A 72,089-nucleotide genomic window follows, 5' to 3' on the forward strand; every position below is an offset into this window, starting at 1 on the left:
ACGCCTTCCCTGTTATTGGTCCAAGGCTTCATCAACTGATGTTTCTAGGATATTAAACCTGACCCCAAGGCTTGGAGTCTGGGGCAAAGGAGGTATCATACACAAGGCATCGCACTTTAGGAGATGTCACACTCTAGCCCTGCTGCCTCGACTCTCAGCCACGCAGAATTTAGACCAAAACAAAGTCCTTGAGCATGTCAGTGTACTCCCGTTTTCTTGTGAAACTGCAAAAAATCCCGAGCAACCACTTAACTCATAGTGCCACTGTCAGAAACATGTTATTGTTATTTTAACATGATGGTTACCTTACAGAACGGTGATGCTCAGGATGAGTTATGTTCATCAGTCATAAATTTGATTCAAGGTCAGAATTTCAGAAGCTCTGCTACCAAATGTGCAGAGCCTCTTGAATTTGCCCCAGGAAATAATGGGATCCTGGTTCCTACTCGAATATGAGGGATTGAGAGCTTTGAGGAACAGGGAGCACCTGGTAACTCTTAGCCTTCTTACAAAAAAAGAGAGAGTGCCTTTCCCCCCAGGTCTCATTTATTGGAGCACAAAGGCCTGAAGTCACTGCTTTCTCAGGACGCCTGGGAGAACGTATGCGGAATTGGTCCCCTTCCTACGAGAAACAAGGTGATACTCAGAGTAGAAGCAGTGCTCACCCTTCACTCCCTTAGATGGCCAGCACTGTGAGGACAGCAGTTAAGTCACAGGGTCTCAGAGTTAGAAGGGATCCTATGTGCTCTTTATGCCTAGGGCAGATGGATGGTTTTCCAAGGTCAAAGTCATTGGCTGGGCCAACATCAGAAGGGGAGGCTTTCACATCCCCAGGGCCAGGCACCTTGACTTATTTGCATTCACTGTTACTTCTGTGTGTCTCTAGGCCACTCACCTGGTCTCAGCATTCCTCTACAAAGAGACTTCTATGAGGGAATGATGCTGGTGGCAATGACTTCAAAACTGTCATCATGAGGACAAGTAGCTCTGTCTTCTTTGTAATGAAGTGAGACGGGAAGAATTCACAAAGATAATATTCACTGGTGAGAGCCCATGGACCCAAGTTAAAGGTAATCTACACAGCAGTTTCATTTTTTTGGTCTGTGGATTTGAATATCGTTGTTTCTTTTTTTTAATTCCCTTTTCTGACTCCTGAGCAATGAAGCTGCTCTTCTCTTTGAATTCAGAGGACAGTCAACCCTAGAGCTGCAGGAAGGCTGACCATGACCAGAGGCCACCCTTGGCTCTTCTCCTTCCTCCATCTGTGATTCTGGTATGCGCTCTGTGGCCTCAGTTCCCTTTGTCCTAGAGTGCTGGGCTGGGTTTATCCCAAGTTTTCAATTTTGATCATAGACTTCTTGACAAATGAGAAACACAAGGGGCAGCCGGTTAACTCAGTTGGTTAGAGCACGGTGCTCTTAACAAGGTTGCCGGTTCGATCCCCACATGGGCCACTGTGAGCTGCGCCCCCATAACTAGATTGAAACAACTACTTGACTTGGATCCTGGAAAAACACACTTAAAATAAATTTTAAAAGTTAAAAAACAAACAAATATAAGAGGAAGAGAATGTATAAGTGAGGATTTCCCTCCTTCTAAATAGGTTCTGTTTGGTGCACATATAAGAGATTCATACCAGTTTAACTCTGACTCTGCAAATCTGTGACATCAATCACAGCCTCTTGCCAGGGCCTCTTTCTAAGGGAATTTGTCCCAACTCCATTACCATTGTTACTGATCCAAAGTCTGTGAGCCCAATGCTTCAAAAGGACAAAACTCAAAACATCAGAGTTTGGAGTAAGGAAAGGTTTATTGGTTGAGAAAGTGCCAACTGAGAAGATAAAAGCCCTCACAGTGCCTCAAATACATCTCAAGAAAGTACAGAGTTCAGGCTTTTTGTATGTCAAGGGAAGGGGAAATTGGGAGGGATTGTTTTTGGGATTGTTTTTGTAAAACTCAGGCCTAGCAGGATTCCTCTAGTGATTAGCATGTCTATATGCAAGACTAAGGCTATTAGCCTGAGGGCACTGGGAACAAAGCAGGCTTAACCAAGATGGAGTCAGAGAGACCTGAGCGTTTTATTGTTAAACCATGGCCCAACATCAACAGTACCTGCTCACTAAATGCCAAGCACTGCACCAAGCCAGTTAATTGTTGCAATGTTGTCATTTACAAGAAATATGTATTTGGTCATTCAGATGCCCAAAATATATTTCTCATGTGGATTTGGTCTTCCTCCACAGTTCCTGGCTGGAGACAGGATAGCTGGTATGTTGCTAGGTAGACAGGGGGGTCCCTGGTGGAATAAACAAAAAGCAGCCTTATCCTGAAACTCCAGGCCTGGAATGTCTCCTTCACTCCAGGACAGAGACATGAGAATGTGCCTTAAGGTTAATAGATAATCTCAAATCCCTTCTGGCCAGACAAAGGAGCAGATCTGATAGATGGGAATGGGTTGGTTCCTTAACTCCTTCAGGATGAGCAAACAGGACAAACCTGATAGATGAATCCAATTAGAAGTCTCCAGCCCCCTTCCCCAAGCAGGCAAGGGAAGGTATAAAAGTCAGAATTTTTGCCTCAGTCACAGGGCACCCCCATTCGGGACCCCTTCCCACTCGGGAGCTGCAACCTCTTCTCTTGCCTCCAATAAACTATCTTCCTTTACAACTCTTTGCCTCTCCTGGTCCGTGTGTCCATTCTTTGGCTTCACGAGACATGATCCCGGCCTACACCCAGAAACTGCTGACAGATCCAATATCTTCTACATCGTTCGGGACTCACAGGAAAATGTTCCTACATCAACAGCTCCCAAAATCCATGGAATTTCCTGAGTGATAAGAGCAATGGGAGCATCTTTTGTTATATTTGGTGTTAGGCATGGCTGGAGGAATGAGTCACGGGAGCACAAGATTGGTCTGTTAGAATTTATTTGGCGTGTTTGAACTGCGGGAGGTCAGGCTAGAAAAGACCGTAACCTCCCCGAGTAAGAAGGGTCTGGAGTTCTATAGGGGGAGGTAAACAGGCTGCTCCTCTTCAATGCACCACAAGCCAGCAGGGAGCAGGACAACATGGCTTCTAAGATAAGACGGTTTCTATTCAGTACCTTCCGGGCGTGTTTGTTACTGGAGAGTGGGCCCTCGGCACAGTGTCCACGTTCTCGGCGTCTTGAGCAAATAATTGAACGAGACATGAGAGTAAAGTGGTGAAAGAGCAGTTTATTAGAAGAAAGAGTACACCTCAAGGAGGTTGAAGCGGGCCTGAATAGTAGAGGGTGGCTCAAAGGCTCATTAAAAGGAAAAGTATACTCCAGAAGGTTTGGAGGGGCCCCGAGCAAAAGCAAAGCTCAGGAGAGGCCCTGACTACAAGGACTTGGAGTTTTGTCCTTATTTTCTCTAGAATGAGCTGTTCCTTTTCAGGCCAGGGACAACTTGATTGACACCTGTCATTGAGAAGGGGCTATGGTTAGGTCAGCTACGGGCATGGTCAAAGCGGCCAGGAGCCAAGTCACACCCCTCTGCCACGTCAGACGGAAACAACTCCGGATGCAGCCGCTCTCGCCCTATCTGTGCTGGGGGGGCCTGCCCATCTGCCACCTCACTCAGCCAACCCCCACCCCAAAAATCGCATATGTGCCTCCCTCCCTCTACCCTGGGCGCCCCCCCCCCCACTCTGTGGACCGGTGAACCTCGCCCAGGAGCGCAGAATAAAGTACTCACCTTTCTCAACCCTCCTGACTCTCTTAGCTTCATTATCTCCCCGCAAGCTTTACAGCTATTACCTCATCTTTTTAAACTGTGCATGTTGCTTCCCAGAATTCAGCTTGTTATAATGATATTAATGAACTTCTGGGCATATGTATGATCTTATACATATTCCTGGTGGTTGTGGCCTTTACTGCGCAGGTGTGAGTGACGGTTTAATCTAGTTGCGTATTTTGTACCCATTTGTTTCCTCATAGGGGTAAATAATTACAGTGAGAACAGGAAGTTTTGGGTGGAGAGGGGAGGTCTTTTGGGCGGTCGCATTCTGTGGATTGGGTTGAATGTGCAAGAATGCAGAGATCTGATGCCTGTCTCTAATTCCCTGACTTGTTTTGTGATCCCCATAAAATCTCTATTGGAAGTTGAGAGGCAGGGGGTCTTTTCTTCTGTATCTGCTTCCTGCTGGACAGGGGCATAGATCTGTCCCTACCTATTGAGTATTCACAGAACTCTTGCCCTACCTGAATCTTAGATGAGAGGAAGGGGTCTCAAGATCTGCCTGGAAGACTGTGCAGGCTTCTTTGGTTGGGACTGGTCATCGTACCATCTGTATCCCCAAAGCCCCTATATGAGGAGAAATAGATTTTGGTTAAACAGAGTTAAAAGTGTTGGCCCAAGAAGCAGGGCCCAAAGCCATCGATGCAAGGTGGCTGTGTGATAGAAATTCTGTTTAGCGTCGTGGAGCCTGTGGTCTTTTCCTCTGGTTAATCCGGCCATTCAGGTGGTGTTCACCCAGGAGCTGGGCCTGGGATGGCAGGGGCAGGGGACTTTCTATGATACAGGCCAGGAATAGTCTTCTGTTTAAGATTAAAAAGCGAGGGGGGAGGGAGTGGCCAGATGGCACAGCTCTGAACAACAGGGTTGCCAGCTGGATTTCCACGTGGGCCAGTGAGTTGCGCCCTAAACAACTAGATTGAAGATGAGCTGCTGCTGAGCTGCTGGAGGGGGGGGCCGGATGGCTCAGTTAGTTAGAGCACAAGGTCTCAACAACAAGGTTGCCGGTTCAATTCTCGCATAGGATAGTGGGCTGCGTTCCCTGCAACTAAGATTAAAAACAGCGACTGGACTTGGAACTGAGCTGTGCCCTCCACAACTGGCTAAAAGGACAACTTGGAGTTGATGGGCCCTGGAGAAACACACTGCTCCCCGATAAAAAAAAAAAAAAGATTAAAAAGCTAATTTGAAAGGTGATTAAGATCAGGAACTAGGGAGCTAAGAAACTGGGGGAAAGGAAACTTGAAGAAAGGAAAACTTAAAATTCCTATAGGAAAGAAAACAAAAGTGTTTCATTGGGGTGGGGGAGCTACTTGCTTGGCCCGTATTCGTTTCTCCAGCCAAAGGCGGTTTCTGCTCCTGGTCTAAGTCTCAAGTTTTACATTTTCTAACCAGGATGTAAATCTCTTTGGCCTGTAGTCAAGTTTACTATTGAGTTCACCTTTGTCCGTTGGGGTGGGGAGAAGGAGCAGTTAAGCCGGTAATCACAACCTTTGCAGATGTTGTGTAGATTTAAGTTGGAGCCAGGAGTGGAGCCCACACAGATGCAAACCCTGTTCCAAGTCACTGGGCGGAAGTCAATAGAAACCTTGAATCTGATATATGTAGTAAATATATAGGAAGCAGAATCATTAAAGGCAAAGAAATAGAAGAAAGCTTTCAAAAAGTCCCAAGCTAAATCACACTTCTTAAATCAAATTATACCAGAGGTCCAAATCTTAACATAGAAGATTTAGTGCTACCATTACAATCCCCTGTCTTTACATTTGGCCTCTTATCCTCAGTTCCTGAAAATGCTCCAGAGTCATAAAGGTGAAATGGGTGTCTTGTTACCGTGTTTCCCCGAAAATAAGCCCTAGCCGGACCATCAGCTCTAATGCGGTTTTTGGAGCAAAAATTAATATAAGACCCGGTATTTATTATATTATATTATACTATATTATATTAATTATATAAGGCCAGGTCTTATATTAATTTTTGCTCCAAAAGACGCATTAGAGCTGATGGTCCAGCTAGGTCTTATTTTCGGGGAAACATGGTATTCATAACAAGCCCCTTTCCACCACTGGGCTTATGTTAATGATGTGACTTTTGGAAAGCACCTCAGGATGGGGACTGGTTGCCAGGGGAACCAACCCTGAATATTGAGGTGAAGCTTTTCACCTCACCCCCTGATTTCCAGGGAAGGGAAAGGGGCTAGAGATTGAATCAATCGCTAATGGCCAATGAGTTAATCAACATGCCTATGTAATGAAGTCTCCATAAAAACCTAAAAGATGGAAGATCTTATAGCTTCCAGGTTGAACTAGAACATTTCCACATATCACCATATTGGGCCCCAAACTTCATGAGGACAGAAGCATGTAGAAGAAAAAGGGGCCACGTACTAAACCTGACAAACTCCAGGGAGGCCTGTATGGCAGGTCCTACAAACTCAGAGACCAAAATTAACCTCATAGGATGGTATGAGCATAAAAATTCTTAACTAAAAGCAAGTCATGGCCAGTAGTCACATCCTTGGCCTGTAGCTTCTGACAAAGGTTGATCTTTACCTTAAGTGAGCTTGTCCACCATTGTCTGTTTTGCATCTAAGACAACATACCCTTGGAATGTCAAAGTAAACCCTTTTAGGGCACAACCCATTGCATTAGAGCAGGAGATCACAGAACCCCTCATTGTTATTCTTATCCCTTGATTACCATCTCTATATGCTGTAAAATGCTAAGTATTAACTATCCTGTGCCCACCTATGTAAAAGAGGTATGTGTCTCTCCATTTTACTTTTTATCCAATCCCAGAGATTTCCCCACTCTCCTTTCTCCCACCCCTTTATTCTACCACCAAAGGATGTCACATCTCCTCCTTTGATTCTAATTTATAAAAGAAGCTGCAAAACTGCCATTCTCCAGAGCATTTTCTTAATCCATTGAGATTTTTCTTCTTGGCAATTGTCCTCAGTTTGGCTCAAATAAAGTTCTCTACAGGTTTGGACGTTTCTTATATTAACAAGCTCCCCAATCAAGACTCCATCCAATGTATCTCTTCATCTGGCTATTGATTTGTATTTTTTGTAATAAATTAGTAATCTAGTGAGTAAGTGGTTTCCTGAGTTCTGTGAGCCATCCTAGAGAATTAATCTAACCCAAGGAGAGGGTTGTAGGAACCTCCAGTCAGTCAGGTGTACAGGTAACAATCTGGACTTGCCACTGGTGTCTGAAGTCCATGGAGGATGTCATGGGAGCCTCCAGGTGAAGCAGGGCCCAGCTGGGCCCCCTGTACTCAGAATGCCTCCGGATGCCCCGTCCCAGTTCTGGCTCCTTATCTTAGAAGATCACCTGGGAGATGCCTGCTAATTACAAACAATAATTTAGCATTTTCCCAGGTTACTCCCTCACCATTCCCAGACTGCAAGAGATGCCATGACAGAAGCAGGGCATCGTGAAAGGAGAACAGTCCTCTGGTTCATCAGGCAGCCTTGGGAGAATGCCCTGATTTTCCCTTAAATACCCCCAGCCAGTCTGAGAATATAGGGCAGTTTTTGGAGGTGGCCTCAGGCCACCGGTCCTCCGACAATAAATGCTTATTCTATGAACCAACTCCATCTATTGACTGAGCAGCGCAGGAGATCCAATGGCTGAGCGATGCAGGAAGCAGGATCCTGGACTCATTTGGCCTCCGGTTACACAATCTGTAGCTAGTCAGTCAAAAGCCCCTGTAACAACCTAGAGTTGCTAGTGGCTCCGAAGCAGAGGGCAATCTGATCGGACTGAGCCCTTAACTTGTGGAATCTGATTCTGTCTCCTGGTAGATAGTGCCAGAATTGAGTTGAACTGTAGGACATCCAACTGGTATCCAAAGAATTATTGGTGGTATAGGAAAACCATACACTCCTGCTCCACATTGTGTCAATAGAAGAAACATCCAAACCTGTAGAGAAGTTTAAGGAGTTTATTTGAGCAAAACTGATGACAAGGGGTAATATCCAAAATTTATTTAAAAAGTCATACAACTTAACACCAAAAAAACACAAACAACCCAATTAAAAAATGGGCAGAGGACATGAAGAGACATTTTTCTAAAGAGGACATACAGATGGCCAAGAGACATGAAAAAATGTTCAACCTCACTAATCATTAGAAAAATGCAAATAAAAACCACAATGAGATACCACCTCACTGATTAGAATGGCTATCATCAATAAATCAAAAAACAAGTGTTGGTGAGGATGTGAAGAAAGGGGAACCCTCGTGCATGGTTGGTGGGGTTGCAGATTGGTACAGCCACTATGGAAATCAGTATGGCGGTATGTCAAAAAACTAGAAATGGAACTACCTTATTGACCCAGCAATTCCACTCTTGGGTATCTATCCAAAGAAATCCAAAACCCTAATTTGAAAAAATATATGCACCTGTGTTTATTGCAGCACTATTCACAATAGCAAGATATGGAAACAACCGAAATGTCCATCAATAGATGATTTGATAAAGAAACTGTGGTACTTTTTTTTTTTTTTTTAAGATTTTATTGGGGAAGGGGAACAGGACTTTATTGGGGAACAGTGTGTACTTCTAGGACTTTTTTCCAAGCCAAGTTGTTGTCCTTTCAATCTTAGTTGTGGAGGGTGCCGTTCAGCATCAAGTTGTTGTCCTTTCAGTCTTAGTTGTGGAGGGCGCAGCTCAGATCCGGGTCCAGTTGCTGTTGTTAGTTGCAAGGGGGAGCAGCCCACTTGTGAGAGTTGAACCACAAGCATCCCTTGTGGGAGTTAAACCGGCAACCTTGTGGTTGAGAGGATGCGCTCTAGGAGCTTAGTGGCAGCTCAGCTCAAGGTGCCGTGTTCAATTTTAGTTGCAGGGGGCGCTGCCCACCATCCCTTGCAGGAGTAGAGGAATCAAATTGGCAACCTTGTGGTTGAGAGCCCACTGGCCCATGTGGGAATCGAACTGGCAGCCTTCGGAGTTAGGAAGCATGGAGCTCCAACCGCCTGAGCCACCGGGCTGGCCCGCTGTGTGAACATTTCTGTACAAAAAGAATTACTGGGTCAAACAACAGGCATGTTAGTAGATGTTGCCAAATTGTTCTGTGGAAAAAATTTCACAATCTTATTAAAGAACATAAAACTAAATCTAAACAGTTCTCGTGAGTGCCTATAAGGTCAGTCGCCACACTTCAGTCTCTTCCTGAAAGTCAGGGGACATTAACCCCTCGGCAGGGCCTATGTCCCTGCGTGGTACTCGTGACGCGAGTGGGGAACAAAGTCCTGGCACACAGGTTCAGGTAGAGTGAGTAACACAGCTTTATTTGGGAGCCAATGTCCCTCCAGAGGCCAATGATCTGGTAAGCACAGAAGGTTTTACAGAATAGAATAGAATTTAATAACGACCCAAGTCCCAGAGTCAGTCGGGATGGAGAAGGTCCCTGGTCCAGGAGAGACAACTGTGCCCCCTGACGAGTCTGAGGCAAGCTGGTCTTGCAAGGAAGAACTTTGGAGAGTCCCGGAGTATGGAGGCTTCACCTCACAGAAGGTCTGAGCAGGATCGCCCAGTCAGACTACTAATGGCATTGCTCTGGAGTTCTGCTCTTACTCTCTTTTCCTGGGACTTGTTTACCTCTTAGGTGATAACAAGAAGTTGTTTACCAGAAGTTGTTTTGGTGAACGTGTTTGTCACTCAATTTTGTTATGCTCAGTTTCACACATAAATATATGTATATGCTCTACACATAAACATGTTTATTTTCACTTGACTCTTGTCAGTCCCTACTAGTAAATAAATTGTTTTGCAAGGCTTCAATCCAATAAAACCCTTGCTTATAGTATATTTTATATGCTGTACTCAACAGCCAGCGAGAGATACTAGGTTTATGGATGGGATGACAATGTCAGTGTTCTCTCAACTAATTCCCCCCCAACCCTCCCCAAATTCAATTTCAACCAATGCCAATGTAATTTCAGCTAAAACAGCGTCAGGTTTTTTTTCTTTTCGATTTCATACTCAAGCAGAAAAGCCTTGCTGCCTGTAACACTAGCTCAGTGCACAGGAAGTGAAACAGCCTGAGTGCACCTGTGGATTCTAGTGCAGCAGATTCCAAAGACCAGCTGTGAAACTTGTTAGACAGGTTTATTTCACTGTGCCAGTTTCCTCTACCACACAAGGAGAGAAACAAAGTCAGTCCAGTTTATTTCACAGGTTTGTTACAATGTTCAAAGAAAGATGTGTATTTTTGAAAAAGGCCTTCTGTGATGTTTGACAAGCGCTACAATGAACACATGTTGTATATAGTTTGTCTTTTGGGGGGGTTTCAAAAAATTTATTCTATAATCTCATTTGTGTAAAAACAATAAAGCTAAATACACTGTTATAATAGGGTAAATAGGTAGATAGAACTGGGCGGGAGAAGCAGAGCCCCAGCCCCGGTGAGGAGGGCCCCTTGCAGCTGCCCTCACTCGGGGCACCAATGCCTCCTAGCCCAGCAGGACTTTAGGCTCACACATACCCTTAAATCCAAGGGATGTGTTGTTAAACCAGGCAAGGGAGGAAAGCATCCCGTTTCTCAGAGGGTGCATCCTGCTTATCAGGATTATTTTAGTGAGCTTGTCAAACGAATTGTAAAGAAAATTGACAGAAACCAAAAGGGAGGACTGGGCACCTGGGCAGGAGAAAGAGATTAGAAGAAGGGCGAGGGGGAGGTGAGTCTACCCACCGAGATCAAAGCCTTCATGCAATGTAAGGAGACGCCTTTCCCGTCGCGGGTTTCGTCCGCTCCACATCTTAGAGTGTATCTGCCTCGACTAATAAACTTCTTACTACCCTGTCTATAGCTGCACAAAACACTGTCTGTCTCTCGACTGAATTCTTTCCCTCGAGAAGATAAGGAAAAGAGCTGAGGAAATCTTCACAACCCAGTAATAGTTGTGCAAAACTGGCAGGATATGCAAAAGTTGATAGCAATCATTATGTACGGGATGTGATAAGAGCAAGGGCTGAGTGGACAGAGGGACTTTTCACCTATATGCTTTGATATATTTGAATCTTTTTTTAAACTATGAGCATATACTATTTTTTATAACAAACATGAGGCAATATTACTACTGATGTAGGTGATGTTGGATCTGCCAGCAGTTTCTGAGTGCGGGCCGGGGTCATGTCTTGTGAAGCTGAAGAATGGAAACACGGACCAGGAGAGGCAAAGAGTTTTAAAAACAGGATAGTTTATTAGAGGTGGGAGAAGAGGTTGTAGCTCCCGAGCGGGAGGGGGTCCCGAATGGGGTGCCCTGTGACTGAGGCAAAAGCTCTTACTTTTATGCCTTCCCCTGCATGTTTGGGGAAGGGGAGCTGTTTGAAGAAGGGAACTTGTTTGAAGAAGGGAACTGGCGTCTTCTAATGTAATTCGTCTACCAGGTTTGTTCTGCTTGCCCATCCTAAAGGAATTAGCAAAATAACTTACTCTTATCTGTCAGATCTGCTCCGTTTGTCAGGCCAAAAAGAATTTTATGATTTACCTCAAGGTCTTGTTACATCATGTCCTGGAGCAAAGGAGTGATTTCAAAACCTGAAGTTTTAGGATATGGCTGTCTTTTCTTTATTTCACCAGGGACCTCCCTGTCTACCTAGCGACATGCTAGCTAACCTGTATCACTACCAGGTTGTCCTACCAAACAACTTGATTTTTTTCTGGATTAGACACATGGGGTTCTTCCGTCACAGGGAGGACAGAAGAAACCCCAAGTCCACTGGCTTCCTTTATATCAAGGATGTCTATTTGCCCAGTTATATTAGGGTAACTGTTCACATCACAATGACTCCTATTACAATTTTGTAATGAAATTCACATATGGCACAAGCACTTAGAGTGTCTTTAAAACACCTGATCCCACACTTTAGGCTCATGATAAAGTCATCTTGTACATTGACTCATGGTAGAAGGAGCCTGGATTAGGGAAGAAGAAGGGGCTGGGGTGGAAGGGTGGGGATGTGAGTGTTAAACTTGAGAGAGCGTTGGAATCAGAAAGGGGTGGTGGTGGTGGTGGTGGTGTGGAAATCACTGTGATAGAAATTCATACTTTGCTTTGTAAAGTTATTTTAATGTGTGGCCTGTTTCTGTGTCCGGTAATAATAATAAATATTTGAAAGGGTAGTTAGATCTGAACACAGTCTCATTTTATTGAACAATGGAATCCGGTTCCTCTGTCAGCAGGCAAGACCTGAGTAAAAGAAGGGACAGGATGGTGTCTTGGTCACAGAGTTTCCACTGGGTTTAAGCCTTTCCTTCAGCCCCATCAACAATGAAATACAGGAAGTCTGGTTGGGTTGTTCATTTTATCAGGGCATTCTCTACCAAAAAAAAGGGCCTCAAGCGTGCCAGAAAGGAGGGGTTCCTAGGTCCACCCAGGGCTGGCTGAAGAGGCCCCTAAGCCTTGTAAAGGCAGAAGCAGCTCCACCTGCATGTCAAAACAAAAAGTCAACTGTACCAATCAGTGCAAGCCTGATGAAGTTCTGGTTTTTCCCTTGATAATTATTTTGAAGCTTTAATATTTTTTTAAATTGGGGATTCTTGGGGAACAGTGTGTTTCTCCAGGGCTCATCAGCTCCAAGTCGTTGTCCTTCAACCAGGTCGTGGAGGGCGCAGCTCAGCTCCAAGTCCAGTGGCTTTTTTCAATCTTAGTTGCAGGGGGTGCAACCCATCATCCCAGGTGGGGAATTGGGGAATTGAACCAGCAACCTTGTTGTTAAGAGCTGACACTCTAACCAACTGCGCCATCCGGCCCCCTGGAAGCCTTAACATTTCTTATTTTAGATTTTATTTTATTTTTCCACCCGCCCGCTGGCTCCCCTGCTTTGCTGGTGTCCTGGGCACAGCCTAGCCTTGCGTTTTCCACTCGGGGGCGGAGAAGGTCTAGCGTCAGCGGGAGGACCAGGACCTCGGGGAGTTGAAGGACACGAGATAAACGAAGTGAACACAGTCCCACCGCCGTGCAGACTCTGAGGTGCCGTGTCCCCTCCGCCACAGTGAGTGGGCCCGGTCGCAGGCTGGCGGGGGCGGGGCTGCACCCCAGGGCCGCCTTCCCCGCGGCGTCCCGCCTGCCCTCCTCCCGCTCCCGCTCAGCCCTTTAAAGTAAGGCAGGAGCCTTGTTCCCAGACCGCGAAGAACGGGAAGACTTTCCCAGAGAAGGAGGCGGCGAAGGTGAAGATGGGCGCCCGCGTGTCGGCGTTGAGCAGGGTCACCCGCCCGGCCTCGTAGTCCAGCGTGACGGCCAGGCTGCGCGGGACGCCGCCCAGCGGCAGGTCGGTGACCGGCGAGGTGCTGGCCCAGCACCGCTGCGGCGACAGGCCCACGGCCCAGACGCCCCGCCCCGCGCTCAGGCCCCGCCCCCGCGCTCAGGCCCCGCCCCACGCCGCAGCCGCCGCCCGCGCCCAGCCGCACCCCCACCCGCCAGCCGTGGCGTCCGGAGCGGAAGCCGGGAGAGCCCAGCACCGCCGGGAGGCGCTGGAAGCGCGGCGGGCTGTCGGGCAGGCTCTGCCTCCGCCCGGCGCAGCTCAGCGACCTCCGGTCCGCCGACAGCACCAGACTCCGGCTGGCGGTCTCGGGGTCCAGCGTGACGACCCCTGGAGGGAGGACGGCGCGGCGTCAACACAGCCGGCGGCACGCAGTGCCCTGGAGCCCGTGACAAGGTGCGCGGGGGACAGAAGGAGCGCCTTGTGCAGCCTGCCAGTGGCCCGGCTTCTCTGGACCTGCTTCCCCTTCTGGTCCATGAGCGCACAGGATGACAGCTCCTCTACCTGGCCCGCAAGCGGTGCTGTGCTGCAAGGTTTTGCCACCAGAGGTGTGATCCATGGATCACATGCATCCACTTTACCTGGTAGCTTGTTAGAAATGCAGAATCTTGGGCCCCATCCCAGACCTTCTGAATCAGAATTTCTCTTTTTAAAAGACACCCCAGGTGATTTTTCTGCACGGTAAGTTTCAGAAGCAGAATAAGGTGATGCTTGTGGAAATAGTTTCTAAATTAAGCACCAATTTCAAAGTAAATGCTACTATATATTACACAGACATACCATATTTGTTCAAGTCAATAAGAGTCTAAACAATGCTGGGCAAGAAACAGGGCTTGATAAATATTTTTGAATAAGTAATGTCCACTCATACAAGTAACATTGATTGAGCACTTACTATGTGCCAGGTACTATACTAAGCTTTTTTGCATGTATTAATCCATTTACCTCACAGTTAATTACAGGGTAGGTACTATTATACTTTTTTTTCCCCCTTCTTCCACCTCCTTCCCATTTCCCCCAGTATAATAGGGCCGGCGCCTATTATGCTTTTTATTGTATAGATGAAGAAACTGTCAGACAAAGAGACTTAATGGCTGCCCAGTGTCTCATAACTAGCAGGAGCTGAAACAGAGAACTCAAGTGATCAGGCTCCAGAGCTCATATATTTCATTGCTCTGTTTGCTACCTTGGGTTGAATGGATGAATTCATGAATGGATGAAGGAAGGAACGGCTCCCAAAACCCCCAGCTCTTTACCTGAATCTGTTTCCAGATGATGCACCAAGTTTTCTGAGGGAAGCAGAAACAGAAAGATCTGTGACATTATTTCCTATAGGTACCCCCAAGGGCAGTGTTTCCTGGGAACAATGTGAGGACAAGGGTAGGGGAGGCTCAGCTTCTGCTGTACTCTAATGAAAGACAAGACTCCCTGGACTTTCCGTCTGGTGCCTGTCCTTGGGGAGGGGAGGAGATGCTCTAGGAAACGGTTCCCTTGGCAGAGTGGGACCGCTAAGGGAAGACTTAAAGGAAGGCGGATGTCTTGAGCCAGGTTTTGAAGGTGCGGAAAGGTAGAGATGGATGGAAAACTGGACAACTAATGGGACGAGGAAAGCTGCTGCCCCTTCCCCTTTACCTGAGAAGGTACTCATCATCTCTGGGAGGGTGAGTATTTTCCTGTGGAGATCGCGGATCTTCCTGACAAGGTCAGGAGAAATGGCCTCTGGACTCACAAAAGTCTTCATCTCACACCTGCAGACAAGTTGGTAATGAGGTCCAATTTCCAAAACTAATGTTTGGGTGATATAGACCACATGAGACTAAAATCAGACTAAAGAATCTTGGTGTCTGTGGCGAATAATTACATAGAGTATCATCTCTTTATCTCTGTTAGAAATGTGTAGTTACCAAAGCAAGAAGCATTTCGGTTGGATGTAAAAAGAACTAGTGGTAACCACTCAAGAATTACAGGTAGATCCTTTAAGAGAATGTTTGGACGTGTCCGGGCCAAAAGAGATCATTACCCCTGTTAGCCTCTAGAAAGCAGTATGGTAATGGTTGAAAACCAGCCTTAAACTATTCTAATTTGTGTATATTCATTACAGAGGAAAAGGGATGGGTGGGGGTGGGTGCAGGAGTTGAAAAAAACAAACAAACAACAGAAAAACATATTCTACAGTGAAAAAGCCCTTGATTTTGGTTTTAGTTCAGTCCTTGCTTCCACTTGCTGTGGGACCTTCAGCACGTACTTCCCCCTCTGTGTCTCAGCTTCTTCATCAGACTAGAGGACCTCTGAGGCCATCCTAGACCTAAATCTCTAACTCTCTTTGAAAAGTACGTGTAGAGACACTTCCTGATCCATGGACCCCTGGGCTCGGCCTCCTGCACATGCCTGGGTACACAGCATATGACAATTGTTCCCCAGTTGTGGAGTCTCTGTTCCCCCCAGGGCAGACTGCTCGTGCTTATGTCAGAGAAGACAGGAAAGGAGCCGTAGTTTTATGTTTACAATGCCTCCTAGTCCCTAGTGCCTGTCCTTTCATGGTAGCACTTGAAATTCTGAATATACGGGGAAGTTGAGTGGGGAAAATGATTCAAAGAACAGGTTCTGTGTTTATCGTATTCTGCATAAAATATTTCTCCTTAGCATTACATTTTAAATAGTGTTAAATATTGACTCAAGGACTAAAAATTTCAGGAATTCAATAGAAGTTCTCAGATCAGCCTAAAAACATGATTATTATTTGTGACTTCATGTCTAGGGGAAAAATTGTCCCTGATACCAAACACTCAGTTTGAAAATGAACCACTAATAAAAAAAAAAAGAAAGAAAGAAAGAAAAGAAAATGAACCGCTGGAACAGAAACCTTTCTGTCTGGGCTGTGAGGGACCAGTCATTGTAGTTGATTACTTTGGTCTTTGTGTCCCCATCCTTCCGCCCCCGCCCCCCAGTCCCCTTGTTGAGTAGAGAGGAGGTGAGACAGGGAGTGAGCCTTACCTGCTCTGGTTGACTCTGACATCCTGCAAAAGAAAAAGAGCACGTGCTTAATTCCCACACGTCCTTCCCATCAGAGATGCTGTACCTCCTTTCTGCCTTAACATGTGAGATCAAAACGTTCCTCCTCCAGAGAGTTGTGTCTGTAATTACCTCCTTCTGAGGTTGCTCTCTTGTATTACATCATGCTTCCTTGCTAATTTAGAACTGTGGAGTCAGTTCATTTGAACGGGTTTCTCTGTCTCAGCCTCTCCCTGGGACTGTGTCCTGCTCCAACAATAAGAGATGGTGGAGAGCAGGGACTTGGCCCTGAGTTATCAGCCAGACCTGATGTGAGATGGGATAATACAATGGAAACAACAGGCACTATTTATTCAGTTATTTCTGTGAGCCAGGGACCAACCTAAGCGTTTTGCATGGATTGTTTATCTTTGGAGCGATGCTGCGAGGGAGGTGCTGTTATTATCTCCATGTTTAGAGAGGTTACAAGGCTTGCCAAGGGCACAGGGCACACAGCTGGAAGAGCCGACACTCAAACTCAAGACTGTCTGACTCCAGGGGGCAGCCGGTTAGCTCCGTTGGTTAGAGCGTGGTGCTCTTAACAACAGGGTTGCCGATTCGATCCCCACATGGGCCACTGAGAGCTGTACCCACCACAACTAGGTTGAAACAACTACTTGGAAAAACACACTTAAAATAAATAAAAGTTAAAAGAAATAATAAATAAGAACATCGTCTGAGTCCAAAGCCCTTAAAGTGACCACAGTGCGTGGGCAAGTCATCCAGCCTTGAGGGGTCTGTACCTCTGTAACCTCTCTGGGACAAGAGCACTTGGTAACCACCGGTTCTTGCATTGGAAATAATCTCCACTTTGCTTTGCTGCCTTTGTCCATCCCCAGCATCTTCCAGCCCATGCCCCAGCGTGCCCTTGCTGTGGAATCCCTCTCCTGTCCCACGAGGTGGTGGGGAGTCTCTCACTTGTAGAAGCTCACTGGCTGGCTGCTGACACTTCTCCTCCAGCTCCTTCACCTGGGCTCCAAGCCGGACGACCTCCTCAGTGACCTTTAAGATGTACTCATCTCTCTCCTTCCAGATTTGCTGCTCCAGTTCAGTCAGCCTGGCCAGCAGGAGGCACTGCTGTTCCCCCAGCTCCTGCTGTAACCGCTCAAAAGCGGTTTTCACCTGCTGCTTCTTGCTTTCAATCTGAGTCTGCCAGGGATAGAAAGACAGATACAGTTAGGGAGAAGCTCACAGAGCTGGCTTCCAGGACAATCATCTATATACCTACTATTGATTAAGAGGAATAGAGAGTAACTAATTCCAAGACTCATTCTCCCAAATAACATCATGGTAGAAGTACGTAGGTCTTTGGATAAATTCAGCAATGATGAGAGCTGCACCCTGTCTTACCTAGAGAGTCTAATAATAATGCCACATTCTGCTCTCAGAGCCATGTAGAACTATTCAAAAATTCTTCCACATCTATACCATTCTACCCAATCATACGTTTCCTAAGGCAGGTGGAGATGGTTATAGTCATTTCTTAAAGAGCAATTGAAGGGAGAGGAAGCTGTAATTAGAGTCAGCACAACCTATCCGACGAGTATGTGGCATTGCTCTTAGCCAGTGAGCTCACTATCTATGGGGAATATTTTGATGGGAGCTGAGGGGTGCTGAAGAGATCTCTGTTCCAAAACTCTGTCTCCTTGGTCAAGGTAGCAGAAATTCCCACACTGTGGATTTCCTCCTGGATAACTTTGTAGCACAAGAAAAGATGTGGGAAGGAACCTGATATAGCCTCACCAAGGGATCAGCCTTGTGGTCAGGGCTAGAATGTAGACACTAATATACACCTTCTGGCTCCAAGCTTCCCATCTGAAACCAATGCTTTTAGGCAGAATGCAGTGGGAAGAGCAATGGACTAAGGGTCAAGAGATCCAGGTTCTAGCCATTTCATCATAAACTGGAGCTTTGCCATGTGGCCTTGGGAGCATCACTATCCCGGACTGTGAAAATAAGACTGGTAATAAAAAGCAAAATTTAAAAAAAAGAAAAAGAGAAAGAGAAAAAATATGACTGATCAGATGTGTCTTGGATTAGAAGATGTCAAAACCACTTCCAGCTCTGCGATTCCGCACTCTTGACCCCAAATGCCCTTGTGCGGAGGCAGGGAGGTGAATAGGAACAGTTTTCCAGTTCTTTCCAGCCAAGCAACAGATACCAGACAACACGCTTCTGCAGAGTCTGTTAGGAAAACCCCCAAAGGAGAAAGTGGCCAGTGATGTGGGCCTTTTACCAGAAGCACTTGGAGCTTCTGGTCTTCCCGACTCTTTGTGGCCTCAATCACATCTCTCTCCATGCTTAGAGCTTCCAACCGACTCCTGAGACGATTCTGTGGGGAGAAGAATGGGCAGAAAGAGGTGGCTTCATTCATAATTCAATACACAGATGTTAAGTGTCTCTCACGTTCCAGGCACAGCACTGAGTGGTAAGGGGTTCAGAGATGAGAAAGCCCAGTCCTCGTCCTTGCTCACCATCTAGGAAAGGACTTGGTCACATGTGATTAAAATTCAAACAGGCAAATGCAATAATTGAGGTGGGCGCACAGTGAGATGGGAACACAGAGGAGGGGACAGTTCTGTCTATAGGGACAAGGTAAGGGTTTTAGAAAGCAGCAAATATTTACAGTGGACCTTGTAAGATAAACTTCCAGTTGGATAAGAGAAGGGGAGGAGAGCACTTAATGTCTCTGAACTGCACACTTAAATGTTGTTAAAATGGTAAGAAAAAAGTGAGGGGAGGGGAGAGAGCATTCTAGGAGGAAGACACTACATGTGAAAAGTATGAGAAATGTGTGAGAATAAAACAGTTCAGAAAACAGCAGGCACATGCAGGTCAGTCTGGCTGGACACATAGTGCCTTGGGAAGGGCGGCTGAGAGATGAGACGGAACGGGAAGGCAGGGCCTGTCTGCAATGGCGTTGGGTGCTAAACACACAGCGCCTTCCTTGGACACTCGGGCTCCACAGAGGATTGTGAGAGGGGAGCGGTATGGTTGACTGTGTGCTTTAGGACGATCTACCTCATAGCACATTGGAGGGTGACAGGAAAGGGGACAGTGGAGACAGGCAACGCGTTGGAGACAGCGCAAGTGTGGGTGACAGCGAGAGCCTGGATTTGGTAGTGGTTGTGGGGATAATGCAGTTACAGACTGGAGCAATGCTTCTGAGGAAACCACTTCCAGACCTGGTGACTGGGGGACAGGAGAGAGATCGGAGAGGCACACAGGAATGGATAATGTCCCCAAGACCGGATGGGCTACCACTGTACCTCCTTGCCTCAAAAGGAAGAGCAGCACTTGCCAGTGGCCCTTCCCCATCCCTCTTCCCTCTGCGCCCAGCGGTCAGGGCCTTGGTAAAACCCATGTCCAGTTTGAATCCTGGGAGACCCGGTTCACCCAGCCCCAGCCTGCAGGAGGTCCTGCCCTGCATGAGGCTCTCTTTCCTCCCACAGAGGTGAAGCTGTGGCTACAATTCTTTGTGCTCCGTCAAAGGGCTGGAGCTGAAGCTCCCCCTAACACTGAATGGTCACACAGCCCAGTGGAACCACATCCCCCTCAGTCTGGCAAAGCTCCAGTGTCCTGACAGCCTTGGGGTCCCTAGTGTGGAAGCCATGGCCCTTCATCCAGATCCCTGCCCCACCCCCTTCACTGTGACAGTACACTGCCCTGCCACAAACAGGCCCAAGCTGAAGTCACCCTTCTTACCCGGTAGGGTTGAATGGCCTCATCAAGGAAGCCCACAGTGTGATCCTGGTGGGTGGGACCCTCTCGGCAGAACACACAGAGGAACTCGGCATCTTTCTCACAGAAGAAGTAAATCTTCTCGCCGTGCTCCTTGCAGTAAGTCTCCCCCAGAGGGCCCAGGGGCACAGGGGCCACGAGGGTCTCTGTCTCCTCTTTCTCTTTGCAGAGAGGACAGAGCAGGACCCTGCTGGAGGGCTGGGCCCCCATGTGGGGGAGGCACGGCTGGCAAAAGATGTGTCCACAGGCGGCAGTCACTGCATCCTCCAGGGCCCTCTTGCAAGCAGAACAGGCAGCCCCCTTGTGGGAGGAGGTTGAGGGCATCACGGTGCCTTCCCAAGTCCGTCCACTCAGGCTTCTGCCTTAGGCCACACGATATTCCTTTCCCTGAAATTGAGTCACTTTTACACGAATCACAGAAGGGAAGGAATAGGAGGCCAAGAGAAAGGAAATCAGGAATGTCTGGGCAGGGAAGCTACCTGGCTCCACCTCTTGTGCGTCCCCAGAGCCCTGGCCACCACCCATCAGCAGAGAAGTTCAAACTCCAAGGCATGTCTAATTACCCAGCATTTTTCAGCAGTGGCCTGGCCAGCCTGTTCTCCATGCCTGGCCCTGCCGGGCCCTGGGGTGGGGAGCAGCGCATATCCTGAGGTCACAGGCAGATGGGGTTTCCTGGAATCTCTCCCTTAACCACGGTGGGGTGGGGAGCATTGAGGAGGAGACACAGCTTTGTGCTCGCCTGAACAGGTGGGAGCCATAAACTTCTGCTTCTGAGGTGTGCCTGCAGCAGCAAAGTCCAGCGGAGTGGGTGGTGACCGACTTCCGGGACTCTAGGGCTCTGTCAGATGCTGCAGGTCCATGGGTGGTGACAGCTCATAGGTCCCTTCTCACCTCATCTGCCCAGACTGGTCTCTCCTAAACTCGTAACCCCCACAAACTCCCAACACCAGTGTCCCCACTGGACTTCCAGTAACATTGTACTTCAATTTCAGTTTTTAACTGCCAGTGGGAGAAGACAAGAGACCATATATCAAATGATTCATGTTGATAAAACTTAGAAACCTCAATTAGTCAATGAGATAAACAGATTCAACCACATTTATCTAACGTTTTGTATTTTCATATTATGATATCTGATCTGATGACAACCCTTTGGGGAAGGTATGATTACCTTCGTTTCACAGAGGAGGAAATGTAAACTGAAAGGCAAACATGACCTCCCCTAGGTCAGAGAGCTAGAGAGCCGCAGAGGTGAGGTCAATGCAAGTTTGCGGCTCCCAGCCTGTGCTCTGCTGGAACTCGAGCCAGGATGAAGATCAAACAGCCACAGCTCCTCACCGCTCACAGGCACTGCAACTGCCAACCAAGGAAAAGGTCCTCGCATTCTCCCACTGGGTGGTCAGCCCCCTCCCCTGTTTGGCTCCCTTTGCACTTCAGCTGTTTTGTATACCACGTTCCCTTCCTACCCTAGCATCCTACCTGCTGGCGCCCCAACAGTGCAGCCCCTGCAGCTTCGCTGTCCAACACGTGCGCCCTCAGCCTCAGGTGGCTGCTGAGCATTTAGACGTGGCCAGTCCCAAGGGAGATGTGCTGTCTGTGTAAATATACCCCAGATTTCAAAGACGGCACCAATGAAAGCGAAATGTCTCATTACTAATTTTTATACTGATTACATATTAAAATGTTACTCTTTGAGGTTAAATAAAATATTAAAATTGTTTTTACTTTTTACTTAATTGTGGGTACTAGGACATTTTAAATTGCATATGTGGCTCACATTGTATTTCTATTGGACAGCATGACTCTGAGACAGATGTGAGTGCAAATAATGGCCTTCCAGTGGTGTCCCTTAGGCAAGCTGAAGAACCTGGCTGAGCCCCGCTAATGCCCTTATGGCAGCAGCATCATAGGGCAGACAGGAGGAAGAACTAAGATCCTGTTTCAGTGTGAGGAATAGAGTAGAATCATCATAAATAAAGGCTGGCCGCTGCTAGTTTTCTTTCTCCTCCCCACACAGGGTGTTTTCCAGCCTCTCTGGAAGCCTGTGGCAGGCCGGTGGGGGCATCACCGGTGAAGTTGCCTGTGCCATGTTCCCTGCGGCACAGCCACCTTATCTGGGTCCACACACTCCACTGGGCTGGCTGATATGTCCAATCTCCCTGGAGACAGCTGGTTATACCACAGGAGGCTGGGTGGCTGGCATCACTGCTCTGTGACCCAGTCTCCTTCTTGCCCCCAAAAGAAGAATGATCTCTCTCATCTGTGGACAGTTAAGATACCGCTTTCCTTCTGCTGTGTCTCTGGATGGACAGGAAGGAACTGTGAGTCCAGGTCATAGGTGCCGGCCCTGAGAGTCCCTGAGGTCACCTCTGGAATGCTGTGATCCTTTCTTCCTCCCTTCTCCCTCCCCCTCCTCTGCTATTTCTCCATCTCAGCTGTTGGACGGTATGTGTCTGTTCCTCTGGGGGGAGGATAGAACTCTGGCCACCAGATATGCAAGTGGATGCCTTGCGTTTGTGTGTGTGCATGTGTGTGCATGTGTGTGTGTGTGTCCATGAGGGTGTCAGTGCATGTTTAAGACGTGCTTATTTCTGGTTGTGTGCACATGTGGGTGTGTGAGTGTGTGTCCTCACTGTTCTAGCCCTTCCTCCTCAGCCAAGCAGAGACAGTGACCTTGAGAAGGCAACAGGCGCAGTGGCACCATGGCCTCAGCCGCCTCTGTGACCAGCCTGGCAGATGAGGTCAACTGCCCCATCTGTCAAGGCTCCCTGAGGGAGCCGGTCACCATCGACTGTGGCCACAACTTCTGCCGTGGCTGCCTTACCCGTTACTGCGAGACCCCAGGCCCGGACCCCGAGGAACCCCTCACCTGCCCGCTCTGCAAGGAGCCTTTCCGCCCAGGAAGCTTCCGGCCCAACTGGCAGCTGGCCAGCGTGGTAGAGAACATTGAGCGCCTGAAGCTGGGGTCCCAGCCAGGCTCGGCAGAGGAGGACGTTTGCCACGAGCACGGCGAGAAGGTCTACTACTTCTGCGAGGACGATGACATGCAGCTGTGTGTGCTGTGCCGGGAGGCCTGGGAGCACCGAGCCCACACTGTGCGCTTCCTGGAGGATGCGGCCAGTCCCTACAGGGTAGGGCAGGGCAAACAGGGGCGTTCGCGGGCTGGGTCTGCACTAAGAGAGGCGGAGCAGAGCTCTGCATGGTTTGGGCCACTAAGAAGCCAAATTCTATCTCCTTACTTCTATCATCACCCAGGCAGCAGACCCAGGCCTGGAAGATTAGGTGTTTGTGTTTAAAGCATGTTCTATGTTGTTTACTTACTGCCGACACATAATAGGAGCTCCATAAATACTTTCTGAATGGAATAATGACCAAAATGTGAGTGTATGTGTCTGTGCAATGGAGCAGTCAGGTATGTCTGAGGGTGTCTGAGTTTGTATTTGAGGGAACGATTGCACAAATGGTGTGTATGTGTATTCATGTTTGCATATTTACCAATGGGTGCAGTGCGTTTGGGGGAGGTCTGACTATTTGAATGTGTAAATGTAACTGAGTGCTCATGTTTGTGAATAAATTGGTGTTACACATATGCAGTTAAGTAAATATATGTGGTATGTAATTTTATCTGTCGTTAAATGGGTGTGTGCTGGTTTTAGTTGTTTATGTTTTGTGTTTTAGTACAAGTGGGTGTATGTGTCAATTAATTAATTAGCAGTTGATGATGAGAGTTCTATACGTATTTCTAAATTTACCTGCAAGAACATTTTTGTGTGTATACCTGTTTCCAACTCTATTCTAGAACCAGCAATTTTAGAACAGCTCTTTGATTATTTTTGCATTTTCCAAGTGTCTTCTCCCCCTCAGAATCATACACAGAAAATTGATTCATTCATAAGAGAGGGTTGTTTGGATGTGTTCCCTTTGGGACATGTGAGAAAATTGGAATGATTTCAAAGGGCATATGAGGCTCAGGACAGATCCCAGATACCACTTACCGAAGACAAAAGAAATTAGGGTGGTTTCCCTGAAAAAAGAAAGGCTCAGGTGAGAACACCAAGTCCCAGCCTATGATGACATAAGATAAAGAGGGAAAGCCCTGATCAAAATTCTCAGAGGACAAAAGCAAGAGGAAAATGACCCAAAGAGAGTAAGCTGTGAAGGACAATGAAGGCCCAGGCATGGTCAGCTGAGGGAGTGACTCCTTCCCTTGGATGGTTCCATTCCTAGAGGCGGAGGGTGGGATGAGATGCCAACCCTGAGCAAATCATTGCTTCCACGTTAAATATCCGATGCTCCTTCTCTCCAGGAACAAATACAGAAGTGTCTCGAGTGTCTACGAAAAGAGAGAGAGGAAATTCAAGAGATCCAGTCAAGAGAAAACCAAAGGATACAAATCCTTCTGGTAGGACATCATCCCTTCCCCGGGCGTCCCTTCCTCAGGGGCCAGTGCCTCTCAGAAACTCAGGCACCACAGCATGTAGGTCTTGGAAGCCATTCTGAGTTTGAATCCTGACTCTGACACTAACTGGCTTTAGGACTTCAAGCAACTCTCCATCTTGTTTATTTTTCTGTGAAATGGAGATTAAATTTCTGTACAGATTGAAATGAGACTGTGTCTGTAATGCAACATAGTGCTCTGCACCTAGTGTGTATTTCGTAAAAGGCAGAAGGTAGGGTGTCCCACACCTCCCTATGTCTCCTCTGAGCCCCACTGTTTTAGAAGCTTCAGCATATAGCAGCCACAGGAAAGTGATACAGGCTGCAATTCAAAACAATAAAAAAGAAGAAGAAGGAGAAACTGCAGCAGATGGTGCGAGGCCATGCTGGAGAGTCTAGACTGTCCCCAAACGGTGTGGCAGGCAGAAAGGAAACCATGCTGCCATTCCAAGTCTGTCTGGGGACCTGCAGGTGGGGTTGGGGCTCTGATTTTACCACCAAACCTTGGGGGATGTGGATCTGGGCCAGGAGGGAGATGGGAGTGAACTGAGGAAAAAGAGGGAAAAGGGGGTGGAGGCATAACTCCTTGCTGGCCTTTCCTCCGGTCCCCTCAGACTCAGGTGGCCACCAAGAGACAAAAAGTGATTTTCGAGTTTGCGTATCTGAGCCAGTTCCTGGAGGAGCAGCAGAGCATCCTCTTAGCCCAGTTGGAGAGCCTGGATGGGGACATCTTGAAGCAACGGGATGAGTTTGATGTCCTGGTCACCGGGGAGATCTGCCGGTTTAGTGCCTTGATTGCAGAACTGGAGGAGAAGAATGAGAAGCCAGCAAGGGAGCTCCTGACGGTGAGGCCTGTCCTGCCCCAACCACCTGAGCTTACCTATGATTTCTTGCATTGTCTCTTTGTCTAAGCCACGTCTCCTTCACTCACACATCTCTGATGGGTCACAGGACCAGGCGTTCTGAATTCTGGTCCTTGTTTCCCCAAGAGTTCTCTGGTTATGTTGCTCCCTGTCTTGGTCTCTCCATCCTGCCATCCATCAGATAGGGAGGATACTTTCCTTACCTACTTCACAGTGGTTTTGTGAGGATTCAACAGTAAAAGCGAGTGAAAGCAGCACTTTGAAAAGCATCGAGTACTATTCAAACATGGCAGGCCACCTCCAAAGCAACTATTCTCTGGGCCACTCACTGCCCACCCGTCAGGAAGTTCTTCCTGGTCTATTTCACTTCCTCGCACCTGAGAAGAGGTTGGGGTCTCAGCGCGGCATCAGAAAGGTGGCATGATTTAGGGAGCACACTCAGGACTGAAAAACAGAAGCCCTTCGGTGGGATCTGCCTTTGCCTCTAAAAGAAGGGGCAGGTCACTTCACCACCTGGATCTATAAAATAAAGGGTTTGGGCTCTGTGATCTGGAAGCATCCTAAACCCTAAAGTACTGTGACTCTGTGGGTCTGCTGTCCTTTTTCTACCCAGGGCTCAGAATCCGGTGTTTTGTCTTTTTTAGTTTAAGAAAAGCGGGAGGAGGAAGGTGAAAACTGAATCCCTGCTCTCCTCTCTCTCTCTCTCTCTCTCTCTCTCTCTCTCTCTCTCTCTCTCCCAGGATATCAGGAGCACTCTAATAAGGTAAGCGGTAGAGTCCTGCTCTTTGCCCACACACATACACATGCATGTGCACACGCCGTTAGTGCCCTATAAATGTACAGCAGCCTCACAGGAAGAAGGATGATACACACGCCTTGTACAGCTCCATGTACCCCAAAGCACCCCCATGTGCAGTGGTAGCTACACCTGCATGGCGGTGCTGGAGGGAGGCCAGGCGGTGGAGGCCATCCCAGAGGAAGTGTGTCCACCTGTGGGGATCAGCGCCTCCGTGCCCAGTTCGACAGAAGGCAATTGGCTGACTCTGGACACAGTGCTAGGGACACTTCCCAGACCCCGTGTTTCTGTGCCCCCAGATGTGAAACCAGAAAGTGCCGGAAACCAGAGGCTGTGTCACCTGAGCTGGGCCAGAGGATCCGGGACTTTCCCCAGCAGGCCCTCCCACTGCAGAGGGAGTTGAAGATGTTTCTGGGTAAGTGCTCCCCACCCAGCACAGGTGGCCGTGAAGTCTGGTGCTCGAAACCCCGTGTTCCCCAGCCCACAGTGTGTCACTCCCGGCAAGGCTTGTATCCTTCCAGTATCTTGGTTTCCTTATTTGCAGATATTTATAAAATCTGCTTATGGGGATGATGAGACAACGAAGAGAGATATAATAAAGGTGAAGATTTCCAGAAAAAATTTAATGGATTTAAAAACAATTAAACAAATCTCATCAATTGGCATTAAGCAATAAGAACGATAATGATTAATAAAATCTATTATCCTCAATAACTTAAAAAATCCACAGAAGCATTTGTAGTACATGATACGTTTTTTGATGATGAACACTGTTAATTAAAACCAGTAACAGTATTTCTCTTTGCCCTGTGGCAGCTGACTTCCCTTCCTCCCCCTTCCTTCGCTTCCCCGGGGAGTCTGGTTCTGAGTCAGCCTGCCCTGTGGGGACCGTGTCCGCCTTTTCTGGAACACCTGCTGGTGACAGGAGAGGGTGTGGAGGATTTGAAACTGGAAGCCCTCGGCCCCATGAGGTTCTGAATCATACCACCTATTTCTAAATGACCCACCCACAAAAAAGTGTCACCCTAGAGAGCTTTCCTCACAAGTTCACTTCCTGCAAGTCCTCCCAGTGGCCTGGCAGTAAAAGAAATATTACTCTAATAAATATTACCTAATAAAGACTGACCTTTGACTATGTGCGAAATTTCAAGCAGAATGAGAAATAAATTAACCCACTTATCCATTCATTAAGTAGATGTTTCTTGAGCATCTGCTATGTCTTGGGCTCCGTGCGAAGTGCTGAGGATACAGAGGCGATCAAGGCACACCTGGTCCTGCCTGCTCAGGGAGGGGGAGGGGGCTCAAGTGGGTCTCCCAGCCAGCAGCAGCAGCCCCTGCGGACTTGTTACAAATACAGATGTTCAGTTCCATCCCCCGCCCAACTCCAGGGGACTCTGATGCAAGGTCAAGTTAGAACCGCTGGTCTGGAGGGTTCCAGCTTCCATTCTTCTTTTTGACCATTCCCTTCTCTGGGCCTGTTTCCTCATCATTAAGTATTTTATGGTTTTGTGTGACTGATGAAATCTCATCCTGTTTTATTTCCTCTTTACAGAAAAACTCTGCTTTGAGTTGGACTATGAACCAGGTAAGCAGCCTATGTCAGAATGGAAGGGAGAGAAATCTAAAATTGAAAAGGAAAAAAAATATGTATATTTTGCATTTACATACGTACACACACACACACACACACACACACACACACACCCCTTCCCTGTCATTAAGCTCACCTTCTGACCTACACATGAGGAAGAAGGTAGAAGGGCTAAATCAAAACGGGAAAGGTCTATCACACAGGCTTCCTGGATGAGGAGAACTTTGATCTGGGTTTAGAATCACATTCCTAGAACCCACCAGAGCCCCTACGCCTTGCAGCTGCCCTCTCATAGATAAGAGGAGAGCAGCCATGGGTGGGAAAGAGATGAACAGAACGGACCCCACTCGAGGTTGTTGTTCATAGTCTATCAGCCAAAGGTTGTGAGAAGTCAGAGTTTTTGGAAGGGACTCTCTGAATCTATCCATTTGTTTCAATTTATGAATACTAAAAGTAACATGTAGGAGTCTGCAGAAGTTTCTGAGGGTGAAAAGTGGCCCTCAGACCCTGACAGCTTTGAAATTACTGAGGCAAAGTGAGTAACCCAGGGTGAGCCAAAGAGCTTGCCAGGAGCCAAGACTGAGTCACGCGCGCCGTGCCCGGAGGAATCCTGAAGTGTGGATTGAGAGAAGTCTCCGTCCTCAGCCCTCCCGGATGCACATAGAGTAGGTGGGGCGTGAGGTGTCAGCAGCAGGAGATCAGAGCAGGCATGCCCAGTTCTGGGAGCCAGCCAGCTGGGGGTGGGAGGCAGAACGGTGTCCAGAGGAAGCCCAGAACCGGGGAGCATGGACACGGGGCGACGCGTCCTCTGCACCGGGCTTCTCAGGCTTTAACAGCGCACCAGTCACCTGTGGATCTTGTTAAAAATCCAGGCTCCGTTTCAGGTGGTCTGGGGTGAAGCCTGAGAGCCCAGTTCTAACAAGTTCCCAGGTGCTGGTCCGCATAGACACTATACACGTTGATGGTAACAATAACACTCACAGGTGGGCGCCAAGGGGACTTTTTAGGCCTTTATTGAAGGGGATAACATGCCTGCTGACAGCTGTGTCGCCTTTGGTTTTCCCCACAGCTCACATATCTCTAGACCCCCAGACTTCCCACCCCAAGCTCCTCTTGTCTGAAGACCACCAGCGGGCTCGGTTCTCCTACAAATGGCAGAATTCACCAAACAACCCTCAGCGTTTTGACCGGGCCACCTGTGTCCTGGCCCACGGTGGCTTCACAGGGGGAAGACACATGTGGGTGGTGAGTGTAGACTTGGCCCATGGGGGCAGCTGCACCCTGGGTGTGGTCAGTGAGGACGTGCGGCGGAAAGGGGAACTTCGACTGCGGCCAGAGGAGGGCGTGTGGGCCATGAGGCTGGCTTGGGGCTTTGTCTCAGCGCTGGGCTCCTTCCCCACACGGCTGGCCCTGAAAGAGCAGCCCAGGCAAGTGAGGGTATCTCTTGACTACGAGGTGGGCTGGGTGACCTTTGCCAACGCTGTCACCCAGGAACCCATTTACACCTTCACTGCCACCTTCACTCAAAAGGTCTTCCCCTTCTTTGGGCTCTGGGGCCGAGGGTCCAGTTTCTCCCTAAACTCCTGAGAGGGTGAAGTTACCCTCCTCTAAGTACAGGGCTCAAAAAGAGGACGGAATGGACTTGACCCCTGGCTGAGTCATCTGGAAGTCACCTGATGTTCAGTTCATTACCATGAAACAGAAACTACTGCTTTAGATGATATAATGGAGTCAGGACTTTGGCAAGGGATGAGGTGGATTACCTTCAATCTTCTGATCAAGCCCTTTCCTCAAGGCCCAGGACATGGTCAAGCTGTCTGGGGACTTGGGCCACTACCAGCTTCCTCACCACCATCCCCACCAGGCACAGAAGTATGTGTAGAGCAGGGGTGTCCAAACTGCGGCCCGCAGGCCAACTGCGGCCCGCAATCCATTGTTAATTGGCCCGCAGCAAATTCCAAAAATATATTTAGTTTACTTAAATAAACCAGGCGAGGCAATACGTACTTCACCTCAAGTGAGTGGCCCGGCTGTTTGTGTATTTTACCGCATATGGCCCTTGGTGAAAAACGTTGGAAAAAGTTTGGACACCGCTGATGTAGAGGAAGGAATATAATATCGAATTTGTAGATAGAAGACATGGGCTCTAGACCCAGCCTTGTAACCAACTAATTGTGCCATCTTAAGCAGGGCGTCTCACCTCTCTTCATCTTGTTTTCTTCCCAAAATATTAGGGTTTAGTTACTCACATCCTCAAGAAATATTTGTGTGCTAATTATGAGCTAAGCAGTATGGTAGCCATGGGTGATATGAAAAGAAAAAGAAAAAAAGTTTCCCTTGTCTGAAGGTGCTCGTGGGAAGAGACAGAGACATGAAGAGGAACTTACAGCACGAGGTGATGAGTGCTATAATAGGGGTTTGCCCTGGGGGTTAGGGAAGCTCAGAAGAGGGGGGCATAACCCATCTTGGAGAGCAGGGAGTGTGATGAGAATGGCTTTCAGGGAAAAGTAAATCTAAAAGATGAGTGCACTGAATAGGGAAAGTGGGGGGAGAAGAAGCATCTTAAGAAGAAGGGACAACAGAGAACTGGCTGGATGATCTGTAACCCATGGGACACTGTCCTCATGAGCAAGTGTGTTGCCATCCCTACCCCTGACACTACTCAATGCCTCCCTCGCCCCCGTGGTGTCACTTCTGCCTGACATGTAGAGTCAGTGCCTTAGTTGGAGGAGGACAGGGGAGGCATAACCACACTCAACTTTTGGGGAAAATCCTTTTGCTGACCTGTCCTGTTGATCACCACCTGAGATCAACAAATGAGATTAAAGGAATGAAATGGTGGGAAGAAATGAGTCTCAAATAGCTCAGCTGTGGGAGCAGAAATAGTTCATCTTAACCCTTAGAATGGGTAAAAGAATCCAGGTGGAGGCAGGAAGATGAATTTGATGACCTATGACCTTTAGCCCAGAGAACTGAGACTGCTCTAGGGTTGGACGAGAAGTGACATCTGAGGGATGAGATGGAAGGAAGTAGAGAAATGGGTATTTGGCAATGTGTGGATTTGGGGTGGAGAGCTCTAGGGGAGACAGGAAGCCAGGTGGTTTGGGGTAGGCTGTGGCTGTGTGTGGTGAAGAAGCTGAGTACTGGTGATGTCAGAAGTCCCTGCCTGGTGCTGATTCTGGGACAGGGCCGAGCATTCATACATGGCTGCCCAGATTTTGGAAAATGATTTCAGTTGTCCCAAGGTGGGATTTTAAATCCCATGCACAATAAAAATATTGTCATAACACACTTTATTTTCTAGTTCTTGTTGGTGTTGTCTTTTATTCTACTTACACCTCCCCTTCAGGGACAATCTGTTTAACGTGATCTGTTTATTCTGATCAGACATAAACTAAAATGTTTGGTCATCACCCTTCTGGGGCTCCTGGCAAGAGTGAACCACCCATCTGCAACCTCAAAGGGAGAGGGCACAGTGTTGTGGCCTGGGCTTAAAAATCATCTGAGAAGCCCCATTCTTCACCCTCAGTTTGGCAGGTAGAAGAGATGTGGAGCTCAGGAGCCAGGGACTGGAGAGGGGCTGAGTTGCTTTCCCTGGGAGAGCTCAATATTTCATATACAATGCTGTTTATTTTAAAATATCCTAGATACACGCAAAACCCTATGTAATGATTAAACATCTCCAAAGCTCCCAAATCTGGGATTCCACCAAAAAGTGGATTGTATCTTTCTGTTTATTCTTGTGAGCTTTAGCTAGGTCCTTTAAAATGACTGCCTCTAAGGTAAGTGTGTGTGACAATCCTGGCCTGCCGGAGGACTTCACACACATCATGGACTCATCTAGGTAACTCTATGTAGTAGCTTCTATTATTACTTCCATTTCCCCCCCAAATTTATTGGGGTGACACTTGTTAGTAAAATTACACAGATTTCAGGTGTACAATTCTGTATTACATCATCTATAAATCCCACTGTGTGTTCACCACCCAGAGTCAGTTCTCCTTCCATCACCATATATTTGATATTATTTCCATTTTAAAGGTAAGAAAATGAGACTTAGCGAGTTTTGGTTATTTGCTCAGCCCAGATCATCCGGCCAGGATTTTAATCCATACCTACCTCGAGAGCTCTGGGTAAAGGGACACTGCTTTACTCAGAACAGGTGCCCAGTGGGGCCTGGTGAATATGGTCATGCTGGCCATACCCCATGAGTGACATGGATTTAAAAAGACAATTTGTACTTCTTACTCTGAGAAATAAAACCGCTGGGGAGTGGAAATACTCACATTGGCCTACCAGCACTGTTCCTCTTGTAGGTAACTTCTAGCCTGTTTTGGGTCGGCCCGGTTGGTCAGGTGGTTGAAGCTCCATGCTCCTGGTGCCGAAGGCTGCCGATTCAATTCCCACGTTGGCCAGTGGGCTCTCGGCCACAGGGTTGCCGGTTCAACTCCCGTAGGGGATGGCAACTGGCAGCAGCTGCTGGACCTGGAAGCTGGGCTGCTCCCTCCACAGCTACGATTGAGGGGACAACTTGACTTGGAAAAAATCCTGGAAGTACACACTGTTCCCTAATAATGTCCTGTTCCCCTTCCCCAATAAAATCTTAAAAAAAGAAAAAAAAAAGGTTGGCCTGTTTTGGAGCCTAGAGTCAGTGCAGAGAAAGTAGATAGATCCTAAAATACAGTGACTTCAAAACGAGCAGCTTGGCGAACTTCCATGCTCTGCGACATGCTCTGCTTGTGGCAGAGTCTGGACTGAGGGCTCCGTCCTCCAGGGAAATGCTCATGTCCAGAGGCCCCATGCTCCCAGTCGCCCTCTACAAGAGTTCAAAGGAGTGCTGCACACTTGTGGCGTCCCCAAGTTAATGCCTGGCTTTCTCACAGCTTACATTGTAGCTGCTCTTTCTGTTAAAAAGAGCAGAGACTCACTCAAGTTAGTTTAAATAATAGAAAAGTTTAATTTAATAATAGACATGTACATAAGGAAATTTGGCTAATGGGATTTTCCACCATTAGCCAGGCCTCGTGGGATGCTATGGTTGGGGTAGTGGGAGAGGGAAGGCGACACAACCAAGTCTCAAAGGGAGAAGTGGAGATTTTAAAATACTACTACTAATAATAATAAACACATATAGAGCTCACTTGGGCCACTCATGGCAATAAATTGATTACATATTAACTAACTGAATCCTCCCAACAACTCTAAGGTAATATCCCCATGTCATACTGAGAGAACTGAGACATGTGGAAGTTGACTAATGGGTCCCAAGTCATCAGCAGATCGTAAATGGCACAGTGAGAGTGCATATCAGACATCAGACAGTAAAGCACATTTGAATTCAGACAGTTTGGTTCCCAAGTCTGTGCTCATGATCAGTACTGCCTCTGTATATCCAAGAACTGGTAGAAAGGGGACTTGTGATCCACAGGAGCTCAGAGGCTGGATTATCCACCCACAACCTAAGTCATGGACGCTTCTCCAGCCCATGGCCACACATGCGCTCTTGTTCCATCTGTGGCTGCCCTTCCTGCCCACTCCTGGTGTGTGTATCATGGATCCATTTTGAATTTCTGAGAGAAGCTGATGTTCAGTTCATTATCATGGTCCCTCTTTGATAAGACCTTTCCTGGCAGGCAAACTCATAGGCTTGATTAGCCAGCTACCTGCTGGTCAGATACCCACACTAGCCCAATGTGCAGTCACAGCAGAAGAGAGCAGGCACCGCAGGATAACTGGCTCTCCGGTGAGGGAGAACCTCGTAGCCTGCCAGTCTCCTCCCACTCCTGGCAGGATACCTCGGCACAAATTATCTGTGTGAGGTCAACCCCAGCTAGGATGCAGGACTATTAGCTGTCCCCTCCGTGGATGTGTTTTCCTTGGCTATCACCTTGTTCTGAGATTCGGGGTCTCATGTTTCCAGCTTCTTGCCTGGTAACTACACCCTTTCTTTTTCTGAACATCTACACCAGGCTCTTTCTCCTTCCCCCTCTCCACCGCCCCCCAATCCACCTGGCACAGGAGTCCAGACTGGTTTTCCTTAAACACCATTTATTCCCTTCACTTCTGACTCAAAAACATCTGATGGCTGCCTAGGTCTTGGGGTCACTTGTCTAACGCCCTGCTTGAATTTTGCTCTTCCCCATTCCTGACTATTCCAGATTAACCAGTCAGTCTCCTCATGGTCCCGCAAACATGCATGGCTTGTTCCTACCTCCATGCTTTCATTCGTGGAGCTGTCCCGAACTGGGTGCTCTCATCCTACCCCCTTGCTGTCCAGTCCCACCTCCCCCACAAAGCTGACCCTGAATTTCTCATCCTTACTAGTGTCTCTCTTCTGAATCCCCATAGTACTTAGCAACAGTGACACTTAATTTAACCAGACACACAGTTTCGTATTATTCCATATGTGTTTGTCCTGGCTCCACCGCTAGATTGTAAGCTTCTGGATGGAGAAGTAGAAGAAGATAGAATTACCATATTTGAATGTTGACATGTTAAGTACTACGGCATATATAATAACATTTAATTCTGACAACAACCCCAGGCTACAGGGACCATTATCTTCACATTAGAGGTGTGGTACTGAGGTTCAGAGAGGGAGGCTAAGTAACTGGCCCAGGGTTACAGAGGTATTAGCTATCAGGACTGAGACTGAATTTAAGTCAATTTTTCACTTTTTACACCACAACGCAGCCCTTCCTTGTGGCCACGCTTTATTCTTTACATCCCTCAGTGCCTACTATAGTATTGACTAATTCAGCAAGGGTTCAATACATTCTGGTTAAAGTCTCCCTTTGTTAAACATGAAGCAATGGAGCATCAAGAAATGGCCCTCATACTTTCCATTCATTCATGCATCTACTTAATAAATTTCACTGGGCACCAGCTATGAGCTGGGCACTGTCTTAGACACTGGGGACACGAAGACAGGGTACTGTCCTTACTCACCCAAAGAAGTGATGCACAAATAGTTAATATGTAAATATATTAGTTATCTATTGCTCCGTAAAAATTACCACAAACGTAGTGTCTTAAAACAACACACATTTATTGTATCACAGTTTCTGTGACATTTATGACCTCACAATTTCTGTGAGTCATAAATTTGGATTCTCTGCTTAGGGTCTCACTAGGCTGTGATGAAAGTGTCAGCTGGGCTGGGTTCTCATCTGGAGGCTCAACTGGGGAAAAACCCACTCCCAAATTCTCTTAGGCCGTTGGCAGAACTTGTTTTCTTACAGCTGCAAGATTAAGGGCCCCTGCTTTTTGTTGGCTAAAGGCTGGAGGCTGCTCTCAGCTCCTAGAGGCTGCCTGCTGACCACAGGGCCACTCACCTCATCAATCCCACAAGGAGAGACTCAAGAGTGAGTCACTGAAGTAACAACCCTTTCCTTTAGCCATATAACATAACCTACTCATGGAAGTGACATCCCCGTCACCTTTCCATTCATTAGAAGCAAATCACAGATCCTGCTTATACCCAAGGAGAAGGGATCACACAAGGGCATGAGTACCAAAAGGGAAGGGTCATGCGGGTCACCTTAGTGTCTGTCCACCACAAAATAATCAGTGCCAGGTGAATGGTACAGACACTCAGAAGGAATATTCTTTCCAACAGACCTGACAGCTCCATATGCAGAGGTGGCTCACCACTGGTGAGCACATGCCACCTAGGTGCCAGGATACTCCTATTTTGATATTGGGAGAGATGGGCTACTGTCAATTCACAGGCACGAAGCTGGTTCAGGAAGGAGGCTGTGATGATCGCTCAGGTGTCAGGGACTCAGGCAGCAGGTCATGGCTATGGGGCTGAGGAAAGTGGGTCATGTTCAGGAGATGGCAGGCCTGAAGCTGCAGCAGGTGGACTTAATGGGAGGCCGGACAGGTTGGTGGCTGGAGAGCGAGGAGAATGAGGTGAGTCTGAGATGAGGAATGAACAGGTCGGAGTTGCTGAGGATGCTTGAAGAAGGGAGTCGTTGACTTTTTTCACTAATTGGGGATAAATAGCTTCTAATTTTTGTGGAGCACTCCTAGAAACAAAGAAATCCTTCAGTATTTCTGTTGAAGCTTCCACTGGCCATGCAGCATAAAGACACAAACTTAATGGAGCGGTGGATCTCCTTGACTTTGATAAAGCCCGTGGGCATTGTGGGTCTGTATGTGACAGGGAGGAAGGTGGGACTTATTGACCTACCTGGTCAATAAGTCGCTGGCTGTCTAGAAAAGACACAACAAGAGTGAGAATCACAACCGGCTGTCAAGTTCCTGTCATCTCCCGTGTCCTCCCCAGCCTACTACTGAGTGCCACCCTGGGCAGTCACCCTGAGAACTGGAGGGATTGGCAGCTCCCCTCTGCACCCCACTCAGCAGCAGTATTGTGTGGCCTCGGACAAGTCACCACCACATGTCACAAAGAAGCCTCCCCTCGCGCATCTCCATGACCTTAGGGCGTCCCTTGGGGTATGCACCTTCAGCATGCGGGCCTCCAGCTCCCTGGCCATCCTCTCCACATCAGTAAGCAGGTTGTGCAGCTGTGTGATTGTCCTGGACATGTCAAGGCTTCTGGACATCTCTGCTGGCGTGCCCTCCAGCTGGTCTCGCCACCGCTGGGGGACCGCATCCAGCTGCCTCTCAGTTTGCTGCTGGTTCCCCCGCTCAGCCTCCAGCCTGTGGGGTCCACAGTCTACCAGAAACTACAGAAAAGAGACTCCCTAAGATTCACTTGTCAGGGGCCAGCCCGGTGGCTCAGGCAGTTGGAGCTCCGTACTCCTAACGCCGAAGGCTGCCGGTTCGATTCCCACATGGGCCAGTGGGCTCTCAACCACAGGTTGCCGGTTCAACTCCTCAACTCCCAAAAGGGATGGTGGGCAGCGCCCCTGCAACTAGGATTGAGCACGGCACCTTGAACTGAGCTGCCGCTGAGCTCCCAGGTTGCTCAGTTGGTTGGAGCGCATCCTCTCGACCACAGCGTTGGACTCCTGCCAGGGATGGTGGGCTGCGCCTCCTGCAACTAACAATGGCAACTGGACCTGGAGATGAACTGAGCCCTCCACAACTAACTTGACTTGGAAAAAGTCCTGGAAGTACACACTGTTCCCCAATAAAGTTCCCTTTCCCCAGTAAAATCTTAAAAAAAAAAAAAAAAAAAAAGATTCACTTGTCAGATGGCTCCCCACTGGCCCACTGGCCTTTCAGTCTCTGAGTATCTGAGAAAGTTGATTCCTCAGTCAGTTTTCTCCCCCTTGTGGCATTGCCTTTGCCTGTCACAGCGGTGTTCTTCATGAATGGAAGGACACCTCCCCTCCACAGATGCCATGTCACACGTGGTGGGTACACACACACACACACACACACACACTCACACACTCACACACCCTGCTCAGCTCTATCCTATTGCCTGCTTTTAACCCCCTTCAGGTCATAGGGTAAGAAGAGACCTCACACCTTGTTGAGCAAGAGGTACAGAAAGGTAGCCCGTCAGAGACAGCCGTGGAGACCTATGTTTTGGGTAGCCATTTTCAATTGAGGAGCTGTCTGTTCGTTTGGTCCTTATTCATCATGAGCCGGGTGGAGGGGACTGGCTTTCACTTAACACATAAACCACGTGAAGATCAGGGGTTTGACCTGCCCCAGGTCACCAACCAGCAAACCCGGAGGCCAGCCGTGCCCAGCACCCAGGTTTCCAGCCTCCAGGACCTCCAGCACATCAGGCTGCTCCGGAGACAGACAGATAGCCAGAACCAGGAGTAAGGGCCTGGGGTCACTCGGAGGGTGTCTTTCCCAGGACTCGGCGAAACCCACCTGCAAAGCCTGACGCCTCTCTTCCTCCTGAGCCCTGGGCTGCCGAAGTTCCCTGATGTACTTTTTGAGCTTCCTCTTCCTGCAGGTGAGTCGCTTCTAGAGAGACAGATATCCCTGCTTTCAGACTGGGGACAGGGCGGCACTCAGTGGAAAATGGTCAGGGTCCTGACCCCAGGATGAGACCAAAGGAAAATCCTGCCCCCAAACAGGCAGTTCTCAAAGTGTCCTGCTTGGCGTAAGGAACATAGGTTTATTTAATGGGTGATGATGGGAAAAGCAATGGGTAACTTTTTTAAAGCCTTAACTCCACTAAAATAACATGGTATTATAACAGAATCTTTTCTACTTGACTTCAGGGAGCAGAGGAGATGCCAGACCTCTGTACCCCTCCCTCATCCTGGCTGCGACGGACAGACGAGAGCCCTCTGGGAGGCAAATCCACTACCCAGGGAGGCATGGCACCTCTCTCTACACCTCCAATCAGCGTCTGAATTGGTTGCTGTGTTCCTGAAGCTGAGAACATGATGCTTTAAGGATAAGACGATTAGAAAGGAATGATTTCCATTTCTCAATAAAAAATTTATTTTGGGTTTTTGATAAACTATGAGGGAAGCAAAAGTAAACAAAGCTGATACTGATATCAAGACATGCCTGTAGTGATCAAAGTGGAAGAAAGGGGCTGGCATCCACAAAAGACTCGGGGAGCATTCTTCTTGTAACCCCTTGTTAGTTGCAAAATGTATTTGCCCTACCAGATGAACAGGCCTATAAAGCCACTGTGCGGCATGGTGCTGGTGCAAGAACAAATAGCAAATGAGAGAAGAGACTGCGCAGGAACAGATCCATGTTAGCAAAGGAATTTAAAAGAAAAAGTAGGATATAAATCAAGAGAAGGAGCAGAATCTATAAAATATGGCGTTGAGAAAACTTGCTTAGTAATAGAGAAAAATAAAGTTGATCCCTCCTTAAAACCATATGTGAAGTAGACTCTAGATGTATTAAAGACCTACGTGTGAAAAGTGAAATTCTAAAGTTAATAGAAAATAATGTTAGAGAATAAATTAGTGACCTGAAGGTAGGGAAAGATGTGTTAAAGAAACTCCCAAAGGCACAATCCATGAAGGAATTATTTAATTAGGTTACCTCAAAACTAAATATTACATTCAATGACAATGCCATCAATAAAAGTTGATATGTGCAGTGTCTAAAACCAGCAAGAGACTTACTGTATTTTGCCGTGTACAATGTGCACTTTTTTGCCCAAATTTGTGAGGGAAAAATAAGGATGTGCATTATACATGGGTAGTACTAATTCCGTATCTATATAAATGTTTTTAATTCTTCTATTTATGCTTATGAGTTAAAAGTATAACTCTAGAAATCAATTACAATATCCATATGCAAAATAATACCCTGGCTACAATAATGGGTTTTGTTGAACTTAAGAAGAACTTGCGACAACAGAGTTCTTGGCCTTCTATGACATGTAAATATCGTAAATTTGTTACCGGTTCATAAAATTTGTACCATAATATGTTAAAAAATAAATGCTAAAATTCCTTTATAATACAAAAAACAAGTACCTAAATGTAAACAAATAAAAGTTTGAATTAAAAAATTAAAACAAAATAGTTTTTCCCTGAAAATTTGGGCCCAAAATGTGGGTGCCCATTATACACGGGAGCCCATTATACACAGCAAAATAAGGTACATGTAGAATATGAAAAGGAAAGCCTACAAACCAATAAAAAGACAGGAACCCAAGAGAAAATTTTGCAAAGAAAATGAACAATTAATTCACAGAGGAGGGAATACAAAAGGCTAAAGTGCATGTGAACCGATGCCCAAGCTCACCAGGGATTAGAGAAATGGAAATTAACACAATGAAATATTATTTGACTCTCATCAGATTACTAAAAATTAGACAAGTGGCTAACACCTGGGAGAAGGGAGATGGAAGTGGATATAAGGACTATACCGCAGGTTGGTGAGTTGTGCACTGGCCCGGCCACTCTGGTGAGGGTCCCGGCCACCTAAGTGTGCTTTCCTCTATGAGCCAGTGGTCCTGTTTCTGGCTAAATATCCCAGAGACTTCCTTACTTAGGTCTTAAGAGGATGAGTACACTACAGCTTTGTTTGTGGTAACAGAGAGCTGGAGTCCTGTAAAGACCATTCTTGGGAAAATGGAGAGTAAAATGTGTCAAATGCCTGCTATGGATACTGTGCAGCTGTCAGCAACAATGGACGGCATGTTTTTGATCCATGACTGTGAATCTGCACATGCGGAGGGATAATAACTGAAGTTATGTGGGACTTTTGACTGTGTAGTGGGTCAGAATCCCTAACCCTGCATTGTTCAAGGGTCACTTATATATGACACACAAAGACCAGTCACATATGGACTGATCTTAAAACCATGGAAGAGTGGAAAAGCAAGAAATAGAATGAGGTCTATAATATAATTTTGTTAAGTCAATACACAAGCACAAAATACAGCAATATGTGTTTTACCAAACCATCTACAAATAAAATAAAAATATAACACTTTAAATTGTTGCCCATGGGAAAGGGATGAATGGTGATTAAATGCAACCATTAAATAAAATAGAAAAAAGAATATGTGGACCAAAGATAAGGGTGTGCTATTAACTGAAAAGTGTGTGTTTCATTAACTAAATCCCATGTCAAAAAAACATTTAGGATATTTTGTTGTTTATGGGGAATATTTTATGGGCTGTTTATTGGGAATATTTTTAATATTTGTCATTTTTGCCTCATTTCTCTTGTGTTGCTTTGGGGAAAGAAGAGTCCCACATCACTGGAAGTGTACAGGTAGAGGTTGGGGTTGGAGCAGATGACTTTGAAAGTTCTTTGTGGCCCTTAGATTCTGTGGGTGAAATCAAGGTCAAGGGGACTGTGGGAACATTCAGGCAAACGAAAGGCTTCAGTAAGCAGAGGAGACAATGAGGTCACTAGGAAGTGATTAAAATGTGGCACATCACTGGGTGTTACCTGCAGTCACTTCCCAGCAGAGAAGGAATGAAGCACTCAGGGAAGGAGTGTCAGGCAGTAAGTGGGCATGGTGGGTTTCACTCATGGGTCTCCACTGACGGTAAGCACAAAAGTTAAGGTCTCACAGAGATCAAACAAGCAAGCAAACAATCCTCACCTTGCCATCTCATCAATCTACTCTCTCTCTCCATCCTCACAATTGAACTTGAATGAGTAGTCGGTTCTCATTGTCTTTGCGACTGGGCCCTTGCTCCTCAGACATCTGTTTTGTTTCTCATCACTCTTTTGAAACGTCTCTCTGCAGCATCCCCAGTGATCTCCAGTCATGAAATCCAAAGGAGCCTTCCTCTTAGGCCTTCTCTGCTTTGATGTAATTCTCCCCTCATGTCCCATCCCACTCTACTCCCTTACCCCCATCCTTCCTTAACCTTTCTCAGGTTGTTTCCTTAGTCCTTTACTATCTCCAAACTGTGTCCTTAACTTTCCATCTGGAGGCTTCAGACATGATTGTAATCTCCAAACCATAGGATTTTTCCTAACAGTCAATCCCATGTTTCCAGCTGAGCCAAAAATCTCCTATTGGCATCTCAAAATCAATCTGGAGAAATCAAACTTATCATCCATTCACCACCCTCTTATACAATCCATTGCCCTTGAACTCCATATTTCTGTCATTGGATCCGCCATTCTGTCTGTCATCTATCTTGAAATCTCTGTCATATTTCATCTCTTATCTGTGTTACTCCTCTCTTCAAAATGCCTTCTCATTACCAAAGATAGCCCAAACTCCTTAACCCAGTATCCAAGGCTCTCTGTGATCCATGCTCTCCAAGCTAGCCAAAGAGAATTGTGATGTCCTGAACACATCCCATGCAGCCACACACTCTCATGGCTTATCTTCCATTCCCTTTGCCAGAAATACTACCTATTTCTGCCTATGGAAATCAGGCCTACGATTCAGTCCAAAAAGCCACAGTCTTACCTTCTGGTTTAGTTTAAAATGTAACAGAGTTTAAAGTCAGCTACAGACATTGTGTAAATGAAAAGAGGAGGCAAAGATAACAAAAAAAGAAATGCAAGAAACAGTCATAGAAAATACAGATCTATCATTTACAATATTCAAAATGAATAAGGTAAAGTTCTCTGTTTTATTTTTTTAAATGTTCATTCATTTTTGCGTTAAAATAATATTTAGTGGGTACATATCATGTGACTAAGGCACTCATTAGAATTAAAATGCAAAATTCTACAAACTTTTATTTTCCTAAAATATTCCTCAGGGAAAGAAAGACAAATTGAAACATAGGGACCTAGTGCAAGACCTGTTTTGTCTTGATTTTTTTAAAGTTTCTGATCCTATCAAACATCAGATAAAATGTGATTTCACAGTAAAAAATTTTGACTGAAAAGGGCTTTAAGTAGTGATGAAACACAAGAACCTAGCAACACTGAAATTCTCAAATGGCTTACTAACAAAATGCATAAAAGAAAAGTGATGAACAGATGAAAAGGTACCTTTCCTTGATACCATCATAAAAAGAAAAATTACCAACTTTCAAAATGAGTTTTCCTTACAGAGCCAAAAGTGTCCTAAAATATCGGTAAGAATATGTATCACCCGCTGTATTTTACAAGGGAAAATGGTACTGTGATGACTAAACCTGACAATGTCCACATGATCGTGCATCTAGGAATCAGGAAATAGCTGTATAGCTATATAAGATATAGCTAACCTCATTAAGAGGTTTAAATAAAGACAATTTAACATCTGATTCAGAAATATAAAGTAGGGCCCGGCCGGCCTGATGGCTCAGGTGGTGGGAGCACTGTGCTCCTAATGCCATGTCACCGGTTCGATTCCCACATGGGCCAGTGAGCTGCGCCTTCTACAGCTAAGATTGTGAACAACGGTTCTCCCTGGAGCTGGGCTGCTGTGAGCTGCCATAGGCTGCTGTGGCAGCTTTGTGCTGCCGTGTGTGTGTGTGTGTGTGTGTGTGTGTGTGTGTGTGTGTCTGTGTGTGTGTGTGTAATGCTCATAAAACCAGCGTGGGTCAGGGAGCTGTGTCCTACACAACTAGACTGAGAAACAATGGCTTGAACAGGAGTTTTGGGTGGGGAGGTGGAAGAAGGGGGGGAAACATAAAGGAAAATGCTATTGGTCAAGAAGACTAAGTAAACCCCAAAAGTCACAATTCTTAATGTAATCAATAAGTTTAATACAATACCAACTAAAATTTGAGGAAATTCTCTATAGAACTTGGAAACTTGCATAAGAAAATTTCTCTGAGTCAGTGAGAATATCAAGTTATTAAAAAGAATACTATATGGCAAAGATGGTAGTAGATTTTTAAAAAAACATAAAGCAATCAAATTAATATAAAATATAATTATTTTATAAATTAATATAAAAATAAAATATTTAATATTTTATTACATATTAAAACTATGTAATAACTTTAGAACAAAAATAATCAATGGCTAGAGTAAAACGAAATTCTGCTACTATAAAAATTTAATTTATGTCAAATTAGAAACAACACATAGATATGTAAAGGACTCAGAAAAATGTTTTGGGGTCAACTGGATACCAGAATAAAGAAAAATTAACATGGAGTAGTCCTTCACACAACACAGTATATTAAATTCCAAATAAGCTAGGAATTAATCTTTAAAAATGAAATAATTAGATGAATTTCTGAGTAAGAAATAGAACTGATCTAAATACAGATTTCTAAAAATTTCCCCAATAATGCAATAAAAAAGAAAAGAAAAAAACAGAATAAGAAAAATGGAGGTTAAACATTAACTAATATACCTTATTGTCCAAAAGATAAACTACTTCGAGACAATCATGTAGAATTTATGCCCCAATTCCAGAGGAAAATGTAGATAGTGAGTGTTTACATGGATGAAAGCCTCATCCCCAGCATTCACAATTAAGCAAAGTAAAACAAATCCAGTCACTGATGCACATGTGGGAAACTTACAGGATACGTTCAAGTGGTTGACACTACATGGGCTGGGCAGTGAGGAAACAGGTGGACTTTTGTTGCGTTGCAAATTTTTCAGTCTTTCTGGAGTGCAATCAGGGATTAATTCCTTTATAAAGGACACAATTTACAATACTTAATTTACAAGGTTTAATTAAAAGAAATAGAGACATGGTGAGAAATTGTAAGAAATCAATTTCACAACTATGCTATCAACACCTACAAACACACACAGGGCCCACCATTACGATCACTCCTCTAGAAATGCCCTCAACACCCTTGCCTCTCCTTCCTTCTGTTACTTTTCAGGCAACTCCTTATCCCTGGGTAAGTAAGTACTACTGTCATTGGCTGTCCTCAGGCAGCCCCATGAAACACAGGAAACCCCTAGTTTCAGAACTCAAATTGCTGCCTTGTACTGCCTGCCAATCTTGCTCCATTCTCTGTTTCACGTTCCCAAAATATACCACGCCTTCTCCTGTCTTCAGACCTTTCTCATCCCACCTCTACCCACACTGCTGATGTTCTTTCTTTGCATATTATTGAGGAAATGAACTAGAACACTTGAGCCATCTCCCAAACTGCAAAGCTATGTACACTTGCAGACCTTGTCTTCTGTTCCCTATTGTTTCAGTGGCAGAAGTACACTTCTCTACCTCCCACGTTCCTTGATGTCTCAGCACCATCCAGTGCTCTCCACCATCACTCACTTCTTAACACGTTCTTCTCACACAGCATCTAGAACACTGCTCTCCTCGATTTTCTCCTGCCTTACTAAATCTCGTTTGCTGGGTCCTCCTGTACCTTACATATAAATGATGGCTTTCTTGGAATATTGGAACTTCTTTTCTCTCTAGACTCTCTCCTGAGGATATTGCCTCAATTCCCTTGGCTTTAAATATTATCTTTATTCTGATGGAGCCCTGTTTTAGGTTCTAGGAATACTACTCCACACTTTTTTGAGACCCAGATTTCATATCCAACTGCATATCTAAGATCCTACTTTGGTGTGTCTCAACTTGGACTCAACTTGTTCTCAATGAAACTTGATGTTTCATTCAAACCTGTTCTCACCCTTATCGTCCTTATCATCCATCCTTATCATCCATCATCCATCCAGTTTCTCAAACCAGAAACTCATGAATTCACCTTTGATTCCTTTCATTTTCTTACTCCACTTCTAATCTATCTGTATATCCTGTCAGTTCAAACTCTAACTATAAATTCTTTGAATCAAACAAGACTTTTGCAGACTTGGGCTTCTGTGTGTACTCCCCTGCTGCCTGGTCTTTACAATGGTGGACTTCTCTGTCTCTAGGTCTCACCTCTTCCACGAAGCTCTCACTGACCACACTAACATGGGTCACTGTTACTCTCCCTCTCACACCCATGTTTGTTTTCTTCATAACTCATAAAAAACTTGTAGTTTGTTCGATTTCTTATCTGTCTCCCTTACTAAACTGAAAACTCTGCCAGTAGGGATGGCATCTGTCTTATTTCTAGCAAGTACTGTAGTTCCTAACACACTGAAGGAACTTATTTAAGTATTTCTTAAATGAACACATAGTTATTTATTTATTTTAGGTTTCCTTTCATAAATTAAAGGTATACTTAAGGATAATTATTGTGAATCATCTTTCTACTTCCTACAACACCTAGCACAACATTCCACACAAAGCACAGAGCTGAATTAATCATTGAATGGGATTTTTCATCTCGTGCACTCATCAGCAGGGGAGAGACCGCCCCCCCGCCCCCCCTCGTGGTACACTGCACCTAGGAGGAATGATGTTAGAACCAGAGAACTCTGCTTTGGCTTTCTGAATTATTTCTCTACCTTCCCATAATCACCCCAATCTGGATTCCCCACTTTCTCATCCTGTATCATAACATGTTCTCAAAAAGTCAAGTATCAAAAAGAAGACTTTGGAAATTCATCCCTCATTATTGGATAGAAAGACATCATAGTGTAAATTTGTCATTTCCATTAGATCAAATATTAACTGGATTGATGTTCCAGTGGGGGGGGGGGAGGCTGGTGAAAATAATGCTAAAGCTAATTGGCAAAATAAACATATATGCATATCCACAAAATTCTGAAAACTTTGTGGGATTCTAAGACCTACTTGACATTAAAACACATTGCAAAGCTACAGTGTTTAAAATTGTTTGACACACAGGCAAGGATAGACAGAAGAATAGAACAGAATAGAAACTCAAAAAATATGCAAGCATATATGAATATATGGCATATTATGACCGTGGCACTCAAATCATTGGGGAAACTGAATCAATCATTCAATAAACAGTGATAGGAAAAATTGATTATAACTTAGAAGTTACCTTACTCTTTCACCAAAATATATCTTGGATATTCTAAGTCCTCTAAAACATGTTGAAAGGTTTTCATTGCAACATTCCATGTTATCTCAAAACAAAATAATAACTGGAAATAAATAGTGTCTGCCAATTTATGGTACATTCATAGAATTGAATAACATGCAGTTGTTAAAAAGAATTCATAAATTGTATATGAACTAATTGGAAAATGCGAAAATATACAAGATGTATTTTTAGATGATGAGTTACAGAAAAAATTTAAAGAGAATGTGTGTGTGTGTGATAACAAGTGCATTCACACACACAAAATTGTCTGGAAAAATGATACACAAAAATTTTTAGTTTTCACTATACCTTATAATGTTTTCTAAATGTATTACCAAGAGCATGCAATTTTTATGATAAAAAAATTAAATGAAATAGGATACAAATAATCACTATAGAAAGTAAGGCAAGAAAGAAAAGGGAAAGGGAAAGGGAAAGGGAAGAGAAAGAGAGAGCTATGCACTAATTTACAAGTTTCAGTATATTTGCAGGATAATTATTAGCATGTATAAAACCTGAATACTTTTCTAGGCAAATTTCTAGTACTATCAACCAGGGGAACCATATAGTCTTAGTATTGAAAGGGTTTCGCATTATATAATATAGTCCAACTCCCTCATTCTACAGATGAGCAAAGTGAGAGTACCTCATGCTTTCTGGGAATCTGACATCACAGTATCAGCATCATCTCTTAGACTCATAGTAATTCATTGACACTTTGACATCAGTAGCAAAATATACTTGGAAAAGCAAAAGAAGATGAAGCAGAAGAAACAAAGAAAAGCGTCCATTGTTGAGCTTCCATGATATGCCAAGCATCGTGAACAGAGGGAAGAATGGAGTAACCCAGGGAGGTGGTGAGCCGGCCTTACCTTGTAGTGGCTGATGGCGTCTTTAATGGCCAGCTCACGATGAGACCTGTGCTCAGGGGACACCAGGCATTCCATACACAGAAGAAGTCTGCTCTCCTCACAGAACCAGCAAACCTTCTTCTGGTGGCTGTGGCAGATGTAGCCTGCCCCCAGAACCTCCTCGGAACAGGGCTTCCGGCAGAGGGGACAGCAGAAGCCCCCAGAGGCGGAGGCCTTTTCCACGTACTGGGCCAGACACACTTGGCAGAAGAGGTGTCCACAGTCAGTGCTCACGGCCTCCTTCAGGTGCTCCTGGCAGATGGGGCAGATGCCCTCTTCCCAGCTGTTCTCCCGCAAAGGGACCATGGCCTCCACCCTCCACTGCCAGCCTCCTGGCTACAGGGCCTCCTTCCCCACTGGGGCTTTGGAAGACCTCCCATGTAGACAGTCCAGAGAAGATGGCCCAGCTGGATGAAGGCAGTCCTGGAGCAGCCTGTAGGATACGACCTGTGCCTACAACTTCGGGCAACTGCTGACTGTCCCTTTGTGAAGCCTAGCAAGGGCACACACACCACAATTCTGCATGAGTTGCAGAAATATCTCACCAGTTTTGACACACACCCTCTGGTTACCTTGTATTTGTGAAACTTGAAATCACTCTTTATTTTCCATATCCCGTGGTTCAAAAACCAAGTCTATTTTCGTCTCCAAAGCTTTCTGTGAATATTTGTACAGCTCAAAATTAAAAGGCCAGAGAGTTATGGCCAGAAGTCAGAGCATCATAAACTGGAAAGCTGAAAGTCTCCTGTGATTTGCCCTCAGCTAAGCTACTTTGGCAGGACTGTGGAGTGTCTTCCACCCTGGGATACTGTTGTTAGATGTGCCTCACGGTCACATCTAAGAATCTGGCTACTGCGATAACTTACTACTGCCAACCACCTGCACCAGCATCTCTGTCAGCTGCTCATTCTTTGAACCAGCATCCTTTACAGGGGTTTACAGATTCCACAATAAAAGACAAGAGAACAGGACTTAGAGCAGACCACAGACCTGTGCAATGTCTGAAGTCACCTTTTCCCTCCTTTCAAACCATCTCCAAAGATGACTAAAAGAAGGAAGTCCTCCCCCATCACCACTTCCCTTAAACACTGCATTCACTCCCATTCCCTCACCCCCAAACCTCTTGCTTAGTCCTTCTCCCTCAAAGCTTTCAGAGTATCCTACCTCAGTTTCTCCTGCTACAACTTCAGGTCATTTTCTCAGGCGTCAGATCTGGAGAGATGGCCAGCAGGTGCATGGTTCTTTTTAAGCCATGTCAATTATATACGCTCGTGTGTCAGTAAAACTGGGGGGAAGTGCAGAGGCTCATCCTGTCCTGCAAATACTGAATCACTAGGGAAATGAAACGCCTGTGGCTGGCTGGCTGACTGAGGGGAGCTGAAAGGTAAGATGGACTTTGGCTGGAGCAAGGTGCGGCTTGTTTGCACACAGGGAAGAGGAAGGTCTTGGAGCTTTCAATGTAATGGCACAAACTGAGTCAACTCACAAAATGAAAACCTGTCCTCCAAAACCCCAGCCGTGGTAGCTCAGGACCCAGGGGCCACACAGCCATGGCATCTATTCATGATAGTGGCTACCCCACAGTCTTCCAACTTCTCATCCACTCAGGCCGTTCTCAGCCCTGACATTGGGGGAGCCTATAGAGGGTCCCCTTAATAAGAGCTTTAAAAGGTCTGAGATACTTATTAAAACCTCATTTCAGAGTCTCCTCCCTCAGCCCCACTTCGCCACTGACTGCTGTGGGTTGCTAATGAAAAGTTATTTTCTCAAAAGTCACAATTCCTTGGCTTTCTTCTCAAAAGAGATGAACGTCTTGAATCTCAGGGTCACAGGTTGGGTGACCATCTTCCTCATCCCATACGTCCACCTCCTGAGCATGACGTCCCCAGGGCCACACAAAAACACCTGCTGTGGAGCTCTGCTTGCTCATACTCAATTCTTCTTGCTGCTCTCCACAGAGCCATTTGCCTCACTTCACGAGGACTTATGCATGAGGCCCACAGGCCCTTTCTGACCCCATGTCCTGCCATCATCCTGGGTGATTTCAAGGACTACATATATGACCATTTGACACAGAGGCCCTTCTGCTCTTTCACATGCTCAATCCAGTGACCTTTACTTTTGCCACCAGCCTAGTGACTGTCTCTGGACCTTGTTGGAATTCCGATTTCATCACCTGAAATCACAAATCCAGGCTTGGATGTGTCTTACAGCTCTCCCTAAGCTACTCACTGCCACATCTGTTCTTCAGTCTCCAATCCTTGACCGCTCCACATTCTACATTTCTGTCATATCTCATGAGGTAACATGAGAAACAAAAATGCACAGAGATTAAGTGACCTGCCCAAGATCACAGAGGGGTGGACAGAGAGCCGGGATTCAGATCTCGATGTCTTGTCACCCTTGCACACTTGCCACAAAATGTCATCTCTTAGAAAGAGTTCAGTAAAGGCTTCATAAATGGAGGGGTATTTGGGCAGATGGCACAGTAACTGGATTCTGAATAGATAAATGAAGAAACCGCACTTTGCACCACCTTGGTGTACTGACCATGTGATAATGCACTATAGTTTTTTAGGTAGTTTTCTCGATTTTCCTTTTGGCTTATTGAGCAACTTGAAGGCAGGGACCCACTGTATTTAATTTAACAGTAGCTTAAGAAAGATTCAAGCATAGAAGTCATAAAAGGAAAGACAGATAAATTCAACTACATTTAAAAAGATCTGCATGGGGGTAAAAACTACGAAAGCAATGCCAAGAGAAAAACGACCAACTGCAAAGGTAAAAAGAAAACATATTTGCAACTACCATCAAATCAAAGGGCTAATTTCCCTAAAGCATAGACAGCTCTTACAAATAAAAAAGAAACTATTAACTACCAAGTAAAACATTGGTCAGAGGAAATGAACAGACCCTTCACAGGAAAAAAAAACATACAAAATATCTCTGAAACATCTGAAAAGATGCTCAAGCTCACTCACATGAAGGAAATGCAAATTAAGACAACAGTAAAGTTAGATGTCTAGATGTCTGGAGAACAGTGGTGGGAGGGAGACTTTCCCCTGTGTTCCTATTGCACCTTTTTAATTTGGAACCAAGTAAGTGTATCGTCTATTTAAACAATTACTTAAATTTAAAAATCTTTAAGAGGAAGAATCAAATTTAGAATGAAAGGAGTTCTGAACTAGTTAAAAGATCTGGATTATGGTCCTATTTCTAGAGATGTGGAGCTCCGTGCTCTGGACAGCCGCCTCAGCCTTCCTCCCAGGACGGTGGATCAAACGTCCTGGCTGAGAACGGGTGTGCTTTATGAACTATAAACTGATACACTGCTCTTAGGGGTTATTGTTATCCCCTTGCCTCACAGCCTGTTCAGCACAGCTCCTTGCACATAGCAGGTGCTTAGTACTTTTTTGAATGAATGATCTTTCCTAATTATGCCTACTTTAAAATTGTGGAGTCAGGTAATTCACATCTTTTCCCTCTCTTTCATCACTTCTTTCCTGCCTCTGCTCTGACATTTCCCAGCAGAGAAAATCTCCTATCTCTTCCTTGCAGCTCCTCTAAACTCTGGACATCAGTTTAAACCCAGCTCATGTCCCACTTTGCTGCATGAAAACTTCCTAACTACTCAGTCTTCATCCTTTCAAGGCCTCCACACAGTCAGGCAGGTTGTTCACTGCACAAGAGCAGCCAGCAGAAGGGATGAGTCGGGGCTGAGACCAGCCCACAATCTACTTACCCAGCCATGGACCCTGGTGCAGAGCAGTGCTGGCAGAGGAAGGAGAGGGAGGGCCCGTCCCAATTTGCACTAAGATTTCAGAGGGCTTGCAGGTCTATGTACATCTCTCCCTTCCCTGAACTGCCATATAATGTATTACCACTTAATTTTTCCAACTTCCCTGATTTTGGCTCATACTTAGCTCCATGAGGGATGGGACTATCTCTTCCCATATTTGCATAGCCTCTGATGCTTTAACCCAGTGCTGGGCATCTTAAGCCACTCCTTACAAAGTCTCCAACTAAATCCTAAACTCGAATCCTACTGATTCTAAGTCAAGAAACTCTAACATGTTAGCTCATCAGCAGTTCTTTTTTTGAAATTCTCCTCTCTGCTATCTCCTGGGTACACTTTCTCCTCTGTGACCACACATAAAAGGAAATCCACTCCGTCCTAACGCCAAGAGGTGGAGCTATGTGGAGCTACGTGGACATGCAGGGCATTCAGGCCTGACTCAGATCTCCAGTCGGCCATTTTGCAGTTAACCTCCTGCAGGTCCCTGGACCTCCTTGAGTCCCAATGAAATCCAGATCCTTATCCCTGGTCTTGATCTCCTTGCCGAGTTTAAGTTCATGTGCAACCTTGGATGTCTCATCACCACCTTAAATTTAATGTACTTTCTAAAATTATTCTTACCTGAATTATCTGCCATCTTGCCCAGGACACGGTGATGGAGAGTCCTTCAGCTGGGTGTTTGGCAGCTGTCTCTCAATGGGCAGGAGGTGGCGCTGTCTCCCAAGACAGGACTTGGCTTCTCTTTCCCTTCTGGAAGGAAGAATGCTGCCATCCTAGGGCACTGGGACATTCCACTAAAAAATGACAGATACCTTAAACACTGGCAACACAATTCCTCAGGGCAAGAAATATCTGACTGTGGAAAGTTAGCAAAGAACTGTGTAAATTTGGGAGGGCTGAGGAGGAAGGAGGGGATAAACCTATGTAAGAGGAAAAGCCCAGGAGAGACAGAGCCTGCAGGGTAGTAGCAGAAGGCAGGGGACCAAGGAGAAAAGTCTGCCAGTGAAAAATGTCCTGTGACATTTTTAAGAACAAGAATATCTAATATTGAACCTTAAGTTTTTTGCTCTGTGGTTTTGTACTCTGATAAAATCCATGCTCTACTCTGACATACCACCATCTATCTCTGGATCTTCAGGAAACAATCAGTCAGTGTATTAAATACAACTACTTGTGGAAGACATTTTCAAGAAATCATAGTAAAGGGCTCTGCTCTATGTTCGGTGATACGGTGCTCAGAAAAGCGAATCAGGACGACAGGGTCTTCGGACACTGGGATTATTGGACACAGACTGTACAACTATGTATGTGCTGCGTTCAAGGAAATAAAAGCCATGCTTAGAAACTCACAGCAGATTTTTTTTTAAAAAAAGGAACTTTTAAACTGTGAGAGTGATGGATGCTAAAGTTATAAAGTCAAGGAAACTCTAGTGTGGTCACCTTCTTGGCTCATCAGTGAGCTGAGGGAAAAAGAAGGATCACAGAGATTTGGAAACAGTAGCTTCCTATTTACAGTTCAGCTTTTTGCCACAAAAATAAATTAATTAAAAAACATATAATTAGGGCCGGCCAGGTGGCGCAGGTGGTTAGAGCTCTATGCTCCTAACTCCGAAGGCTGCCGGTTCGATTCCCACATGGGCCAGTGGGCTCTCAAAAACCAAAAAAAAAAACAAAAAAAAAACAAAAAAAAAACATATAATTGAATTTTAAAGGATTATACGTTGACTTGGTTCAAAAATTAATATATAAAGATGTACATCAAAAAGATTTGCAACCACCCTGCCTCTATTTATCCCATCCTTCCATCCCTGCCCCACAGGTAAACACTTTCATTTTCCTGTGTACCCTTTCAATGTTTCTTTACGTAAGTAGAATACGTGTGTATTCTATTTTTAAAGCAAAATTTTGCATGCTAATCAATGTTCTATTTTCACTTAACAATATAGTCTAAAGATTTTTTTCACATCGATACACAGAGCCTCTATAAAATGGCTCGGTTTGACATGGCAACAAAAATTAATTTTTCACCAGGTACTGACTACTATGGTAGGCACTAAGGACATCAAGACGGAAGAACCTGGTCATGGGTGAGGACGTTTATTCTCACAGCCTTATGGGAAAATTTTTTCTAGAGTTTGGCTTTGGGGGGATTACACTGCTGCCCTTGGTGTACATGCCACTTAGTGTACATGCTTCCCCATTGGTCTGTGATGTGGACTTGTTGGGACCGGGGCCAATGTTCGACAGCTGTATGCACTGAAGAGGCTGGGTGATAGCCTGGCAGCTTCTGGCTGTGGGCTCAGCAGTTCTCCTGCGCCAGCTCTGGGACAGAGCAAACTGCTGTATTTCAGGAGAAGGGGGAGTATTACCGAACTCAAGGGACCTACTTGCCTGAGCACATTAAAGCCAAAGGAGACACCAGGAACAGGAGCTTGCAGCAAAGAAAGCAGAGGTTTATTTAAGGAAATGACGCCAAGCCCAGAGACACAGGTGAGCTGGCGCTCAAAGACGTGCCTCCCGGATGGCGTGTAGGTTACAGTTTCTATGGGGCAAAGTCACAAGATACCATGGGTTAGGGGTCTGGGGGTCGTATTGGGAGCTGATTGGTCTGAGGTGAGGTAAGGGTAATGAATCATTTCTTCAGATCTTGAGGACAGTTCTGAGGTCTTTTCCAGAGTCCCTCTGTCTGCTATCATGAGAAAATAGCCAGGGGGACATTCCGCCTTAGGGCTAAGGAGCTGAAACCAAACTTAGGTCAAGATGTTCTCTTTATCCTGCCAGAGGTCTACCTGTATGACCATTGCTCAGATCCAGTCTTCTGTTGCTTCTGGGGTTGCTACTTATGGGGGTAGGAGGGAGAGAAAAGGCCAAGACTGAGGAGCACAGAGAGAAAGGCGTGTGATTTCTAGAGCCAGAAGTCAAAATGAATTTTAATCAAAGTCATAAGGACCCTCGGTTTCAGCATCAGGCTTCTCTCCTGCAGACTTACAAGAAACTCTGAGTTGACCATGAGTCTGATGCAGAGGTCATCTCCAAGGTGCTCTCAGATCCCCTAAAAAACAGGGTGGGGGACAGTGTGAAGCAAAGGGTAGGTCAGACTAGTGGAGATGCAGCCTTGTTTGGAACAAAAGCTGTCCATTTTGAAAGCCTCCTTAAATTAGTCAACATCTAAAGAAAGGCATTAAAATTTAATTTTTTAAACACTCTTGGTTTAAAACAAAATAACTAAGGACATTTTACCTGAATTAAAATGGCTGGGAAATTGGAATAAATGTCCTATAACTTAAAATACTTTATTTTCTAGGGAGAACCTTTGGACATTCACCTATTTACCCGACTCCAAGGTCAGGAGCATCTAATCAAAGGTACGTTCTTCATCTGAGGGAAAGTCACAAGCCATAGTAAGAAAGGGCCCCTTTAACTGTGCTCCCCCCCGCGTCCCCATCTGTATCTTATACAGGAGCTGACAGGCAGGCTTGTCTTCCCATTCCACCCACTCCGTCCTCTGCTCCCCACCCTCTGGTTTAACTGGGAATATTTGGAAAGATGGAAACAAGAGATTATTCCAGCAGTGGAAGAAAGATCACTTGTAGTGTCACCACATAAAATATACAGAGGGTGACAAAAAAATGTATACACATTTTAAAAAATGAAAAAACTGTATTAAAATTGTAATACTCGATATATACCAATTACAACAGATGAATACAAGTATATGTATACATTTTTTTGGCACCCCCAAGAAGGACGCTCAGTTAACGTGAATTTCAGTAAATAAATGCTGACTGTATGTTCCAAATACTGCATTATTCATTGTTTATCTGAAATTCCGACTTAACTGCGTGTTCTGTATTTTTATTTGCTAAATTTGGCAATGCTACTTGACAAATTTGGGTCACAGATTATCAGTCTGACTGGAAAAGACAATTTTTCTCGAGGAGGAACTAAAGATAAATTTAGATGGAAGGGAGGAGGCCCTTCATTTAGACTTTAGATATCAGCAATTTGGACTTTGTCCTGTAGAAAATAAGGGCTGCTTGAAGATTTTTTTTAAAGTAATATTTATTGTGTTTTTTTCTATATTGTAGAAGCAAGTATGTTAATTGTAATATATTTGGGAAGTACAGAAAATTATAAAAGAAAATAGTTAACCATAATTTTGCCAACCAGCAAAAACAGTTGTCGACACTTTGCTATTAAATACCTTCGAGCTCTTGTCCAGTTGTCACCACCTTAGCCCCATTTTGACCACCCTGTTGAAAACTGGAACCTTACCACCTGCTCCCCATGCCTCTTTCCTGCTTTATTTTTTTCCGTAATATTTATTACCTTCTAATGTATAATTCAGTTGGTTAGCTAAATTGCCTCTCCTCAGTGTGGAGTTTCTGTCTGCTTCGTTCATTGTGATGTCACTAGTGCCTAGAACCGTGTCTGGCACATAGAAATGCTAAATATCTGTTGTCATGGACAAATAAGTTATTCTTGTCCTTTTTTCTCTGAAAAAAATTATGTATATATCTGTTCTTGATGGTTTCCATAGGCCAATGTTTTAGACATGAAATTGCTGGGTCAAAGATCTTATGTGCATTTTTAAGAACATAGGCGTACATTGCCAACGCATTGCCCAGGGAGGGTGAGCAGGCTTACAGCCCACCTCGAGGGTGGAGTGCTTGTCCTGAAGAGTTTGGAATGGAGGAAAAGCATAGGCGAGCACTGCTGTGTCCAGTGGGAGGTGTAAGGGTAGGGAAACCCCTTGTGAGGAGCTGGAACTCAGAGCTGGGGGAGATGTAAGGTGGGTGCTCCAGCGGCATGGGAGTCACTCTGTGTATTAACTTGTTAGGGCGGCCATAACAAAACACACAGACTGGCTGCTTTAATCAACAGATATTTTCTCACAGTTCTGGAGGCTACAAGTCCAAGGTGAAGTTATTTCTTTCGAGCTGTCTGCCATTGGCTGGCTTCCTGCTGTCCTCACATGGTCTTCTCTCTGAGCGGGAGCATCTCTGAGATCTTTCTGTGTGTCCTAGTCTCATAAGGACACCAGTGAGATCAGATTAGGTCCCACCCTAACGGCCTTATATTGACTTAGTCATTTTTTTAAAGACTCTATCTCCAAATACAGCCACATTCTGAGGTACTGGGAGTTAGGATTTCAACATGTGAATTTTGGGGGATACATTCAGCCCATAGCAGCCCGCACCGAAGTGTCAGTCCCGTGGCAGCGGCAGGCACCCACCAAGCTAACACACACCTGTGTACCTGGTCTTCTCAGCCCTGCCTCCTGCGGTGGGGTTCCAAAACGGCTCCCACCCTAGTGTCCTGTGCGATGGTCCAGTCTGTGGCTCTCAGAAGAGCTCTCTGTGGAGCTCTGGGCTCAGCACTCCTGTGGTACAAAATAGTACATAGTTGATGTCTTCTGGTAGAGGTGTGTTTAGGCCCTCAGCTGCAACCAGATTTCTTTTCCTGCTGACTTTCTCTGATGTCATTTGGTGCACAAGTAGTGTAATTATCGAGGGTGTGTATTGAGGGTAGACAGGATGTACTAGGGATCCTCCAGAGAGACAGGACCGATCAACTGTGTATATGGAAAGAGATTTAAGGAACTGGCTCATGAGACTGTGGGACTGGCAAGGACCTGGGAAGAGCTGGTGTTGCCCCTAGAAGCCAACTGGAGGCAGAAGTCTCTCTTTCTCAGGGGAACCTTTTATCTTTGTGCCTTCAACCTATTGATGAGGCCCACCCACATTAGGGAGGGTACCCTGCTTTACTTGGTCTACTGATTTAAATGTTATCTCATCTAACAAACACCTTTACAGCAACACCCAGACTGGTGTTGACCAAATATCTGGGTACCATAGCCTAGCTAAAACTGACACGTAAAATTAGACACCCCACAAGTCAATCCAATGATTTAAACAATCTCTCTAGGTAATGGAGGCAAGTGAAGACCAGGTCTTTTCCACTTCTTCCTTTGCCCTTGCTTGTACCTAAGTTGGAATTGGGCTGTTTAGGAAGCCTGAAGTTTCTCTGGTAAAAGAAGACACGTAAACCTGCTATGGGGTTTTTCCGTTGGCACAGCAGCCCTAAACTATCTTCAGATTTATGCCTATGAGTCTTTTCATGGGTCTCTCTAAGGACGTAAAGGAGCATTACATTTTGTTGGGTTTTTTTATTCCCAGGACAGATCCCTTTTTTGAGCAATTCAGTCCAATATCATACTGAGTGCTATAACTAGTATAGCTATTATAAACTGACTTTTGTTACCCCATGCACTTATTTTTATAATTGTTTTTCTTTACTGTCTGCACAATATAATTTCTGTAGAGGACTTTAGACTCTTTACTCTTTTTAAATAGGGTTATAAAATAATCTCATCCAACCTACCAACTGAGCAAACATTTGAATCAAGGTATTTTATAACAACAACTGTTTTTATTTCTAATTTCAATTTCTAATTTCTACTTTCACCTTAACAAAGTTTCTCTCTCTCTCCAAGTGAGCTGGTTATAGGACAGCTGTGTGGGCTGTCCCTTTACCTCATCCCTACCCCACAGTCCCTGTCTTACCTTGAAGTCAGGAAACTTCTTAGAAATCCTGTTTACATTTTACTTTTCTTATAATATTTTTTCTAGTAACCAGTTGATTGCATTCTATATCATTTGCTTTTTTTAAAAAAGATTTTATTAGGGAAAGGGAACAGGACTTTATTGGGGAACAATGTGTACTTTCAGGACTTTTTTCCAAGTCAAGTTGTTGTCCTTTCAGTCTTAGTTGCAAAGGGCTCAACTCAGCTCCAGGTCTAGTTGCCGTTGCTAGTTGCAGGGGGCAGAGCCCACTATCCATTGCGGGACTCGAGGAATTGAACTGGCACCCTTGTGGTTGAGAAGATGCACTCCAACCAACTGAGCCATCCAGGAGCTCAGCGGCAGCTCAGCTCAAGGTGCCATGTTCAATCTTAGTTGCAGGGGACACAGCCCACCATCCCTCGCAGGACTCGAGGAATTCGTACATGGTAAGCATTCAATAAGTGTTAGCTTTTATTTATTATTATTAGTAGTAGTATTCCCATTATCATATAACCTTGAAATGAAATTGCACGTTTTATTAATTAAATATTAACAAATTTCAGTAATTTATATTCTTAGCAGCAGGGTGTAGGAGTCTCCATTTCCCCATATTACCATAGTGATATTCAGCAATGAGGTGTGCAGCATTTTTTCTAGGATGAGTTCCCAAACTTTATTGTCCAACATACGTTGTTCTTCCTCATTTTTTTCTTCCACATGACAACATACAAAGGTTTGATAGTTAAGTTTGCAAACGCATTCTAGAAAAAGTGCTACATACCTCATTACTGAATATCACTCTGGTCACCTTTGAAGTGCTCCGCTTGGGAAGCTATGCACCGATACCAGTGCCTAGTCCACCCTTCAAAGCAATTTTGGAACTCTTTTTTGGAATGCTTATCAGAGCTGTCATCATATTACCCTTGATGTCCTGAATGTCATCAAAATGTCTTCATTTCAATATTTCCTTTCTCTTTGAGTAAAGAGAGAAGTCACTGGGGGCCAGATCAGGTGAGTAGGGAGGGTGTTCCAATACACTTACTTGTTTACTGGCTAAAAACTCCCTCCCAGACAGTGCCGTGTGAGCTGGTGCATTGTCGTGATGCAAGAGCCATGAATTGCTGGTGAAAAGTTCGGGTAGTCTGACATTTTCATGCAGCCTTTTCAGCATTTCCAAATAGTAAACTTGATTAACTGTCCAGTTGGTAAAAATTCACAGTGAATAATCCTTCTAATATCAAAAAAGGTTAGCAACATTGTTGCAACAAAGTTCGCAAACTTAAATATAAGACCTCATATGCTGGTAATATTTTCTATCTGTAAACGCAGAACTTCCTCAGTCTTTTTTATTTCTATATGGTTATAGAACTGGACTGTATTTAAACATTTCTTTTCTGTCGCATGTTTAGGTTGTTTCCAACTTTTTGCTAATACAAACATTATCACAAAGTCCAAAGTAATTTTATGTGTGTGAGCATATCTGTAGGATAAATTCCTAGGGAGAAATTTTTAGGGTAAAGGGGATGAACACTTGTAATTTTGAAACATATTGCAATATTGACCTCCACAGATTTACCCATATACAGTGGCCCAGCAATGTGAAAACCTGGTTTTCCTGACATTGGCCATCACTGTGTTATCAGACTCCTGCATTTTTGCCAGGTAGAAAGAAAATTGTGTTTCAGTATCATTTTAAAATGCATTTCTTTGGATCAAAGACTTAAGCATAAGACCTGCCACAATAAACTGCATAGAAGAAAACATAGGTACTAAACTTATGGACCTTGGGGCCGGCCCGGTGGCGCAGGCGGTTAGAGCTCCGTGCTCCTAACTCCGAAGGCTGCGGGTTCGATTCCCACATGGGCCAGTGGGCTCTCAAAAAAAAACCAAAAACTTATGGACCTTGGGTTCAAAGAGTATTTTATAAATTTGACTCCAAAGGCAATGGAAGTAAAAGCTAAAATAAACAAATGGGACTATATGAAACTTAAAAGCTTCTGCACAGCAAAAGAAACCATCGACAAAATAAAGAGGCAACCAACTGAATGGGAGAAGATTTTTGCAGTGTGTCCGATAAGGGGCTAATATCCAAAATATACAAGGAACTCATGCAACTCAACAACAAAAAAACAAACAACCCAATTGAAAAATGGGCAGAGGACCTGAAGAGACATTTCTCCAAAGAGGACATACAAATGGCAAATAGACATATGAAAAAATGCTCAACATCACTAATCATCAGAGAAATGCAAATAAAAACCACAATTAGATATCACCTCACCCCAGTCAGAATGGCTATCATCAAGACAAATAGTAACAAGTGTTGGAGAGGCTGTGGAGAGAAAGGAACCCTCATACACTGTTGGTAAGAATGCAGACTGGTGCAGTCGCTATGGAAGGCAGTGTAGTGTGAAGGTTCCTCAAAAAATTACTAATAGAATTACCATATGACCCAGCAATCCCTCTCCTGGGTATCTACCCAAAAAATCTGAAGACATTTATCCATAAAGACACGTGTGCTCCAATGTTCATTGCAGCTTTGTTTATGGTGGCCAAGACATGGAAACAACCAAAATGTCCTTCGATAGATGAGTGGATAAAGAAGTTGTGGTATATATACACAATGGAATACTATTTGGCGGTAAGAAAAGATGAAATAGGAACATTTGTGACAACATGGATGGATCTTGAGAGTATAATGCTAAGCGAAATAAGTCAGACAGAAAAAGCAGAGAACCCTATGATTTCACTGATATGTGGTATATAAACCAAAAACAACAAAAGAACAAGACAAACAAATGAGAAACAAAAACTCATAGATACAGACAATAGTTTAGTGGTTACCAGAAGGTAAGGGGGTGGGGGGAGGGAGATGAGGGTAAAGGGGATCAAATATATGGTGATGGAAGGAGAACTGACTCTGGGTGGTGAACACACAATGGGATTTATAGATGATGTGATACAGAATTGTACACCTGAAATCTATGTAACTTTACTAACAATTGTCACCCCAATCAATTTTTTAAATAAATTTTTTAAATAAATAAATAAAATAAAATGCATTTCTTCATTGTGAATGAGGCTGAGAATTTTTCATGTGTCCAAAAGTCATTTGTATTTCCTGTGAACTGTCTATTCATATCCGTTGCCCATTTTTCTGAGATTGTTAATCTTATTGATTTCTAGCAGCTCTTTGTATCTTGAAGAAATTGGCTCTTAATTTTTGACTAATCTGTGACATAAATTACTAATACTTTCCCCAGTTTTTGTCTTTTGAATTTGTTTTTGTGAATTTTGTCATGCAGAAACATTTTGTAGGTAAATTTGTCAATAAAGTTATAAAATAATTCTGTGGGTTTTTATATTTTCATTTTTTTACTTTTAAATGTATGCTATGTTTGGCATTTACCCTAATTTAAGGTCTAGGGAATGAATTTAATTTTACTAAATGACTGTCTTGTCCCAGCATCATTTATTCAATCACCAATTGGAGATGACATCTTTATCAAATGCTAAAGTCCCATATTTAGTTGTCTCTCTTTCTGGACTTTCTACTCTGCTCTATCAGCTGTGTATCTTGTGTTCATGCCACACTATTGAGACTTTATGTATTAATAATATAATGAGGTCACTTTCCCCTACACATACCATATCATGGTATCTCTTTTTCCTGGCTATTCTCATTTATTTTACCCTATGACCTTTCCAATTCTTAAAGATACCTTCTACATATTTCTATTGGGGTCACATTAAATTTATGGATCAATTTACAGATTACTTGATTTATTGATTTATAGGAGTTCATTAGAAATTCTGAACTTTAACCCTTTCCTTTTTGTTAAATTAAAGTTTATTGGGGTGACGATTGTAAAGTTACATAGATTTCAGGTGTACAATTCTGTATCATATCATCTGTATATCACATTGTGTGTTCATCACCCAGAGTCGTCTGTTCTCCTTCCATCACCATATATTTCATCCCTTTTACCCTCATCTACCAATCCCCTCCCCCTTACACTCTGATAACCACTAAACTATTGTTTGTGTCTGTGAGTATTTGTTTCTTCATTTGTTTGTCTTTTTTGTTGTTGTTGTTTTCAGTTTTATGTACCACATATCCGTGAAATCCTATGATTCTCGACTTTTTCTGTCTGACCCTTTCTTTGATGGCTACATAAATAGCCATTTATCCATCTATCTAGTCTGTAATTTTTAAATCTTTGTCCAATTTAAGTTTTTAAACATCTGAAATTACTTTCGTATGTGGTGTGAGATATGGATCAAATACTAGCTCCCTTCTGTATAGGGGAAGCCATTAGCCCAGGTACTAAAAAGTGACTAGTCAGTTTATCCCTTCCCATCACTGATTGCAATACCACCGGCATAATAGACCACTTTCCATGTAAGGATTGATCCACTCTCTGGACTCTCTGTTCAGTTCCATTGACCTAACTTTATTTTTGTGACAATACCACAATCCTCATTATTAGAGCTTTGTAACAAGTCCTGCTAGCTGGTAGGACAATTCTCCACTTCCTTGATTCTTTTTTTACAATTATCTTGGCTATTTTGGGACCTTGGCACTTTTATGTGAACTTTGAAGTCTCTAGTTTTACACACATATCCAAAAAGAGTCTTAACTGAATTCTAATTGGAATTACAAAGGATTTATAAATTAATGAGAATAATTATAGTTACTATATTAAATTTGCATGTCCACTACCGTGTTTTTTTTTGTTTTGTTTTGTTTTGTTTTTCATGAGAAAAAAAATTTATTTATGAAAATCTTAAGCACTACAAAACTCAGAAGCTCCACTTACGTGCAACAAACATGGAAATGATACTAAGCAACGCTAGTCTTTCCCATAAATTGAATAAGATTTAAGTTTGACAGAGCATAGTAATCCTTAAAGCAGCACTCCTCAAATTGCAGTATGGCCCTGTGTATTTTTAAATAAGCAAGGATAGAATGAGCCATAGTTTTTAAGAATCTATTGAGTGACGGATGGCAATTACATGAAGTGACCTGAACAGAGGTGCACATAAGCTTGAGCACAACACTTCACACAGGTAAAATACTGATGCCATAATCGACCCCTATGGCCCACAGATTCACTAAGACTACTAGGTTCTCTAGAGGATGAAGTGACAGTTTTTCCCAGCTTACCGTATTCCTAATACGTTATTGTTCAATTTCTACTAAAGCCTGTGGTACAACTAGCTACCATCAGGCTTTTGCCTAGAAGAGAACTGCAGTTTTGTTCATGTTAGCGCCAGCAGAGGAAATTTTACATTAAAAATTTGGTCAAAAATCTATAGAAAACTGAATTGTACAGGGACTTAGGTTAAAAACATTTTGCAGAATTTGTGAGCTTTAAGGTAATAATATCTTTTCAGAGTAGCATGTGAAGAACCTACCAACACTATACATTATAAACAAAGTTAAGAGCAGAAAAAGATCTCGACTAAAGTGGGAAGGACAGTATGAAAATATTTACAAAAAACAAAAAAGGTTCAGAATAAAGGAATATTTACAGAATGCTAAAAAGCTATTAATCTGCAGCCATAATGAGGCCCCTCCGAGCTCCCAAAACCTTTGCTTTCTTCTCCTTTCGTGCTTGCTCATGTTTCTTCCGTTGCTCCTCCCTGGTCTGGAGACAAGGTTGTTTGTAAGTTTTCTTATGGAAGCTAACTCTGTTTACATTCTCGTTATTTTCTTTAGATGATCCCCATGGTTTCAGTTTTCCTTTGTGTGGCTCATAGCTGAGGGGACGAGACAGACTTGCTTTGAGGTCAAACACTGGTTTCCTATGGGAGACTGGAGTCTTTGCTGCTTCAGCCGTCAACTTGAAAGAGGTAACAACTGCAACAGAATCCCCCTTTGTGGTCTTTAACTTGTGTGTCCCAAGCACAGCCTGGTCTTTTGGGGTACTTCCAGAGACGGTCACATGTGGAGACTTTCTGGCCGGAGTCTTGGTTAGTGAACGCTTATGCTCATTACCTTTAGTAGTTGCTGAAAATCTGACATTCATTTTAGTTGCCGAGAGAGTGGAGCGCTTGTCCGCCCCCTTCACACACGAGGTGCTTCGACCTGCAGTGCCCCGCGAATGGCCTTGAGAGTGCCGCTGGCTTGTGGGTGTACAAGCCACAGAGAGTCTTCCTGGGACACCAACTGGAGTTGCCACCACTCCCTTCGTGACGGGCTGCTTCAGTTCATTAATTGTGTTGTTCAAAGTGTTTCTTTTTTCTCTCAATATATTGATCAATTGATTCCATTTCCTTAAAACGAGCCTCATGGAGCTTTTTAAAGTTTGGAGTAGTGCTTGCAGTTCTTTTAATTTTTCTAGATTTGGAAAATCCATCTGTGTAGAGAAACTTCTTTCTTTCTGAAGGTACCTTCGAATCTTCATTACCTCCTTGGCTCTCATCTGGTGCAGAAGGAACTTCTGCAGCAGTTTTGAGGCCCTGGTTTTCCCACATTTCTTGATTCTGGAACTCAGCTGGATCACTTGTTTGTACCTCTGAATGTTCCTGCAATTTTGACACAGGTGGTGGCTCATTTTCAGTTTGCACACTTCCATTCATCTGAGAGTCAGGATTCCTGTGGACTGTCTTGCGCCTTCTCGTTTTGGTGATGTGGCCGGCCGGCTCCCCTTCAGCTTGTTCCTGGCTGCTAACATGCATCTCAGTCTCATCACAAGAGGATGCAGAAGTTTGACTTTCATCCTGATTCTCGTTTTCTTTTCTTGCTTCCTGTTTAAGATGGGCTTTCAAGGCTTTTAACAACTTGTCTGCCCTCAGGTTAGCGCGTAGGCCAAGACTCTTGGCTAAGCTCTGCAGGTCACTGTACTTGAAGGAGTCCAGCTCCTCCAGTGAGGGGACGGTCATCGCGATCCGCAATCCAGGCAACCCACGCAGACGGTATAGATCCTGCAACCTCAGCAAGGCGGTTCAAAACTCTGAAGCCCCCGTGTTTTTTTTAATTGAGGTCTTTTGTTTCATTCTCTCCGCCACCCCCCATCTTTTGATAGATTATTGCTAGTTTCTTTAGGGTTCAGTTTTTTTGTTTTTGTTTTTGAGAGTATAAAAAAATGTTTTCAGTACATTTTCTTTCCCCCCCTCCATTCTTCCACCTCCCTACCCCCTGACCCCCATCCAAGCTTTCCACCTCAGCGTTAGGAGCACGGCATTCCAACCACCTGAGACACCCCCCAGCCCCTTCAGTACATTTTCTAATTGGTTATCTCTGCTAAATCAATAGAAGTCCTATTGATTTTTATTATGCATCTTTATCAAGCAAGTCTCTTTAATTCTAATCTTTTGATTCTATGATATTTTCAAATAGTAACAAATTGATCTTCTATATTTCAAACTCTAAGCTCTTCATTTTCTCATTGTGTTAGCTAGGACCTGTGGTACTAGTGGCCATTATTATACTGTTCCTGAATTTAAGTTCTAAACTTTCACCATGAGTTGTGATTTTTGTGGTAGGTTTTTTTGTAGAAACCTTTAGTAGACTGAGGTAATTTTCTCCATTTTTGCTGAAAGTTTTTATCATGAAGAATGTTGAGCGCCGGACCGGTGGCTCAGGTAGTTGGAGCGCCATGCTCCTAACACCCTAACGCCCGAGATCACCTATTGGAATCCCACATGGGCCAGTGAGCTGTGCCCTCTACAGCTAAGATTGTAAACAACAGCTCTCCCTGGAGCTGGGCTGCCGTGGGCTACCATGTGCTGCCATGAGAGGTGGGCAGCTAGCATGAATGGCCGGCAGCCAGTGTGGCAGCCAGAAGCCAGTGAGAGCTGCCATGAGCTGCTATGAGCGGCCAACCGATGACTGACAACTGACTGCCTCAGCCAGGGGGAACACAAGGCTCATAATAGCAGCATGGGCCAGGGAGCTGTGCCCTACACAACTAGACTGAGAAACAATGGCTTGAACTGGAGTTGGGGGTGGGGAGGTGGAAGAAGCGGGGCGGGGGGAAGAAGAATGTTGAATTTTACTTTTGGGAGGCATTTAATGTTTGGGTGGATTTTTTCAATAGATTTTTGCCAAATCATTCTAGTATTCCTTGAATAAACAGTATTTGGTTATAATACACACAAACATACACACAAATGTGGTTTCAGACTATTAAGACTAACATCACTTCCCACCAAGAGATTCTTACTGAAAAACCTCCTAAAAGCTATTCTTCATTTAAAAGATTGGGGAGAGGTGGAGTTCCTGTCAAGACAGCAGAGTAGGTAAACACTGTGCTCACCTCCTCCCATGGCCACATAAAAATTATAGCTAAATTATAGAATAATCAACCTGAAGAAGCATCTGAAGACTAGCTGAACAGAAGTTTTATAACTAAGGATATAAAAAAGAAGCCACATCGAGAAAGGTAGGAAGGGTAGAGACACAAAGTAGGATAGCTCCACATCCATATGTGGTGATTGGAAATTGGAAGGGATATCTCAGCTGCAAAGTTCCACTCTGATGAGAGAGGGGTCCTAGCCCCACACTGAGCTCCCAAGCCCAGAGCACCAGTGCCAGGAAGAGGAGTCCCCACAACATCTGGTTGTGAAAATCAGCTGGGCTTTTAATCACCTGAGTGAGGCTGAAGACTGCTGCAAACCCAGGCATTCTCTTAAGGGCATGCACACAGACTTACCCAGTTGCAGGCATTCACCCTGGTCTCTGATGGAGGAACAGTGGCTCCAGGAGACTCCAGAGACATACAGGGAGAAACTGAGTTGTGTGGCCTCAGGATGAGGGCTGGAAGGACAGCTACAATTGTCCCTGTGTTGAACCTTCCCTCCACATGGCCAAATATGAATCTGCATTAGCCTGATGAATGCCACTTGCTCCACCCTTATGACTCCCTGAGACCCACCCCCACCCAACTATCTCACTGCCAGAGACTCTTTTGTCAGCAAAAACCTGGCTTTGGTCTGTGATGCAGTCTTTCTTTGAAAACTTTCAAAGATCCGCTAATCCCAGGAGGGCAGTGGCTGGCCTCGTTGTGCCCTGTGCCTTTTGCTGAATGGCACCAGGCTCAGTACTGGCACCAAATCTAAATGTGCACTAACATAGTCAACACCACTTGCCCCACCCTGGTGACTTTCTGAGACCCTGACTCACCCAACTCACTCACGGCCAGAAGCTCAGCAGCTGAGTTTTATGGGCAGCTAGCAGGTAGTGGTAGGTCTTGGGATATCCGTGCCTTTTTATGAGCAGCCCCAAGCCTGCTTCAGGTGGCAGCCAGCCTCAATTTGCAGCATGGCCTCTCCCATGTCCCAACAGGTCCAGCACAGGCAGTGACTAACTGCAGATCACTGTGTAGCTCCTACCAGGTAGTCCTGGGCTGGTCACAGACAGTGGCTAGCCTTGGCCTACAATAGAGCCCATCCCAACAGGCCTCAGAAATAACACAACTGGGTGGCTGGCTTAAACACCACACAATTAGCCCCACAGAGGGAACACCCAAAGGGTGGTCACCGCATGCACCAGAGCCCAATGAGGCAAATCTCATATCATGGGGTCGGCCCCTGCACAGCAGCTTGTCTGTTGAAGTCATGGACAGTTCTCACAGCCAGCCAGTCTGAGGTTCAATCCAACACATTGATGTGCCAGCAACAATCAAGGCTCATCAACAACAGAAGGGCACACACAACACACACAAGGGACACTCCTGGAGCACCCATCTCACACAGGGACAATGGCAGGTGATCAGGGTGACTGTACCACTGGGCACCACAGGACACCTACTACATAAAGCCACCCTGCCTAGACTGGGAGACATAGCAGATCTACCTAATACATAGAAACAAACACAAAGAGGCAGCCAAAATGAAGCAATAACGAAACATGTTCCAGATGAAAGAACAGGAAAAAACTCCAGAAAAGGAACTAAATAAAATGGAGGCAACCAATCTACCAGATACAGAGTTCAGCACACATTATCAGGATACTCAAGGAACCTAGTGAGAACATCGACAAAGAGATGGTAAGCATAAAAAAAGAACACAGAAACCAAAAAAAGGAACCAGTCAAAAATGAAGAATACAGGGGGTGGCCGGGTGGCTCAGGTGGTTAGAGTGCAGTGCTCATCAATGTCACCGGCTTGATTCCCACATGGGCCAGTAAGTTGCGCCCTCCACGATTAGATTGAAAGGCAATGACTTGGAGCTAATGGGTTCTGGAAAAACACACTGTTCCCCAACATTCTCCAATAAATATTTTAAAAATTAAAAAAAGGAAGAATACAGAATCTAAAATAAATACTATACTAGGAATCAATAGCAGATTAGATGAAGCAGAGGATCGAATCAGCAATTTGGAAGATAAGGTAGCAGAAAACACCCAATCATAACAGCAAAAAGAAAAAAGAATCCAAAAACATAAGGATAGTTTAAGGGACCTCTGGGACAACGTTAAGTGTATCAATATTTGCATCATAAGGGTACCAGAAAGAGAAGAGGGAGAGCAATGGATTGAGAACCTATTTGAAGAAATAATGACTCAAAATTTTCCTAACGTGGTAAAGGAAATACATACAAGTCCAGGAAGCTCAGAGGGCCCCAAACAAGATGAATCCAAAAAGGCCCACACCAGGGCACATCATAATTAAAATACCAAAGTTTAAAGACAAAGAGGGAATCTTAAAATCAGCAAGAGAAAAGCAGTTATTTACCTACAAGGGAGCTCCCATAAGACTGTCAACTGATTTCTCAACAGAAACTTGGCAGGCCAGAAAGGAATGGCAGGAAATATTCAAAGTAATGAAAAACAAGGGCTTCTAATAAAGACAACTCTACCCAGCAAGGCTATCATTTAAAATTGAAGAAAAAGAAATTGAAGAACAGGTAAAGCGCTTCCCAGACAAGAAAAGGCTAAAGGAGTTCATCACCACCTAACCAGTCTTACAAGATATGCTAATTGATACTTTTAGAGCATTTCACCCAAAGCTGAAGAATATACACTCTTTTCAAACATGCAACGTTTTACAAGATAGACACATGTTAGGTCACAAAACCAGTTTCAGTAAATTTATGAAGATTGAAATCATACCAAGCATCTTCTCTGATCACAATGGTATGAAACCAGAAATCAATTACAAGAAAAAAAACTGAAAAACACTCAAATATATGGAGGCTAAATAACATGCTGCTGAATAATGAATGGATTAACAATGAGATCAATGAAGAAATAAAAAAAATACCTTAAAACAAATGAAAATGAAAACACACAATGACCCAAATTCTATAGGACACGATGAAAGAAGTCTTAAGAGGGAAATTCATAGCAATGCAGGCCTACCTCAATAAATAAGAAAAATCGCATAAAAAAATCTAACCTGACACCTAAAGTAACTAGAAAAAGAACAGCAAACAGAACCCAAAGTAAGTAGAATGAAAGAAATAAAAAAGATAAGGGTGGAAATAAATGAAACAGAGGCTAATAAAACAATACAAAATACCAATGAGACCAAGAGCTGGTTCTTTTAAAAAATAAACAAAATTGATAAACCTTTAACAAGAGTCATCAAGAAAAAAAAAGAGAAGACCCAAATAAATAAAATTAGAGGGCTGGCCCGGTGGCTCAGGCGGTTGGAGCTCCATGCTCCTTACACTGAAGGCTGCCAGTTCGATTCCCACATGGGGCAGTGGGCTCTCAACCACAAGGTTGTCGGTTTGATTCCTTGACTCCCGCAAGGGATGGTGGGCTGCACCCCCTGCAACTAAGATTGAACACCGCACCTTGAGCTGAGCTGCCACTGAGCTCCTGGATGGCTCAGTTGGTTGGAGCGCGTCCTCTAAACCACAAGATTGCTGATTTGACTTCCACAAGCGATGGTGGCTGCGCCCCCTGCAACTAACAATGGCAACTGGACCTGGAGCTAAGCTGCGCCCTCCACAACTAAGATTGAAAGGACAACAATTTGACTTGGAAAAAGTCCTGGAAGTACACACTATTCCCCAAATAAAGTCCTGTTCCCCTTCCCCAACAAAATATTTAAAAAATGTAAAATAAAATAAAATTAGAAATGAAACAGGAGTGATAACTGACACCACAGAAATACAAAGGATTATAAGAAAATACTATGAACAATATGGAAGAAATGGATAAATTCCTAGAAGCATACAGTCTTCCAAGGCAAAATCAAGAAGAAAGAGAAAATCTGAACTGACCAATTACTACTAGGGAAATTGAATCAGTAATCAAAAACTCCCCCCAAAAAAGTCCTGGACCAGATGGCTTCACAGGTGAATTTTACCAAACAGTCAAAAAAGAATTAACACCTAGGGATGGCCGGTTGGCTCAGTTGGTTAGTGCTCAGTGCTCATAACACCAAGGTTCCTGGTTCGATTCCCACATAGGCTAGTGGGCTGCTCCCTCCACAACTAGAATGAAACAATGACTTGACTTGAAGCTGATGGGTCCTGGGTCCCCAATATTCCCCAATTAAAATAAAAATTAAAATAACTAATATTTTTAAAAAAAGAATTAAAAGACCTATCTTTTGTAAATTATCCAAAAAAATTCAAAAGGAAGGGAGGCTCCCAAGCTCATTTTACAAGGCCACCATCACCCTGATTCCAAAACAAAACCAAGACATTACAAGAAAAGAAAATGTAGTCCAGTATCCCTGATGAATATAGATTGGAAAATCCTCAACAAAATATTAACAAACCAATTCAGCAATACAATAAAAAAAAATCATACACCATGATCAAGTGGGATTTATTCCTAGGATGTAAGGTTGGTTCAATATCCACAAATCAGTTAACATGATACACCACATAAACAAAATGAATGATAAAAATTTTATGATCATATTAATAGATGCAGAAAAAGTGTTTAACAAAATACAACATCCATTTATAATTTAAAAAAAAAATCTCAGCCAAGAGGAAATAGAGGAAACATACCTTAAAATAATAAAGACTATATATGAAAAAAAACCCACAGCTAACATCACTCAATGGGGAAAGACTAAAAGTGTTTTCTTAAAATTAGGTACAAGACAAGGATGTCCACTATCAGCACTTTTATTCAACATAGTACTGGAAGTTCTAGCCACAGCAATCAGACAAGAAAAGAAATAAAAGGCATCCAAATTGGAATGAAAGAAGTAACATTTTCATTATTTGCAGATGACATGATACGATATAGAGAGAGCCCTAAAGATTCCACCAAAAAAAGAGGAAAAAAAACATAAAAAACCAAAAACACCACCTGAAATCTATGTAATTTTACTAACAATTGTCACCCCAAATAAATTTAAAAAAAAACAAACAAAAAACAAAAAACGAACGCCCAAAGCTGTTAGAACTGATAAGTCAATTCAGTAAAGCAATAGGATACAAAATTAATATTCAGAAATTGTTTGTATTTTTATACACCAAAAACAAACTATCAAAAGAAGAAATTAAGAAAACAACCCCATTTACAATTGCATTAAAAAATAAGATACCTAAGAATAAATGTAACTATAGAAGTAAAAGATGTGTACTTGGAAAATTATAAGACGTTAAAGAAAGATATTAGGGCCGGCCCAGTGGCTCAGGCGGTTAGAGCTCCATGCTCCTAACTCCGAAGGCTGCTGGTTCGATTCCCACATGGGCCAGTGGTCTCTCAACCACAAGGTTGCTTGTTCAACTCCTCGAATCCCGCAAGGGATGGTGGGCTGCGACCCCTGCAACTAGCAATGGCAACTGGACCTGGAGCTGAGCTGCACCCTCCACAACTAAGACTGAAAGGACGATAACTTGAAGCTGAACGGCACCCTCCACAACTAAGATTGAAAGGACAACAACTTGACTTGGAAAAACAGTCCTGGAAGTACATACTGTTCCCCAATAAAGTCTTGTTCCCCTTCCCCAATAAAATCTTTAAAAAAAAAAAAAAAGAAAGATATTGAAGAAGATACAAATAAATGGAAACATATACCATGCTCACAGATAGGCAGAATCAACATTGTTAAAATGTCCACACAAACCAAAGCAATCTATACAGTCAATGCAATCCCTATCAAAATAAGAAGTGGAACAATATAATGACGAGTGGGGGAAAGAAAGGAGAGGATATTCTAGAGAGGGACTAATTAATTTATTTATCAATATGCAATAGCAAAAGATAAAGGCAATTAAAACAATGTGCTAATGACAGAAAGTAAAGGTGGTTAAGACTAAAGTATATACATTGATAACAATGTCATGTCAAAGGAGTATACATACATATAAGTTTAAGAGATCCCGACATGTGTTTATTAGTGATCAAAAAGCACTTCGCTAAATACACAAATAACATCAATAAGGAGTATCTAAAAGCAGTAATAAATTTTATGGGATAGCAACTATTATAGTAGATGCCAAAAGCTCACCAAACTATGGGGAAACAACAGTGGAGAGGTCAGGAATCAAAATCTTGCCAGGTACACGGCTGGGAAACTGAAGCATCTTCTGATTCTGCAAACTGCAAGCTGCATACAAGTTTCCAAAATGTTAACAAGTTCCCAAGAATGCTGCTGTTGTTGTTGTTGCTGGAAGTTAGGGTGTCTCCTGATGCTACAAGCTGCAAGCTGTGTGTAAGTTTCCAAAATGCTAACAAGTCCTCAAGAAGGCTAACCGTGGGGAACAACACTGGAGAGATCAGGAACCAGCCAGACCTCATCAAGTCCGCGGCTGGAAGTCAGGGCGTCTCCTGATGGTGTAAGCTGCATGTTGCATACAAGTTCCCAAAATGTTAGGTGAAGAATCACCAATGACAAATGACAAAAGTACACTGCCAACTGAGGTCTGTCTTATTTTTTTTTTTTTCTTTCAGATGTACCCTAGAGCCAAGCCCCTTGTTCCTGCCTCCCCCTCAGGGAATGGCCAGTTCCGGGAGGGTTTGGCAGCTACTGTGATAAAAATATTGCTTATCTTGCTGAAGGGCCAGTTCATTCAAACTAACATTACTTACCGTTCTCGCCTGGGACCTGGCACCGTCGGCCCAAAGCCTTACAAATCCTGGCAAAATGCTTTTCACGTAATTCTGGTATAACTTAGTTACTTCCCCACCTCATCTGCTGATGCAGGCAAACAAACAGAAAACAACATCCATATCTCTCCTGCCGGGAATGAGACA

General features: G+C 44.5%; 4 protein-coding genes across 4 annotated transcripts; 1 reads left to right on the top strand and 3 right to left on the bottom strand.

Moving 5' to 3' along the window:
• Nucleotides 1–12,854: 12,854 nt before the first annotated feature.
• On the bottom strand, nt 12,855–20,144 carry TRIM15 (tripartite motif containing 15; the record flags this gene model as incomplete). The annotated part of the gene is given in 8 exon segments (XM_081041376.1): nt 12,855–13,131; nt 13,133–13,358; nt 14,285–14,317; nt 14,661–14,776; nt 16,023–16,045; nt 16,998–17,228; nt 18,316–18,411; nt 19,785–20,144. Coding segments are annotated over 8 exon segments (1,362 nt in total).
• Nucleotides 20,145–22,522: 2,378 nt separating this feature from the next.
• Nucleotides 22,523–29,094, top strand: LOC308492302 (tripartite motif-containing protein 10; the record flags this gene model as incomplete). Its single annotated transcript, XM_081037136.1, has 7 exons — nt 22,523–22,951; nt 24,127–24,222; nt 24,872–25,102; nt 25,861–25,883; nt 26,216–26,331; nt 27,469–27,501; nt 28,577–29,094. 7 exons carry the CDS (start codon nt 22,523–22,525, stop codon nt 29,092–29,094), a joined length of 1,446 nt encoding a protein of 481 aa, XP_080893262.1.
• Nucleotides 29,095–34,517: 5,423 nt separating this feature from the next.
• TRIM40 (tripartite motif containing 40) lies at nt 34,518–46,912 on the bottom strand (the record flags this gene model as incomplete). The annotated part of the gene is made up of 5 exons (XM_081042810.1): nt 34,518–35,537; nt 35,702–35,724; nt 35,976–36,200; nt 37,309–37,404; nt 46,568–46,912. The coding sequence occupies 5 exons, from the start codon at nt 46,910–46,912 to the stop codon at nt 35,309–35,311; spliced, it is 918 nt and encodes a 305-aa protein (XP_080898936.1). The 3' UTR covers nt 34,518–35,308.
• Nucleotides 46,913–62,520: 15,608 nt separating this feature from the next.
• Nucleotides 62,521–66,258, bottom strand: LOC308494941 (nucleolar and spindle-associated protein 1-like; the record flags this gene model as incomplete). Its single annotated transcript, XM_081042929.1, is given in 2 exon segments — nt 62,521–63,187; nt 63,189–66,258. Coding segments are annotated over 2 exon segments (1,335 nt in total). The 5' UTR covers nt 63,857–66,258.
• Nucleotides 66,259–72,089: the final 5,831 nt, after the last annotated feature.

Source organism: Rhinolophus hipposideros (genome assembly GCF_964194185.1).
Source record: "Rhinolophus hipposideros genome assembly, chromosome: 3".
NCBI classification, from domain to species: Eukaryota; Metazoa; Chordata; class Mammalia; order Chiroptera; family Rhinolophidae; genus Rhinolophus; species Rhinolophus hipposideros.